The following is a 72089-nucleotide window of genomic DNA, read 5'->3' on the forward strand; positions in this document are numbered from 1 at the left end:
AAAAAAAACACACTTTCCCTGGTCGCTGGGTGACCTACTTCGTAGATTCGTCCGCCTGCCATCAGTCATTTCGATCTCTCTCTTTGTCAATGTCATTTTTTTTTTGTTTTAAAGAATATTTTATTCTTCATCAATGGAAACATAATATACAAATAAATTGATACAGAAATCTCCGGACCAATTTTATAGTCCTTTTCATCAATGGATGCAAAACTGATATCAAAACTTAACATTGATTTAACATGTTTTGATACACTCTGGTACATTTTTTTCACAATCAATATACACAATCCAATATAAACATCTCTTCTTTTCTAGTTTTACATTATCAATTCCTCAATCTCTTAACAATTTTTTTCTTTCATTACATAATAAATTCTATTAACTGAATCACTTGCCCCAAAAATAATTTCTTTTCAGCTTTCATACAATCCAACCTTAAAATATCAATATCCATTGATTGAAGTTTTTTGTTAAAAAACAAAACAAAACAACCCCCCTCGCCACCCCCCCCACTACTCAATACCCCCGTCCATTCTCCCTCTTACTACCCCACCCCATCCCCCCTCCCCCTTCCAAAACCCCCATCACAACAAAACCTCAAAAGCAACTGAAACCTGTGTGTCATGATGAGACTATCGATTTAATGATGCCATATAAAGAAATACGCCCAAATATGATATTCCTCCTTAAGTCTTATAATGTAACAGAAAAAAAAACTGATTTTGTTTGTTAATTTTTTTCAGTAAGTAAGTTTTGTATATAAAGCACCAGGATGTTATTGATTTTTCATAGGCATGTTAGGTCGCGTCTTTCGCGGAATTCCGCATCGTATCCCCTGTTTTTCTTATTGCAAACTTGTATATTATTACACGTGCCTTCACAGAACAGATAATATGTTCTGCTATCAGCAATTCCATACAATTTTATATATCACTTTCTCGTCGCTTTCAACGCTCTACACTTCTAATATGGCTAATAGTCTCTGTTGGTTTGATCTTGAATGTATCGATTGATCTAGGCTTTTTGTTTTTAGTTGTCTCGTCTCTCTACTTGTATTTCTGTTTCCTCCCTTTCCCCTTTTCCACTTCTTTTTTCATCCCGCACACTTGTAGTTAAGTTTTCACTTTTTTTTTCTCGTGTGAGGTGCCCACGTTGTACAAGCATAGTCTTTTGAGTGGGTACCTCCACTTTTTTTCGCAGAATGTATAAATATGTCTGTATGAAAAATGCCTAATTTTGTAATGACTATTGACAAATGTTACTCTTTGCTATCTATGTATCATTCCTTCAAACGCATGTCGAATCTATATTTTTTGTACATTCTGTTGAAAGAAGTGAAAATAAAACCTTTGAATTGAATTGAAAAAAAAAAACACACAAAATATGCCCATTCGTGCAATAGTGCAGCGAAAAAAAAAATGCCAACACGTCGCATGGGATGTTTTTCAATCGGTCTGATGCATTATGGTCAATCCGGCTGATAGGCCCTATACCACAGGAGTTTGATTTCTTTGAAAGACTTAAAGAGGAAATATAAATTAGATATTTGGAAGGCTGAAATGGATTCTAAACATTGTTTAAACAATCTTTTACACCTATGATTTCTCTTTCTCACGTATCGGTTAAAAAAATCGGTATAAATCCTCTTTTAAAATATTTCCATAATTTGCATAAAGAGGGAACAAAAGCAATATGGCAATTTCTTGTTTGTTTTGCATTGGTATTGTGTTCCATAAATTGAGACATTGTCTATAACCACTGACTGTTATCAAATTGTGATTTTGAATTTTGCTTACACTTGTTTTACTACAGACCAGAGAATTATCGTCGTATCTAATCTAAATAATGTGGTTGTAAAACCAATGTCAGTGCTTTATTAACTTAGAAAGTTAGAACCCCTAACTTTCTCTTTTCATGTCTGATTTCGATGATATAATCATAACTTTCCCATTTTCACATCCACTTTTTTCTTTTAAATAAAACCATATACCATCTCTTCGGTGAAAGAAGGGATGGAATTACACCTAACTTTTTGTGTGATTAACATACCGGTAACTTTTATACAGACGGCAAGGGCTTAATCATTCCGATGTGTTCCGCGAATCATTGCTTGACACAGTTGGACAGGAAAGCACGCAGGTTATCAATTACGGAGCGCGAGCCCTGCATACTTTTGTTATATGGCTTTTTCTCGTCTCTCATGTGTACATGAGTGCACGTTGTATCAACTTTTCTGTTTTGGGGTGTTTTTTTTTAACTCGTCCTTATGGCCTGCACGCCGGTGCGTAACAAGTCGTATACGTGGAGACGTTTACCAGTTGTGTCGTCGCAGTTGCCGAGTCTTCGTCAATTGTCTCGCAGACTGGTCATTGTTCTTATCAATCAGTGTCGTTGCATAACGGTCATTCCGTCGCACTCACAATGCAGTCACATTAGTTCGTACTGGGCGTTGTCGCTTTCCAGAGTGAGTGACTAATTAGTAAAAGACGTATAACATCAACATTTTCAACATCGATGATATGCAACGCACCACAGGGGAAAAAAAGAATATTGACATCGTGTCTTCACTTATTACCTCGTGTACCAGACATCATAAATCAGAACGAGTTGACAAACAGTATGAAACTATACCACCTTTTCAACTTTTTTTTGGTCTCTCCAGGAACAACATGATTGTGGATGCGACACCTCCTTTACAAAAAATTAGTGTGCGCCTACTAAAATATAACGCAGATAGCTTGAGAATAGTCTGATTGACAAGAAAAAAAGAAAGAAAGATGAGTTTATTGTCGGGGGGGGGGGGGGGGTAACATAGGTTTGAGCCAGAGGATTTAAGGAAACTTTGGCATGTTTGGTGGAAACAATCGAGCAAAAATCACTGAGATAAATGGGATTTGCAACATCGAATTAAGCTTCATATTCTTGAGAATCTCGTGTATTCGAATTGCAGAACAATAATAACACTTTTTAAAGATATTTCTCGTCTCATGATTAATGAGAGTTTTGTAACCTTGTTGTGAGATGTGAAAATAGAGAAAATAAGACTTCTCAATTTACTCTATTTATTTCATCTAAACTTTGAACTTTGCGGTAACCGTAATTTCGTTGAAAGACATGCAGAAACTCATACATTTTACCCACTATCCAGCAGTAACACTAAAGTGCACTCAAATGCAGGATCGTATACCATTTTAGGGGATATATTGAATGCTATAGTTCTTTGTTTCAGTTCGGGGGGGGGGGGGGTGACCAGTAACCATTGCAGGCAATTCGATATCATAATGTAAGTTTCCTGAACAATGATCAATGCAGATAATAGCAACTTGTCCCTGACAAAAGACACATCTTGAACGCCCCAGTAAGCCCATGACCATATCATCGAACCGGTCGACAAGCTGAGTGTGGGTATTGAAAAAGTGGAATTTATTGTCAAAAATAACAACGGCCTAAGAGATGAAATGATGAAAAAGGAGAATTACAATCAAATTGAAGAAAAACGCGCGAAAAGATGTTGAGGTAGAAATCTACTTGTTGAAATCGATAAAAAAATATAAATACGTGTAATGTGGCGTCCCCAACCATCAAAGGAGAAATAGAACGTGTCTAGCAATAATCATGGCTTATTGTGTCCAACACTGAGGCAGTAAATCCGAGCTGGCCATGGGTTCAAATCACCTACTTGCCGTAAAACAAAGTGACCGAGTTAGTCCCGCATTACTGAACGACCTTCCAAACCCATGTAAACACATTACCTGGTCTTTACGGGGTAATTGACGTGACCGCTTGCGACGTGGAATGATGCATTTATTGCATGTGTTGTTGAGGTCAATCATTTAAATTCTCAGTTTAAACTTCTTCTCGGGTTTTTTTTTCCCTCCACGACATGAAAATCCAGGAGCGACGTTCGCCCAGGGTTTAAACTGATGAGCGTTGATAGCAGCAGAAGACTACCTAAAGTCACATGTCATTAAAATTGTCACGCGTCATTAGGATTTTCGCAATTCAGGTCTGCATACCAAGGTAACATAAGCGATCTGCCAAACACTCATCGTGGTTAGTCAGACGGTGCCGCTTTGCAGTAGATCATGCTCTAAATATGAACCAGAGAAGTAAAGTGAGAGAGTGCGTGAGAGGGACAAAAGAGAAAGAAAACGGCGACGACGAAGAAGAAGACGAAGGTGTTAAAAAAACAAGGAAAAGATGGAACAAAAAGCAACAATGAATTGTAACAGAAGAAATAAAAAGAGGAAGAGGAAAAAAGAAATAGAGAGGTTGTGAGGGACAGCGGAAAAAACACTCTTCTTATAATACTGTAATCCCTCAACGCGTCACACTGCGCAATGGTTGTCATAAGAACTACAATGTATAATCATTTTGTGGGGACTTCAATGTGCGGGAGAAAGAATGTCATTGGATACCACATTGTGTTTCTTATTCACTTTGACAGATCAGATAAATAAAGATGAATAAAGAAAGATATACGGAAAACCCCGTCGATTACCTCGAGATTAACCTGGAACTGTAGACAAGCATGGTAACGAACACAAACAATCCGCAAAGGAACGTGAGGTTAGTCAACATATCATAATGGGCTTTCACCAAATATATTAATTTTTTGTCTTTACTATTATCTTTACCATGCCGTAAAACACTAACACAAGGCCTATCCACAAAACACAAACAACAAACTAAGCAAACATACTGGAGATCCATGACCTATTGATTTTGAAGTCCTGATTCATAAAACAGTCTGCTTGTAACAGTGTTTGATAAGTATTATTTGTAAATACCCGACCCTTCCCCCACCGCTCCCTCATTGTGGATATCACCTCAAATGCATAACTCCTTTGTACGAATTCATGACCATTATACTCTTTTATGAGATTCCTTTAGTGTACTTGACAAAGCGATCGGTTTGCGAAACTTACAGCTACCTCACTACTTCTATTCATAGCCCTGGGCTAGTGTCGAGAAAATGAGTACAAAAACTTTCGCTTGGTACGGTGCGATACAGAACTTTACATTCCCTTGACATGCTTGATTTGACTATCAATAATAAGATTTCTTTTTGTACATCTGCGGTAAATCAATCGATTAATACAGCGCTGATTCTACAACAGTGTTGACAAACGGCAAACCATTCATTCTCACTGTATTTGAGCCTTACCTGAAATTCTAATTCCTTTCTACTTTTACGTTGAGTTTGATAAACTGTTATGGAGTATTATCAAGCACACAGAAGTTTCCTCAAAATTACACATCAAATGTAACAAAGTTCTTGGCTCTTAGATTTTCAGATGATTTCATCCGAACGTGATACTCTGTGGAACCATATATGCAAATCGCTTTGTAACACAAATCAATCGCAGTATTCTATTCATTTCACAATTCCTAAAAGTCATAATTGCCAGGTCATTCACAACTGGATAATAATTCAATACGAAAGACACAGAAATGTTTCCTCCTTATTTACGTGACGAAAGGACATTGAGTGACGATTTTAATTTGCATACCTTGAGTGATTGCTATTATCAATATAAATGATAAAATAAATATGAGGAACTTTGAAACCTTGTAACATTCTTATTCCATATAATTAGCCTATAGCTTTGATAAAACGGTTACAATTTTGTTAGCTTGAGTTTACGCTATTTAGGACAGGAAAATCAGATATGGACTGGATGATAAGTACCAGTCTCGATCCCTTTATACAGCATATTAAAGGAATGCTTATCACCTTTACAACAACGTATCATTTGTTTTAAAAAAACACCGTAGAAAAGTACTGTAGTACCATTAAACTGACGAATGGGCACTCGAAGTGGGAGACAGTGTATTGACTGGAAGCAAGACTATTATACATAAAGCAGGGAGGTGGCCCCACCTCCCTGCATAAAGTTAACAGGGGTGGGGATGGGTGAGTGGAATAAGGAGGGGGTGGGGGTGTGAGAGTTCAGGTGACCAAAGTAGGCACAATCACACCGTCATGCAGGGGATTCAGGGACCTTCGTCCATCAAATTTGAACTGGGAGAAGATTGAATATTCTCACAATTTGACATGTGAAGAAACCGCTAAGGTCACACGTACCAGTAATACATTGCTGCCAATTGTTGTCCTTATCGGACGTGATGGAAGTGCGGTTTGACTCATGTTATAGGTAGGGCCCACTTGCCTTTATTGCAAACGTGTGTTTAGCCATCTCTTTGTTTCACTCAATATCTAATTTTCAATGTTGCTCTACATTTTTTTCTTTTTATGGCTTTTTTTCGATGCGATTTTAAGAATGGTGTCAAAAATTCTTTCGCCAACTGTTTTGAAAGTATTCTTATCGTCTATAATTTTGTGCATCGTAAAAGAATCGGAAATCGGCCTTACACACTCGCACACACACACACACACACACACACACACACACACACACACATACAGAATAAGTATTCAATTCTTCACCAACAAAAAACACGAAAAGTGCAATCTTCCTGAGCATTTCAATTTCTACCTCCTTCTTTTTTTCAAGCAACATTGCAATGACCGTCAAACTTTAAATGAATCCTGATGGGGTCTGTTGCATAAAAGTTGCGATCAAGTATAAGTCAGAAAAACAAAGATAAGTCTCTGAATACTCAATTCTGATTGGCTTGTTCCTGACTTATGTTTGATTTTCTGACTTATATGTTTGATTGTATCTATTTATGCATCAGGGTCTTGGTCACATTATTTCAAATCCTCTGTGTGTTTGCATAGAATGAGAGTGTAAAATTGTCCCTGATTACTTCACTCATCATAGCTATCTTCGACTGAATCTGATTGTATAGCTTGTACACGCACACCGTATCTTAATAACAATCTCAATTCCTTTCTCCCACACGAAGCCGGCACAAACGAGGCATGCACGTATCTCCTGTTCACTTCCTAACGAAAAATTTAAAAACAAAAATGAAATCATATCATATGACTTCGAGTTTGTTTCATGCGACGCCATAAGAGGCATACTGAAAGGCCCAGTGTTCGTTTGGAATATCTGAAATTTGTCATTCCTCTGTGACATGAGACGATAACTTAAAAAAGGGGGAGGGTACTCACAATACACCACGATTGTTAATTGCATAGTACCGGTGACCATCTCAAAAGGAGTGCAGCAAATTTATAGATAGCTAACAAATTATAAAAAAAAAATAAAAGTATCTCTAGGCCTATATTATATTTGTATGATGATATCTTCTTAGCTTTCCACATCTATGTCTGTTTTAGTGAAAATCAACAATTAGATAGGCTCCTACTATGTAATGTTGAATCTATTTCTTGTTGAATGATTTACTAAAGTCATCTGAAAGGGGGGTTGGCAAAACGCTATATCCGGGCTTTAACCTCTTTTAAGGCCATCGGTTTTCAATAGAGTTATCATATCTCACGTTGTTAGATGGTGCGATAGATTTAGCGCAGTTATCACAAACTTTGTATCACCTCTCTCACCAGTGCCTCTTGCCCCCCTGGTGGTATAGGAGAGCGGTTGATGGTTTCTGCCCCCATTGGGAGTCTGGGGCTGTGCGTGGCGTGTTGAAACAAGCGAAACTCGAGGGTTTTTACCCGTCACCAATTGACCAGCCAACCCACATTATGAGAAGCCGATGAGAGAGAATCAAACCACCGTCAATGAGAGCAAAATTTCCGAAATTCACAAAGACTTTTTTTCCCCCTGCGTATCTTTTTTTTTTTCAGGTGCTTTTCTCCTTTGCCCAATTGATATCTTACCGATCGAAAGCATTTCAGTGAAAAGCCGTCCCATTTTTAGTGATTTTGATAAGTAGCCTAAAATCAAAACTCCTGAACAGTGCTAGTTTCTTTGAAACATAAAATAAATGAAGAGAGTAAAGGCGTTTTCGGGGGAAAAAAGTAATAGCGGTGATAATATCGTCGTCTCACAACGTCCTTTTTGGTTGGTACAGAAATAGCATTCAAGTCATGGCAAGTTTGATAAATCGGTATGTAACTACGAGCCCTTCCTATTATTGCAGACTTTACACTTTCAAAATCTTTTGATACAATAGTTGCGATTAGTAAAATAAACAATTATGTTTTTACTTTATTTTAAAAGAAGCGAAATGAACATAAGCGGACAATTCGGCGAATAATTGTTTGTACATGTCTCCCCAGAGAGAATTCTGGTCACTTTGTCCGATTTGCGCATGGATTGTAACCAGCATCCATATTCGTGAAAACGCGTCCATCTAAAATGCCATAACTTTCTCTTTGTCGTGTCCGATTTTTGATGAAATCGTCTTTTATTAGCCATCCACCCTGCTTGTTTTGTTTCACTGCATGAAACTGACTAAAATACGACGTGGACCACGCTACAGATTTCAGGGCTACGAACTCACACACCACGAAGCAACTGAACAGTATAATGTGAGTACATTTGTACAAGTACTTGTATGATACATAGAAACTAAATTATGTGCAATATACAAAATGTATAATAGTGTGTATTTATTCATTTATTCATATACGTGTGTGTGTGTGTGTGTGTGTGTGTGTGTGTGTGTGTGTGTGTGTGTGTGTGTGTGTGTTCATGCATATACATCTATAAGAAACGCTTGAAAAATTCAATCATAGCTAAATATCAAGGTACGTACAATAGCCGTTGTGTCTGTGTGGCCGAACATCAATTTTCTGAGTGTGGTATTCTAAAATCTTACCAGAAGGCTCAGGCCCCCCGCTTTTTTGCGTAATACACAGGGTACGAAGCGTCTATTCTTCTCGGGCGATTATCCCCTGAAGTGGTACCAGAAATTTTCGCTTAGCCCCCTCCCCTTTTTTCCTTGTCAGCCGATTAACCCCGGAAGTGGCACCAGAAATATAAACTGCGCCCCCTCCCCACTTATAAAAAAGCAGCGCCAGCTCTGGACAGGACGTAAAGATTTTAAATAAACTTATAGGTATTCGTAGGTTGCCATTCAAAATGCCTCAGTGTTAAGTTTTCTGAGAATTTGGTGGGGGGTCTACACCTAATTGCCAAAAATTCGACTGCAAAGTTCACTCCAATATCTGACAAAAAAATAATAACAACAAAAACTTGTCCACTATGTTGCCCTTTAACCGATATGATTAATCTCATTTCACTTATTGACCAAAGTACATTATTTCTCACATTCCTTTTCGTCTGCCTGTCCGTCAATTCTCCTTCCTTCTCTCCCTCTCTCAATCTGTCTTTCCTTCTGACTCGCCTCTTCGCTCACTGTCGAGTCTGAAACAATTGCTTGTCGAAAGCCCAGTGAAGAAGGGAGGGGCATTGCCAACCCAAGCTTCCTTGCCTCCTTCGCAAAGTTTAAGGCGAAAGATTAATGATGCTGGCGGGGGTTTGGCGAAAATGAATTAATCAAAGCGCAGCAGCTGCAAACCATATAGCTGCAGTCTGCCCGTCACCCCTGCAGCTCCGGGTGTAACGACCCTTCGTCACGCCGCTGAGACGTCATCTATTTACCGGTAGCAGTCACGGCAGTAAAGCTGTTTATGCATGCTTATCATTTGTAGTTTAACGATGATTGAGGCGGGATTTGAGGGTAATAGGCACGGGTGCAGAGCAAAATGACATCTTGTTGATGAAGTCGTCGTAAGTCAAAGTTTATTGGACATTTCTGGGTGACCCTGGTTCGCGGATTGATATTTTGTACTGGCTAATAGATATCCGGAGCGCATGAGGTTAGAGTGAAATACGACATGATTGAAGACATTGTGTCACTTCTAAAACACTGCAGAGGGAAAAGAGAAGGGGATTCGCGATACTCATATGTGTATAAGATGCCAGACTTAGCTAGTACGCAGGATTGATGTGGAACAGGTAAAATCAAATCAGGTTCTCCCAGTGTTAACGCACTCCTTTCAACCCCACATGACAACCAGACGCACACTTGAAAGGCGGACATGAAAAAAAAAAGACGCCTTGAAGTACATCTAGGTAAGAGCTGTGGGAACCTGGCATTGATCCTATCAGGTAGCTACTACAATATTGTACTTAGTAGCTCCATGGTTCCTATACTTCGTTTTCTTGTACTGCTGTAGAGGTACGTACTTAGATAGTAATCATCAAAATATACGACGCCATGGGTCCTTTTGATTTTCTCTGAAGACGAAAACATCATACATTTTCATCCTTTGGTTGTCGTTGTATCATCATCGCAAAAATGTATAATTCATTGTGTTTAGATTATATATATATATATATATATATATATATATATATACATATATATATATATATATATACATATATATATATATATATATATATATATATATATATATATATATACACGTCACAAATTGCTGTGACTGCATCAAAAGTCACCTGAACTTACGTACACTTATCAGCCCATCCTCATCAATCATAATCACCCACGTTCCCTTTAAAAAAAAATGCAAAATAAAATTGCCTCATTCTGTTGCAGTCTTTTATTTTTGTGCCCTGATCTTTGAAACGCAAAGCGCTTGGACACCCACACGATAATTTCACATGAAAGTATAAAAATTGAAAAATGGTTTCGTCCAGGCGATCAATTAGAGAGATCATGAAGCGTGGTTGTACGAGGGGATTGTGTTACATGTCAAATTCTCGCCCAGCACGTGGGCCGATTTGATCCCCCAGGTTGGCGGTAGTCGGCCGTGTTTGATATGGACGATCTAGAAATCTGGATCCAGTCACCTCAAAGTCCCCAGTCAGATTTTTCCCAGCTCGCAACACGCTGTGCTCCAGCGCTCTGTCAAGACTCATCTTTTAACTGCTCCATAAAATGTACCACGTCCTTATATACCTCCTGAAAGCGAAAGTAAAACTTTGTTCTCTTCAGTCTTTGGAAAGCGTTGTAAAATACAGATTTGAAGAACTGTACAGTTATTGAAGAACCGAAGAGCGTGTAGTTGTTTTATGATTCCGACGATCGTCGCTATATACTTTTGCAGCCACTTTTGTGTTCCTCGAATAGATCATTTCTAAATGATACATATTTGATATATTATGTTTATTACATTTGTACATTATCATGTAGATAAAGGCCCTTATGAATTTATGTATAAGTCTACATATCTAAGTGATTATATATTAAGCACTTGTTAATTCTATTGATCCCACAAATTTATCAACAGCAATGAAATATATTGTAGTATTGATAAATACAAAGAAGTGTACTATGTCAAAAAAAGAAAAGAAAAAGAAGGGGGCAAAGAAGATAGAGGGAAAACTAAGCATCGTCTGTTTAGGGCCGATGTAAAGATTAAGGAGGAACGTCTTTATCTTTGATGTAAAATATAGTGGAGAAGGAGTAACTTTTTGGTATTGAAATTGGGAAAAAGTAGTGTCATCTTTATGTCACTCGAGCCACAGAGTTAACAACTGCGATAAAAAAAAAAATGACATGTAATAACACCAGAATATATAAAAAAAAAAAAAACATGAGAAAGAAAAATCAGCGAAACTGAATTATAACTACTAGCAAATTCGTCATGCAAGCCCGGATTCAAGAAATTATACTATAATCACAGTCAATTGCTATATAACATATTTCGCGTGCAGCTGTATACATCATTATGCAACTGGCATGGTCTGTAGCAATGTCATCAAACATGAACTGTCACTAATTGAGGTTTTGTTTCCTTACAAAACAAACAAAGAAATATGTGTTTTGTGCATGATTCTCATCAATTTCTGTCCTATTCATCTTCCGTGTCAAGAAAAAAAAAATCGATACCCAAAAGCAAATCTGAGAAGACGGATCTATTTTGATCATACTTTGCGTAGAAAAAGTAAGACAAGAAAAATATGAGAGGAGATAGACGTATATGCCAGGGATAAGTATAAGATTATGTCAGCCGTCAAAAGAGGTTCATGTCGGCCCTGAAGAAGACGTGTGTATGCGTCAAAAATTTGGCTTGAATAAATATCACTGTTGGACTGAAATGCATTATTACCCTACTTCGTCATCTTTTCTGTACTGATACCAACATGCGGACCACAAACATCATTATATATATATATATATATATATATATATACTTATTTATCTATTTATTTATTTGTAATATGTATACTTGTAAATATATAATAATAAAAATAAAATATGATAAAAATAAATGTATAACATTTACTTATATTCCACAAAACATTCGTATACATGTGTCATAATATCATATTGCATTCCATTTGTGAAGAAAAAATACATAATCTAATATACAGATTGTATACCAATACGCCAAAGTGTAAGGGATCTACTTACTTTAGCTTAGCTTGTAAGATGTAGACCCCTTGAAGATTAGAAATCTGATATGATATAAACATACTATGTTTAAAACAGCAAATTAGTAAATTTCATAAATTTTGGCAAACAAATAGTGTAACATTTTTTGTGCAGTACACTTTATACACATAGAGGCTTCATAAAGATTTTCTGACTAGATAATAATATGTCAGCATCAATTAAACTAATCACTGCTGTCCAGAGATGAATAGCAAACAGACGAGATATTTGATTGAATCAGCAAGAATTAAGTTTTGGAACAACTGATTTAAATCGTACATGCATATACATACACACACACTCACACACACACACACACACACACACACACACACACACACACACACACACACACAATCATACACAAATATATATATATATATAACATCACACCGTCAGTCAGTTTAGGCGGCAGCTCGGACAATGTGACCATTCTCACGCCGCTGCATAAGGTCTGTATGCAGGGAAACAGACTATACTTATTACTCATGTTATTTCACACACGTACTCCACATAAAACTAGGATTCTGAATGCCCATCGACAGTAGATGTGGACGTCTAGGACAGCCGTTTATTGAACTGTACCATTTCTGCATTGATGACCTCATCCATGCACTCAGCAACTCTCTCTCTCTCTCTCTCTCTCCTTATAACTTATGGATGTAATGAGAGCACACGCTAAAGCCACTCAACATCACAATGGGCCCGGCTGAAGAACAATTAATATTCAAATGGAGTCATAATCGTATTAAAGCTTGTCCACATCAGTGGTAGCAACCCCATAAGAAAGCTTTGCAACAAAGGGCGTCGCAGACGTGTAAGGAGGAAGACTCGTTCAGCTATCATACTTTTTATTCATTCTCTTTTTCTTTTTCTTTTTTTGCTCGTGCATACTCTTAGTATATTCACTTCAACGCTAACGGGACTTTATTTTAGGTGAGTCATGTACCTTTTTCAAACAAAATCGTTGAAGAACTCGTCTTAAAAACCTTTTCTACAGTCTTTACAGTCACGACTTCCCAGCAAGCCATTTAAAGGACAAGTTCACCTTCATAAACATAGGGATTGAGAAAATGCAACAATATTAGTAGAACACATCAGTGAAAGTTTGAGGAAAATTGGACAATCGATGCAAAAGTTATGAATTTTTTACGTTTTTGTGTTGGAACCGCTGGATGAGGAGACTACTACAGCTTGTGAGTCATATGCGTACAACAGTATAAAGGAAACGTAAAAGAAAATTCAACATATTTTCACTTTTTTCGCATAATAAAAGAGCACTTGACTTGCCTCTTTCTAAAGGCAGGGGGAATAATATTACCCATAACATTTGTCGGTAACGAGTCAGGGGAATGTGTACTTTTTTCAAAAGATGGAATTTTGTGAAATTCTCTTTACATTTTCCTTATATTGTTGTACGCATGTGACATCTAAGTTATTCATACACTGCAGTAGTCTTCTCATCCAGCGGGTACTGCACAAAAACTTCAAAAATTCATAACTTTTGAACGGATCGTCTGATTTTCCTCAAACTTTCAATGATGTGTTCTACTAATATTGCTACATTCTCTCAATCCTTATGTTTATGAAGGTGAACTTGTCCTTTAAAAGGAGCATCGCAGTCGGGAAGCGCATCGAAATGAAGTAACAGAAGAAAAAAATACGCCATGATTTGGTGGACGCAATGTTATATACGACTAAGGGCCTAATTGTGAACTTGCATTTGGCCTGGGAATGAGACTAGCCGGATTGATATGGTAATTGTCAGGAAAACGTCCCATCGGCAAGTAAACAAGGCCCGCGATTATTTCCGATCTAGGACGGTCGTTTGGACTGTCACTCAGTGCGCCAAGCCACGGGGGTTCCGAGGCGAGCGAACCCCAAGAGGAAGTGGTGCTGTTTGGTAGAAGGAGAGGAGAAGGAAAAAATATGATGGCCTCTTGTGGAAATCAAGAGTATCTCATGTTCAGTGCCGTGAAAAGAAGGGGGACGATGATGGAAGGAGAAGGAGAAGAAAAAGTTGAGAGAAAGTGAAAGTGAGAGAAAGGGAGAGAGGTTTGGTGGTGCTAGAGAAAGAGAAATTCGCGATACCACTGTCGTCACTGTCATATGTAGGAATAAGGCCGTTTTAGCAAGTCGAGATTTATGGGTCCGACTGGTGCCTCTTGAACGAACCGACCATGAAATAAATGGCAAACACGTTTACGTTGTCTCGTATAAAGATGATTTATTCCTGTCCCAGGCCGAGACTTCAATTATGATGGGACGGGGGAGAGAGAGAGAGAGAGAGAGAGAGAGAGAGAGAGAGAGAGAGAGAGAGAGGGGGGGGGGGGGGGGCGACAGCTCGTCAGGTTGCGACCTCGGAAGTAATTTTCCGAAGTATTTTTAGGTTCAACGCGCGAATAATAACCGCGCGTTTGGTTGCCTCCCAGATGAGCGATTCGACCCGGAGTTGGAGCGCACTGGAGGAGGGTGCTGCGTTGGCTCAGCCTTCCACCGTGTCAACACATGGAGTAAATTCAGTGGCTGTCTCTGTGTTTCTCTTAAACAAATACACCTTGAACGTTATTACACTGGTGCGAATGTTTCGCACGTAACGATTTCCCTTCGAGAATAAAGCTATGAGGTCTTGGTGAAGACCATTAAGAGCACTTAAACAACACTAAACCCGCGGCAATTTCGCAGTAATTCCGTGTAATGCCCTCAACTGTTGCTCGTCTGCGCTGTGCCACTAAACATGCTCAAAGCTGGCAGTAAATAACAGATCGTGGAACAATTCTCCGAAGAGATTTGCTCTCCCCATTTCTTTTCTTATACCTGACATTCCGGGCAAATGGAAAGCGATCGGCAGGAAATGATGACATTTTCTTCACTTGATTTACGAACGAAAGATCTCGCTGGCTGTGCAGTTGAAATGTCGAGATGAAATTTGTTTGACCGTGCACCTTATTATCGTTTGCATTTGAGCCCTCGCAGCAATTCCCAGTCATTACGAAAATCGCCTACAGTATATAGATAGACTCTAATGTGATAGTCTACATACTACTGTTTCGCCCTTCTGAGAACATTAAGCTACGAGACACATTCAACAAAACCATTCCGAAATAAAAGCGATGGCGATGCATGCTGAGCGATGTTGTTGTTGGTTTGGTTTTAATTGTTAGCGATTTTATTAGCCTTGCTTTCAGGCATTTGCTTTCTATCATCATGATCGATCAGAAACCAAAACATGCAACTTACTGGTCCATCCATACTCGATGCATACTAACGAACATTGTACTGTTCTTTCCATATCATACTCGATATCTAATCTGCATTACCACATTACACAGTGGGTTTTGTTTATTTGTTTTTGCCTTTGTTTGTTTGCCTGTTTGTTTTTTGAGGTTATATGACATAATTGCGTCTGGTCGTATAAAAATATTTCTCTCTTCTTATAAAATATCTTGTCAAGCTATTAAGCAGCTAATACACTACTTTAAAATTTACACAACACGGACGTGCTTTACTGTCTCATGATGACATGATTTTTATCACGAAAATGATAGACAATGTTAGGCTATCATGACCAATGTAAATGTGTCTTGATAATCATGTCTTATCTCACTCACTTTTTTGCGTGTGTGAATTTACGCTTAAGTAGTTTTATGTACTTGCAGGGCATAATATCATTGTTTTCATATTAAATGATATTATGTAAATAATGGGCGATTGCAGTTTTGCAAATACTTTCGATGATAATAACAATCATAACGATTTGATAATGACGATACCGACAAAAAAACAACAATAACAAAGAGGGAGAAAGTTAGAAGAACAACTTTTAACTACAAGGAATCAATTAAACTGTTAATGATTGAAACCTTGGGGGTTTTCTGTACAAAAGACTCTTAACCATGAGCCTGATGAATGTCTATTTTTGTACCTTGGTTTTATTTTCATCTCTATATAAGAGAACGAATGTGGCAAATAACTATCAGTGAAAGTTTAAGAGTTGAGACTAAATGAATTCCAAATGGCAAAACGGCCAGATTGGTGATGTGATGTCATGTTGGTGACTTCCTTATATCTTTGTGAACTTGAGATGGGGCGAATTCAGATTTTACCCGTCATTTCGTATTTCACTGTTTCATACGAGTATAGTTGATGAAATACTGATTTTCAACATCAATGTTGTTATTATCAGTATGATTATCTGAGGAGAGATCATCATTATCGTTTGTTATCATTGTCACTATCCTTGTAATTGTTAGCATCATCCGTACTTGCAATACTGCAAGGTATTCTTTTATCTACAAGGGAATTATCATAACGAATACAGGTCATTGAAGGATGTCAATGCAATGCAAGTGCTGAAACAGTGGTCCCAATAATGTCGACGTCCAAATCTGGTGTCAGTGTATCAATCAGAGAAATATATTTATTATTATGGAAAGAAGGATTAGCTGCACATTACACCACAGTGCTGAGTGACACTCTATTCAGAGTTTTTCAGGGTATATCATCCAGATCCAGATCCAGAAGGGGTTGGAACCGAAGACGAAGCCCGGATTCGGCTATTGGCACGCAGAGCGCGCGCCTGCCAGTCAATCTCGTCGCCGTGACAAGCGGGGCCGCGTCTTCTGTGCCGCTCGCTTCATTAATTAGTGCCGACATCTCGCGGTGTAAACGAGCCGCGGCGCCCCCCATTTATCACCTCCGTATCAGGACATTAGCCTTGATGTCGCTGCGATCGCGCTGGAGATCCACCGGGTGACGGACGGGTAGGGGCGGGGTGGGTATCAGCTGGCCGAGTCATTCCGTGTGGTGCTTCTCCACTCCAGCCGCGTTGAAAATTCACTTGATTAAAAACATTGTGCGATGCCAAGAGACAGTAATATCGCCTATACAACACGTGAAATATCATTCCTATCATGGTTACTTCTTAAAGGGATCGTATAGTTTTGGTTGAGACCTAATTTCAGGTTTCTAACATTTTTGGTGAAATACTGAGAAACCTCTTATGAAATATGAAAGAGCATCTAATTCCATGAGAAATTCAATGTTTATTTGATGAAAATTGGTTTTGAAATGGCTGAGATATCCAAAACAGAGCGATTCTAATAAAGTGTGGGACTCACCTTTTATTATGATCGCTTTGTTTTACTTTGTTTTTGGATGTTTCAGTCATTCCAAACCCGATTTCCATCAAATAAACTTTGAATCCCTCTTAAAATGGTATGCTCTATACTATTTCATAAGTGTTTTCTTGGTATCTCGTAAAAGTTAAAAGCCCAATTCTCATCTCCACCAATACTGTACCACCCCTTTAAGCTTTACGTTGGCGCTGTTTTTTTTTCAGTGATCATATATTTGTGTAAATGTATGCATCATTAACAGGACCAATACGTTTCTTGAGAATCATCCTGGCCCTCTCCCTTACTTGCAATGACCGAAAACAAAGAGAAGAAGGGGAGGAAGGGAAATGGGAAAAGAAGGGCGCGGATAAAGAGGATAAGGAGACGATAAAAAGAGCAGAAAAAAAGACGCTAGATTGACGCATTTATACAAATTATGTTGTTAAGTTAAATAGGTTTTTATTCAGTTACATATTATTTAATTCATACGTATTGGAAATACTTTTTAACTTAATCACAACATCATGAAAAATGTGCACCATTTTCTTTTCCCTGATCACCCTGCTTCATTTTGTTATAAATTGATATTGACAATGGTTAGACGGAGCAGTAAAATAGAAATTAAATCAAAATAATGTTGATGCAAAAATGTGATGTGCTCCTTTAATACCACATGATACCGAGTGTCATGGCTCACTCTTCATCAGCGTGGCATAATATTAGGCCCAAGTCGCACTCGCTGCAGGCTATCAACAACTCCAACTAATTTCGCGTCACGAGGCCGCACAAAACAAATTAATTATATCACATACGAGTATTCTGCAAGTGTCACTCGGGAACATGATACCGACAATTAAATACGGGCTTGTCAGGCCCAAGGCTGGCCCGCAAGCTCGCACCTCCCATCACCTGGCCGGGCGACCAATCTCGAGGCAGACCGCGAAGAGGTGCCCCCGTCAGGTTTACCAAACAGACCTTCCATTGTCCCTGTGGGAATGCAGTCACACAAGCCGACCGAAGTATATTTTCTTCTCTCTTTTTTTTTTCTAGTCATATCATATGCGACTGCAGCGTTATGAAGGTTTTTGAGTATTTTTTTTTTTTATGCACAGCGGCGGTGCTATGGACTGATTATGACTCCGAGTTTGGTTTGTGGGATGACGATTTGAGAATCCAGCCTATAGCTTCTCGCTGCGTCTTGGCGCGGGCAGGAGAAAATCAAATGTGTCATTGCACATTGCGACTAAACCACTGGGTGTGAATCAACGCATGTCTTTATTTCGCTGGGTGTTGTTCACCTCCGAGTCTGGAGAGCAGCCCCGCCCATGTGGATTAATCGACGCGTCCTGGCCATACTCATCGCTGATTGGTTAAGACAACTCGGAAAAAGTAGCGGTTAATTGAATTTAGGACCAATCGGAAACACGATTGGCCAATTAGCATGACAAACGACACTGGTGACAGGTAGGAAGACAAGCAGTGCCACGCGGTGGGAACCTCAGGGGGTTAAACCCCTCTGATTATCTCGTTAGATGTCGGCCTTATGACTGGCTGGAACTTTTTCCACACTTTCATCTGTATTTTTATTTGGAAATAGCCAACCATATGACGGCCAGATTATGAGAGCTGATGAGACGACTTGAGTAGTTAGCGCCAAGACTACACCGACTTAATACCAGGTGCAGACCACTCTTTCCGACGAACTATTGCACTGTATCCAAGTGGTACGATCATATCATAATCATATGTCTCCAGACTCCACTCAGTGGAGTGAGCTATACCAAGTGAGACTTTCTCGCCATCCCCAGATTCGCGGAAGAGATACGAACGGAGTGCCGTCCATTTATTTGGGATCGAAACCTAAAGCAACCTAGCATGACCTCTACCATGAATGACTTGTATACGCCTCTTCAGCGGCTCTCTACCGCTCCGCTCCGCCAGCCCCGCGGCCAGACGACCCGGCCCTTCACCTCCTTCTACATCAAAGACATTCTGGGCTCGAAGATCGACACCAATGAGATCAGCGACGGCAGCTCGTCGAGTCTTTTCAGGCGAAGAGAGTCCTGGTCGGGTCCGCAGTCGGTGCAGCGGCCGCGGTTGACGCACCAGAGATCGACAGAGGAGGCGAAGTCCGCAAAGCCCAGTCGCGACAACGGGGACTCGCCCCTCAACGCTCTGGAGCAGCTCGCAAACAAGACGTTTACCGGGCCCGATACGAGCATACTGCGTGCCGCTGAAGGTAAGGAGCGCCTTTGGAATTAATCTCGATTTCCTAATTTTCCTCGATTATTTTGTCTTATATCGAACACCTTTTCACCCGCCATACTCTGGCCATGGCGGTAAAGAACGACCTCGCACGATGTTGTGTTCGACGGACCGTGTTCATTTCTCAAGATGTTTTCCTTTAGATATAACTTATAAAATCTCGTTGTCACTCGAGTAGTCTTAACGGACATGTCAGTTGACAGAAAAAACTTAGTACAGCGTAGCAACCACCAGAAAGTGCTTCTACGTCAAACACAACAAAAGCGTAGTGATATTCCAGGAGGAATTAAAAAAATGATAATTTAATAACAAGGCCGTGACCAGTGATAATAATACGTCATTTCAAAACGAAATTGTAGTGGCTATATGTCGAAATGTCAAAACATGATTTAAGTGTACTTATTTTGCATGTGAAAGCCAACATCATGTTATTGAGGTCCTTATTAGCCACAACAGAATATTCTATCTCAATGACTGCAACTTAGGAATTGATAAATTAACCTTTTTCAATAGTTTAGTACAAATGAAAAAATATATTTAACGCCAAAGAACACTTTGTCATATGGCCAAGACAGGGGTTTTATGAGTCAAGAATGGATAGGAGAACTTCTTGAAATACAAAATGAAAATATTAATCTAACAAAGGGTTTTTTTTTTCTTTTATTTTGCCCAATCTACCGTAGATTTACAGTTGTGTTCAGCTTCTTTTATTTCTTATACGAAGATTTCTTTTGATTCACAATGTGACTGACCTATGTTTGTCTCAGTATTACAGTATTATAACTCATTTTTTAAAACTATATTTACATAGTTAAGAATATATTTGGCCTTCTTATAAAAAAATAGTAGAATAATTATTGTCTTTGCGGCATTACCTGTTCTTCTAAACTTTTTATTTGCTTTCATATTATAGTTTTGCATTTATAGGCCTATAATGTCAATGCTTAATTATCTGCCAACACGTTGCGAGCACTACCAAATAATTATTAATATAATTTCTAACTTACCGACTCATGTACACCTAGAATTCTCACCACCCTACCAATACTGTTCTTCACGGGTTAAATGCCTTCTTTTCAAGGGGTTTCAACATTTATTGGATCATTAGCTTAATCGTACCTTGTATCAAATGGGTTTTACTCAGCATGAGGAAATGATGTTCACATGAAACAACTTTTTAATCATGATAACTTTACTTTGGTTCGCAAAAGTCTCTTTCGAGGTGAGATCTTCCCTCCACACTTTATTCACGTTTATTGTTTTTTTTTCCCTCGATACTTATTCCATCGGATTTGATCGTAAATGCATGATATATATCTAATTGAAACTAAGCAATGTACAATTATATTATGCAGATAAGAGATTATAATGGTTTTACAACAATCAACAACAGTCCGCGGTGGCATGTGGTACTTTTTTTTCTTTAGCTCCGATATTAAAAAGAACCCATAAGGGGGGGGGGGGGGAGGGAGAGACACGTATAATTTATTGTTTACAGCAAAAATATGAGTATTAAATTGTTTTCACAACGTATTATTCCGGGGAGGAACTGCAATCGGATATACAGTCTGCTGCTTTGAGGATGTTTACGCAGTTAAAGTGATCGACTTTTTAGAAATACAGCGTAAATGTTTGGTGTGGTTTTGTTTTTTTTTTTTTTTTCATTTCGATTGAGCTTCAAAGCTTAACAACAATTTGTCAATATTAGGTATTTCAGACTCAGTTTTGAAAGTTGTGCTAGAGGATTCTATAATGTGACGGATATTGTATGAACAGGTAATGAAACTAAGATACCACGCGCTCTTGCACTTGTAGCTTTTATCGAACATCATGCAAAGTTATCAATTCATACATGAATCATTTTCCTTTATGGTTTAACAGTACACTTCAAAACAAGCTGTTCATTAATTCAAAGAATCGTTTAAAGAAATTAGATATTCCCCCTGTGAGGAACAATACAACGGATTTAGAGGCATCAAATTATCACTCATTTTTATTCATTATAGCAATTGAGGTTTTATGTGAGGTGGTCACGGGCGGTTAAATTTCATGCTAAATCAATGGGTATCAACATATTTTTAATATTTCATACTTTCTAACAATACTGCAAGATAACAATAGCAAACAAAATAAAAACATGGTGTATTATATTTTCTTTCAAAGAAATTAGAAATACGAATACTAATGCCATTTGATGGCAATATAATCATGAAAGCCTTACCAAAAAAGGGCAGCAAAACAATATAGGAAACTATAATAAGAAACAAGAAAAAAAAAGAAGCAAAAGCGTAAATATATTGTTAAATTGCCGTGAAATATTATTCATTCTCTCCCAAGCTAATCAGGAATGCTGGCGATATTAACTTCTGAGTCTACGGCGCGCAAAGTACTTAGGCAGTTTGAATCTCGGGCGTCAAAAATAGATAAGCGCTTGTTTCATGCAGTCACGGTCGAGCTCGGGGCGAAACATGGCCGCAATATCCGTTACAATTTGGATTCACAGCGGCGAGCCGTGATGGAAACTGGGGGGAAAAAGATCCGGACGATTATTGACTAGCACCGCGTTGCCTGAGCAAATACGAGAAATAAGCCATTGCCTTTTGTTTGCCCACGGGGAGATGCTCGTACAAACGAGATAATTTGGAACAATTATGACTGTCTTGTGTCTGACAGATAATCACGGAGTTGACTAAGCAGACGGGCATGCCGCGGCCGAGCTCCTAGGGTGCAAGCGGACGAGTAGCGGGAAATTAGAGAACAAGCTTTCGAATAACTGAGCGTAATGCGCTGGTATTTGCGGTAATTTCGCGTATTTCCTGAAGTATCTACTTTTTTTTTTCTTCTCATTTTTGGCTGTATATTCACACATAATAGAACTTAAAAGGGGGCAGTGGCTGAAGTTGAGTGTCACTGAAAGACCATGTTGTAAAAGAAAGTACTTGTTAGAGTCGTTACAAAAGCGAAACAAATCAATTTTACTTTTCTTCATGTAATACAGCTACAAAAGGTTATATATAAGGTCCACATTCTTTCTTAAAGTTTCGGAGTAGGACAATGCGACATTTATATTATGTAGTTATACTTCTAAAGGTGGGCCTACGTTGCCAAAGAAAACATTGTTATACTTGAAATTACCTCATAAAATATGGTTACACATATTTTTTCATTTACAGCACATTATGTGTCTATATGGATTCCTCGTGGGGAGATTTAGATAAAATTTTGTCTTATGCCGCTTATAATGACATTTTGAAATTGTGAAAATTCTGAATTTTTTAAAGTGCAATGCTATACTCCATCATATTATTCACACTTTGACTACAAGGCTAGGCTACAATAAAATCACAGAAATCATAGAATGGTTGAAGTTTCATAAAAAGGAGGGGAAAAGGGAAATTATGGCTCTGATATCATCACCTTACTACTCTTCCATTGGTTTATTTACATAGGACCCTATTTATTTATTTATTTATCTATTTATTTATTTATTTATTTATTTATTTATTTATATCTCTTTTGCATTCATCTATTCGCTTTCATTATGTTACCCTGCACGGTTGGAACTATTCAGTTGTACAAAACTGCTTTCCAAAGGCGCCCTGCAGTTTTACATGGATTTATACAATATGTACATCATGAAAATACAAGGAACAGATTTTGTACATGAATTACATAAATCAAGTCAATAAAGAGTGAATTAAACAATATGCATGTATCATGCAAAAATCAAAATAAATATCTTAGTCGTAGAAAACGACAAACAACAACAAGATGTCTGCATACATTCAACACAGGCAGAAAGAAAAATTATAGAAAAAGAAGATAATAATTAGAAACCCATCTGCTTGCATCTAATGCACAAAGGCGGGTGCGATTCCTTCCGCTCACATCAAGTCGAATTCTAAAACTTTGCATTTTTTTGAGTGTATGGCGGATCATTGGTTTAGGTTATTACAATACCACACTGACTTTGTAATCCTAACGTATTATTATTCTTATCTAATTTATGTCAAATATGGAAATTAAGTGAAAACTTTTTAATAAGTCAAAAGTATTGTGAGGTGATGACAATATTACCTTTTTATTGATATTTTGCGTGTATGATTGTGACAGCGTGCGCAAAACTTGAAATTCAACAACTTACATTAATCAAAGCCATTAACTTGAATGTGATGCGGAATTGTACTTTAACTTCGTATTTGGTGTAGATTTCAGTGGTAAGAGACTTGCAGAGCATTTTGTTTAATGGGATTATTATTATTTTTTTTTTTTTTTTTGGCGGGGGGGGGGGGGGAATTAAGTCGACGTGATTTAAGTGATCGACTGATAACAAAACAAACGTTATAATCTATGAATGATACCGGGACCGATGCAATGGCCTAATTCCACGTATATCTGATAAAGCAACAGGCAGTTAAAATGTGCAAATCCCCGACACAGATTTTACAATGTTGGCTTTGTTGTTTGTTTTGAATGCGGTTGTTGTTTATTTGTTTGTTTTTAGACTCGTTTTGAAGTATAGCGCGATGTATAAGCTCGGTACATCACATATCACACTCAATGTGTAAGTGTGTTTACGTATCAACAAATGCTGGCGTACCATGTCGGGTTTTCCGCTGATTTAATGCTAATCGAGTAAACAACTGCCCCTCAAGGACGTATTTTGACTGGAAAATCTCATGAGTGTGAAGATTTTATGTCTAAACAGGATTTCCATATTTTTGTCTCCCGTCTACTCTTTCCCACAGCAGCTGCCACGACCACTGCGACCAAGCGAGATGCCCTCTCCCTCATCAACAGGCAGCAGCCGAGGAAGAAACGAAAGTCCCGCACTGCTTTTTCCAACCACCAGATCTTCGAGCTCGAACGCCGCTTCCTATACCAGAAATACCTGACGCCTGCCGACCGCGACGATCTCGCCTCGACGCTCGGACTGACCAACGCCCAGGTGATCACGTGGTTTCAGAATAGGCGAGCGAAGCTCAAGCGTGACATCGACGAGCTCAAGAACGATGTCCGCGCGGCCACCGTTCCGAACTCGAAGACAGAAGACTCACATACGACAAGAGGATCGCTGTCCGGTTACGACGACCATGAGGAAGAGGGATCTTACACAGGGGATTCGATGTCGGAATTGATGTCGCCTCTCGAAGCACGATGCGAGGGGCATGTGATGGACGACCAGGACAAAATGAGCGTGCATTACGTGGACTCAGACAACGAGGAGGATGCCGACACATCGATCCCAAAATCATCACCGTCTCCACCAGACGAGGAGGACATTAACGTCGACGATGATGACGACGAAGAGGAAATTGACGCCGCTGACGGCAATGCAAAGAGAACAGAATGACACAGCAAGTCAGAATACTTCAGATCGTTCGTCTGGTTAACTTAATCCATAGTGGGTCGGCTGGTACGATTTCCCCTTTAGTTGGAGTGAATGAACATGTGTTTCATTCTTCCTTTATAGGTTTTCAAACCTGTACATACATTATACTCTCAAGTGTACTTCTAAGTATTATTGAACTCATTTGGGTAGTGTTATCACGTGCTTCCAGTGCCAGTTAAAAGATTTGTTAACTGTACTGTACATGACAATTTCTCTGTTGAGACAATTGGTCGAGGTGTGCTGCCGCAAGGTATACTTGCCTGGAAACAACGTCTGTATTAAACAGGCGAGTTCGCGCCTAGGTTGTACGACACAATCATATTTTTAAGACCACGATTGTGCCATACCGAGGGATACCGTGCCGGTTAGCGGACCCGGGACTGCTCCCGCGGCTGTTTACCCCCTAGCGCTGCAAGACACGAAGTTCCGGCAGAAGCGTCGAGATCTCGGAAGTATCCCAGCAAGTCTGTCAGACCAGTCGTTAGTAATGCTTTCATTATTTGCGGTTTTCTCTCTCTCTCTATTCTCTGTCTCTCTCCTATTATCTTCTATTCTCTGTCTGGCCGTCTGCTTCTGTCTTTCAAAACTCTCTTGCTCTACTTCCCTGTTTGTCATCTTTTAGCTTGTAAGTCCGTTTACAGATCGAACAACTTCTTCACTCATACGTTTTCGAAATGTGCCAGTTGTGTATAAAACCACTGGTATACACAGTTCTCCTAGACTAGAATGACGGATTGATGCCACTTTGAAAGTCATGTACAATCAATGTAACTGTGATACATTGATAGCCAATCATTTTAGATGAGATCAAGTGTGCAGTACGTCATATTTGATGGTGTCGTACTGTCGTTTGAAAAAAAAAACACAGAATGATTGGATATTGCTAGAAACGCTTTTGTGACTTCCAAGGTCTCTTCTCTACAAAGTTTTGCAAAAACACGGCAATTGTCACTTTTATGACGACACCGTTTTGTTCAAATGAGGTGTGAAGCAGTGTCGAACTGGGAATTGCTGTGTATTTTGGGAGATTGCATTGGCAGTAAAAAGCCTCTTATCACTTCCAAATTTTAGTTTAATGAAGATTTCAAGTAGTTTACTGTCAGATGAGTCTTAAGGAACTGTGTTTTAATTGCTGTTGGCAGTAATGTCAGAGGCTTCTGTAATCTTTTTCGTTTTATTTTGTTGATCACTTTAGAAATATGACATTGACAATATGACTGAGGAGTACTGTAATAGGGCATTATGAAGAAATTGGGCATTATGAAGAAACCCTTTTGCTTTATCAAAGGTGGTCATAAATATGTCGTATCGATTTGCTCCTTTCCTTTCCATGATGTGCGATAAGTAAATATTAGTTCAGTTCACATATTGTGTAGAATAATTGAGTTCCGTCAATATAGCACTTATTCACAAAGGATCATTTTATTTTGAAGAGTGTGTAATTCGGGGCATTTCATTGAATAAGGCAACCCTTGTATACACCTGTTTAACACTCTCAATGTCGCCTGCAACTTCATCGTGTAGAAAATCAGGGGCAGTTTTGAGTGATTGTATTAGAAGGGTTAAAGAGACATGATTGTGTGTAGTAATCAAAGGGACTGCAATCTCCATTTACTTGTTGTATTCATGTAATTTCTTTTTTTCAAACATCAAACATTGAATAGTCCCAAATAAATCCTTTCTTGAAATTCAAAATAATGTTGTCTTCAGTTTTCCCCAATAAAAGTTATTCAAGTCTTGGTGTTAGCGTTAAAATTAGAGGGAGAGAAATCATATTTTGCACGATTGAAGTGAATGATTTAGCAAATGGTTCAGGAGATCATTGTGTGCCAATTAAATTTTGCAAAAGGAAATCTTTTGTATCTATGTGCACACAATCGGGAAATATAGGGTCCTATACAACATCAAAAATTGACTGCAGATTACATGGATTAGTTCTTTCTATGATTTCGGCCGTAGAAGCTGTCTAAGTTGTGAGTGTGAATTGTTCTATCTTTACAGATGTGATCTATTTTCTCTTCCCGTCATTTTAATTCTGAGATACAGCAATTAGAGAAATGGGTTATTAATGTAATCCTGCTCGATTATCATGACCGTACATTGACACCTTGGCACTGCAGCTAAATCATTGATCACCAGGAAAGTATTACTGCACGGATGACTGATGAGACGTTGATGACGTAAGATGACTAGCGTGTTAAGAGAGCACCGGATGGTGTGGAGTTCATCTGTACACGTACCGTCTATAAACGAATCATTTTCAATGTATCGGAAAAAAAAGAAGAAGAAAAGAAAATGGTTATTTGATTGTACATGTATTTATCAGAATGCAAACTTGGGCTTCCTGGAAATCTATGAATAAAAGTATGTAATTAATGAACATTTCTTTCATTCGTGTAATAAATTGATTTCTCGTTGCATATTTAAAGTGAGAGTCTTGTGAGCATGTTTGCGTGAAAGTGCCAATTGAGTGGCAGAGCACACACACACACACACACACACACACATACACACACACACACACACACACACACACACACTCACCGCACACGCGCACTGATATGATCTCATTCTCAACATATTCAGTCCAACATGAGCAGAAGGTTTCATGTCATGCTTCGGTGTATCTGTTTGTTTGTTGTGTTTTGGGATTTTTTGGCGAGTATGGTAGCACTAAGAAATGCGAGTAAGGAATTTTCTGATTGCTTCAGATTATTAGATTCCAATTCAAAATCCTTTAGACATGTTAGATATAAGACACAATATAAATTACGTCCATAAGAATGTAAATAAAATTATTCAAACTTTATCTACCTGATTACCCAAAAAAAAAAAAATTGTAAATACAGTAGAGGCTATCATCGTCAAATAATCATGACTGCTAACTTTTTTTTCTTCTAGTTCTTTAAACAGATGCAGATTTGCGCAAACCTAGAGTTGTTTTCATGACAATATTTCCATTTCCATGCAATATCATTTCTAGTGAACTTTGTGAACTTATTTCATGTAATAATTCGGGGGGGGGTCTGTAAAACAAATGTGATACGTAAATCTACCTTTACTCCACTTTTCGCAGATTCGCATTTCAAGGCAACCAACATAATTCTGCAATTATATAGTTGTCGGTTTCTTAAATTCAAGGAAAATATGGCTCGTTGAACATCACTCGACTCGTGAAGGTGTTTCGATAGAGTAGCCTTTGTTTCCGAGCTATCCCAAGCCTCAATTCTTTTTACTTTATAAATTTCGACTCTTGTATCAATTTGGTATCTGCTTGGTAAAGTATAAAAATTTAATGTATTCTAATTTATGAAAATTTGGCAATGGGTCCCTGGGCTGCCATGCACGTGTTCAAGCTTTTGCTTATAGTGGCAGTCCTTCTTCCGCATAATTTCTCAGGTAATTATTTGGAAATTTGGTAATACGAGTTATATTTTGTTAATGAATTAATTCACACATCGATTTTCCTTCTTTGAATCATGTACATTGTAATCTGCTTGCTAATATTCTATGTGATATTACTGAAAAGAATCTTGATTCATGTATGAAATTGTGTTGGAAGGAAAATGAATAAAAAAGAATAATAAATAAAGATACAGCATTTTCGATATGCCTTAGGGTAAAGCAGTGTAGAGTTTTCTCAATAAGATTGTTAACAGTGGTTTCATCTCGACTACGGTGAATTGTGGCACAATGTTTGAATTTCCAGTCAAAAGTTTAGTAAGCTATTTTTTTTCCCAAAACTTTCACGATGCATTGAAGGAAGAAACATCTAATGCTTACTTGTTGTATTAGCGTGGTTGTGCGTGTGGGTGTGAGTGTGTGGAGACGTAAAGGAATCACATCCAAACGGTTTTCATGATTTTTCTTCCAGTCGATCATAAATCATGATGATAAAACCATGCACCTCTCCTGGTGAGTTAAGATGATTATGAGACCTTGGAAAATATGTATGAACGTTCCCTTTGTGCTCTTTCACATGTAGATGTTGTTCGAAGGCGAAAACTGCCAAAGTCCATCATACCTGGCTAATGTGAAGATAGTATGGTGAATCATTTACAGAAAAAAAACACGACAGTAATAGATGAATCAAGGAGAAATGCAACGGAGTTAACGCCCAGGACACTTGCTTTCTCACCTGGCGTCAATTTATCATTTTGGAAGCTTTCAAAAAGTCACTTTATAGAATTGCGTTAAATCAGATGGCAGGTATGACCAGTCATCACGAGAGCCTTACAGCGTAGTCTAACGTGGATGTTTGAGTTGAGTTTGAGTTTGAGTTTATCTATTTAACCACGGTAAAAAGGATCGCTATAATCATAGATCAGCTAGAAGCTGGTTTTTTTTTTCAGCAAGGCCGTGAAATAATAACATATTATTATGTAACAAAATACAACGTATAAATTATACAATGAAGAGAAATCAACTTAAGACATACAAAACACCGATGAATACAAAAAAAAAACAGTAAAAAGAGATACCTACTTCAAGTACAGAAAGATAAAACAACAACAAATAATATAGGCCATAGACAAATTAGTATGAGAGCACGGTAACTACTGACGTTATAAAAATGATAGAAATCAAGTCAATCAATAACTCTGGAAATGTGCGAAATTGCTTTTGAGAATGCGGTTATGGAAATTGTGGATTTTTTTTTCTGTTGGTGATGTAATTAAACAATTTCGATGGTCAATATAAAGTGTTATTTTTAAGAATATTTGATGTTTGCTTAGGTAGATGAAGGATATTTTCGCGGTAACGCATGTCATATACTTACTCTATTCTCAAGACGTTCAAATAGGCGTTCTGGTAAAAAGTTGTTGAGCAATTTCAAGATGAGAATTAATGCTATTTTTTCTCCAATAATCAATTAAACAGTCAAACTTTCAGTGTACTGTACATGTATTTATAATGTTTGGTGATTGAAGCGATGGTCAACTTGCTAATTGATTCTTAGCGCCCTGTTTCGTATCATTTGTAATCGTCTTAAGTGTACTGAATGACAAACCATCCAGATAGTACAATAATAATCAAACATCAACTTTTTTTTTACAAAGAAAAAAAAATGATGAAGATTTAGAGCCTGTTGAATTTGCTCTGGACAAGGGGGTGCGATATGTCGTCTCATTCGTGCCCTGTAAGACTTCTCATTACTTGGAACCTAGTACTTGGACAACTTAATAAGGGGGATCAAACCACTCACTCCACGTTGAGTTTGTCGTTGAGTCACTTAAAAGGGTGTGCGTTCTATTTCAGCGCCAGTGGTAATCACAGCCCTGGTTTTTGCTCACTGCATTTTCGGCTTTCTCTCTCTCTCTCTCTCTCTGTCTCTTCCTCTTTCGATCATTACCTATTTCATCATCGCTCTCATGTGATCCTTAAAATGGGCTTCGGCGACACATCGCTAATGCGATGTCATTAAAACGGTGTCGTTTAAAGAAGATGAAACAGATGAAACAGAAAAACTGGGTGGAGGCATAAAGCGATCATCACTTCAGTTGACATAATACTATTTTAGCTGCACAGTAGCAAATGCGAGATGTGAATGATGTACACAAGTATTTTCGGTAAATCACTGAAAGAATACTAGACTCAAGTGTTGGTGAATTTAAACACGTTAATACACAGTAAACTGATCCACGTGGGACAATTTACTTCCATTTGCAGCCAATATATAGGGCCTACTGCTTTGGAGAGTCCTGTTGACGTAGAAAAAAAAGAGAAAGATCTGGCTGATGGATACACGTTAACATTGTGTTCCTATACATGCCAAATCTTCACAAAGAAAGTATAAGACTGTAAAATAAGACTGATGATATATTCTATAGTCATGATAATGATGATGATAATAATAATAATGATGATAATAATAATAATATCAATAATAACAATATGTTTTACGAGTATTATTGTAATTGTTATGATAATAATGATAATAATGATTATAATGATTATGATTATGATTATTTATTATTATTATTATTATTATTATTATTATTATTATTATTATTATTATTATTATTATTATTATTATTATTATTATCATTATTATCATCATCATCATCATCATCATCATCATCATCATTATCATCATTATCATCATCATTACTGAATGCTGTGCTAGGTATCCCAAAGGTTGATAATCTTCTTTTTCTCCGTCATAAACTATATATGAATTATTACTTTATCATGTCATCTAATGTCACATATTTCTCAATTCTCAACCTTTATCATGTATCATGTTTTACGTTTTAGTTGAGAAGATTCAGATATAAGCTTTGATTTAAAAAAAAATCAATAAGGAAAATTTGACAAATTCAATAATGGTCACATGTATACCTCAGTTCACTGATACAACCAACTACATGTACTTTCACACGAAATAATTTAGTAGGGCCTATTTTAAAGGGAAGGGGACAATCTGTGGCATGGCAAAGATGTGCAACACCTTGTCGTGGTGAAATTAACCCTTTGACTTTCGATGTGGTCTTTCCCTTATGAGTTGATAAAAGAAACATCCGTTCTCTGTAAGAACTGGGTTAACTAACATTCATTATCTATCTCAATTTGGACGCGAACTCTTTCTTTCTATTTTTTCTTCTTTTTCTTCTTGTTCTTTCCGGATTTGTTTGTTTGTTTGCTTGTTTTTTACCGGGTAGTTGGATAATCAAAGATCTGTAAAATAAAATTGTGCAGGGAGGAGATAGAAAAGATAGCCAGGCATTACTCTTTTTGTGTTTGTTAAAACACGAAGGTCGAAGCAAAAATGAACAGCTGGCCCATCCAACTGTTACGTATACCAACCTTAACGAACAAACATTAAAACCGCACAATCATAATAGGTTGAAGAAACAACACTCCTGTGTGTTGAAAAAAGCAAACAACATACAAACCCAAACAACCCGAAACCAAACAGCAGTGTATTTTACGCCAACTTAAAAATTGTCATAAGAATAATGACTTAAAAATGATAAATTACAAACAAACTAAACTGAACCCATACAATACGGGAACTGTTTAAAATTAGCGCGGAAATATCATAACAGCTTGATAATGACAAAGTGTGTTCGTCTTATTAGAACTTATATATACTGAGACTAAATTTTGCATTTTCAATGAGGTATAACACAAGACAAGTTCACAAAATAGTTATGAGTGATTCTGATTTTATACTATGACTTATTTCATGACGCAAAATTTGAGATCTACAGACTTTTTCTTCCTTTTCGTTTGGCATAAAAACTAAAAAGCAGCAAAGAACAGATTCGAGTTTTATTCTAAATGACAGAGAGAATAATATTTTCAACTTAATAACAAACTTGATGGCGAATGGTGAATGTGAAACTCCTTGTGTAATATCCTTAACATTTACAAAATACTATACTTTTTTTCAGTTGTGAATCAACTACGTAAGAATCCAGAATCTATAGAGACGCTCATTTGACGATTTCTGTTTTCGATTTATTCTTTTGATTTCTTTGAGTATAAATGCGCCTACGCGTGTGCGCCGTTAAAGTAAAATTCTATGGGTGCTTTGCACGCATCCTATCATTCATAATGCCCCATTCAGTGATGGGCAATGCACTATGGGATATCGCAATGACCTCCCCGCACTATAGACTTAAAGGTCAAGCGCCATTATCACGTTAAGCTCGTTAGTTGCAAACTATGACTTAATCGAGTGAGCACAGGTGAGGGCGAGTCTTACTCATCGTTTATCTCTCGGATTGTCGATAACACCTAGAATAATTCGCCACCTAACACAGCGGGCGGGCCCAGGATATTAAAGATGTGATTTTCTTTTTCTTTTGTCACTCTCACAAAAACTTTATGAGATTATCCTTTTTGAAGGATGTCAACTGTGTTCTTAATTCCCTCTCTGAATAAACGTTTGACTCTGCTCTTTTCTCACTCTCTTTCTTCCCTTCCCTCAGCTACACCCGAACTTTCCGCTGTTATTTTTCTTCCCCTAATTGCCTAAACTGTGCCTATATAACATCATAATGTGACCCACGTGTAGGAATACGTGTTTACAGTACACTCGTCCTCGTGCGTGTAGAGAAAACTATGAACAGACAGATAACGAAACAAACAAAAATGTAAGAGTGAATAAAAATAAATTGTAAGAATGACATTTTGGTAATTAACAAAATTGGGGTCAAACATCCCCTCTAACCTCTAGCGTCTATCAAACGTATTTATTTTTGTCTCCCTCACAATGTTGAGCAAAACCGAATACACGTTTGCATATTTACGTATCTATTTTCTCTGTGTATGATTATGTCTTCACTTCAGCTTTGAAAATATTTTTTCCTCTCTCTCACGTCAATTTTTAACAACAACAAGAACAACAAAATGCATTCTCTTTAATTGTATGTTCGTGTTTTCCTAAATGATTTTCGCTTTTCACTCTCCGGACTATTTACATGATCTATTTTCAAACTTTGACACTACACTAATAAACAAACTTTATTCTGTGAGTGATCTATGTATCCTCCCTATCTGACGTGGACAAGTAATGATTTTTTTCCCCCTCTACCTTACTGGTTTTATACCTCCATAGGGAAGTCAGTTATGATGAGTTTTGCACGGTTTAATGTTCCCTTGTACCGTAAAACCTTTTTAAAAATATAAGATTTGAAATTATCTTAACAAGTGTCACCGTGATGAATCAATCAAATAATCTACTTTTTTTTTATGAACGAGATAAAAATGATTCTAGTCATTGCGTACTGAGACAAATGCGGTGGTATATAAGTGTGTTCCAGACGAACTCTTTCAATTTTTACCCTTCTATGATTCAAGATTCAGACAGGGTGATAGAAAAGAAGCAAGTTCAAATTAAATACTTCCTATCTAACGTCAAAATAGGTTAAGGAGAAGAAGAAAAAGAAGAAGAAGAAAGAGGTAGCAAAGGCCAAAAATATTTGACCGGCGTTGGACATCTCATGTGGTCAAGAAATGGTTCTAGAAAGTTACAAGTACATGGTTTGGTCTGAAGTGTGACACGTAACGCCATTGGACGAGCACGGTTATGGAGGGGGAAATATTAGACAAGCTGCCGTGATGAATGGGATATATCCCTTTACTTTGCGAACAGTTTGGTTTGTGGTGGTGTGTAGCTTACCCCCTCCCCCCGCCCCCTTCCCCTACCCTCTCCTGTCAAATACGACACGGTGACTCGGTGTATAGTCTTTGTTCACTGCATATCCTCACGATATGAGGATTTGGGCATAAACAAACGTTTCGTGCAAAGCTAAGACCTGGACGATGTGCGTGGGAGTGAGCAATTAATCCTGCAAAAGAGATGATCTAGGCGCGAAATTTTCAACCTTGCTTGCAACACTAATCATCGGTTGATGTTAATGAAGCTGTGTTACTCCTCAAAACCTCAGACCATCCCCTTAACTATACCCCACCCTCTGGCAATTTGTGATGTGACACATAATGAATTGATAAAGTATACAACATGTTTTGAGTATTTTTTTCCTCCGCTCTCAGTTTTTATCGTATTTTGTGATTAGAGATATTGTCAGAATTCATATCCTGAAGTGGCATTTACAGTGACATGATGCTCACAGCATTTTCGTTATATACATAAAATCGAACACTGAGCCGAGACTGAAATCTTTCTGATCGGGGCGCTGCTTCACGTACTAATTTCACGACATTTGCGAATTATAGTCAAACCTGTCATAGCGGCCACCCGTCTCTAGCGGCCGCCTGATTGGAGCGGCCACTGAAAAATTCCCTGTACAAAATTGCTGTATTATAGACCCTTTATATAGCGGTCACCTGTCTCAGGCGCGACCAGCGGCCACTCATTTTGTATCCCGTGGTGAATATGTAGAACTGCGTATTATAGCGGCCAAAAAATCAATTGAACCGTTAAATCAGTCATGAATATGTTAGCTTTAACTTTCATTGCGTGAATTGTACCGAATCCTAGCTCAGTCACAATCACACAGACATGATTGACAGAGCTGCTTACCGCTAACTTGACTTACCACTAACTTGGCTAGTCTATGCTTCAGTAATGCCGCCCTGAATAGACGCTACAAAGGCAAAGACAGCTCCTAGTGACATCTTAGAATTATTCCAAAATACCGACTAATTAGTGAATAAACCACCTTTGAATAAGGACAATAAGATGTTAATTGTCTGGGTATTGTTTGTTGTTTACTTCAGCTTCGCACATTATCGATCCCCTCGAACTCACTCGTGAACCCCATTCATGCAAAACCAGTACGAACCAGTTCTCCAGGCTCGAAATGTTATTCTAAACATCAAAAGAACAGAAGTAGGCTAAAATGAAATTTAAAATGAAGTTAATTGTAAATGTAAAATGTAAAAAAAAATCCCCATATTATAGCTGCTCATGCAAACCTATTTGCTTTTTTTTTTCTTTTTAAGAATAACATGCTATTATACAATGAAAGTCTTGAAATTGAAAATGGCCACCGACCTGTCTATAGTGGCCAAGTTTGTCGTTTCCCTTGGATGGCCGCTATAGACAGGTTTGACTGTACATGTTTTACATTTGAATTACAAGCAATGATATCATTTTCTTACAGCTCTTTACGAAGATCTTTTCAGGAAATAGGTCCCTGTTGGTTTCAGGGATAAAGTTCTGTTGAAATACTTTAAATGATTAGGGCCTACATATCTATATATCAAAATTTTTATGATCGGTGAAGGTAAGAATTTGTTGTACCATTATGTTGTATGAATGATTGCTTCTCGAATCGTGATTACTACATGGTCCTTCAGTCATTTCAATGACAACAACCTTTCCCTCGTTCAATCTCATTGTAAATGATTTTTGTTTCACATACCTTCATCCCTTCCACTGTCTGTCTGTCTGTCTGTCTGTCTCTCCCAGTCTGATTAACTCCGTCAATACCTGGAACAGCTACATTCCATGACGAGTCCACGGCATTTGAAAGAAGTGATCTTGAATGGGTTAATGCCAAAATGAGAAATATCTTGCCAGTAAGAATGACGGTACTAACAGATGATGAGAATAATGATGATGGTAAAACCGACAAGAATGACTATGACAGAACTTCAGGAAATGAATTGATTGAGTTGAGATGTAATGATTATTCTAGATCATTTTCGCTTTGGAGCTGTTAAGAAAAGTTACTTCAGTTTAATGTAGTCATATACAAGACTGTACGTAGTTCAATTTCAACATGGGATAGCAAGACTCGTATGTTGCAAGGGGGCACCGATCTACTATTTGCTAGCTCTGTCACGGAGAATCGATGCCGTTACAGTGTGTGTGTGTGTGTGTGTGTGTGCGTGTGTGTGTGTGTATGTGTGTGTGGTTTGTGTTTTAGGTGTGGTTTGTGTTTAGGTAGTAAAATAGTAAAATTGCAATGAGTAGGGACGGAAGGAAAGGATGGATAATTGATTATGTGTGAGCGGAGTGAGTTTCTCTTTATGCTTTTTTTTTTGGGTGGGGGGTAGTGTATAGTAAAGTTGTATATTATAATAAAATTATGGTTAAGAAGAGTAGTGAGGTTAGGGGGATGGGTTTTATTTAGATATGATATACTTTCATTTTTTTCTTCGGTCATTGCTGTATCATTGCCATAAATTATCATTTTGTTAAATTGAAACATTAAAATGTATGATTATTTCAGTAATACCTTTAAAAGACTTATTCCCTTAATATTGTACAGTAATACCAACGAGAATTGATATATTATTTTGTATTATTTGATTCGAATTGAATAAATGTTATTTGAAAAAAAAAAGTGTGTGTGTGTGTGTGTGTGTGTGTGTGTGTGTGTGTGTTTGCGTGTTCGTTCAAGGAGAAACATATCTTTTCCGGTGGACGTCACGTTTGGAAGAGAGCGCGTGCACATTACTGTATCGACGATCCAAGGACGATGTCGCACTCCGCGCCTCGTTCCGCTCCCATTGTCTTCGTGATGTAACGCTGTGCGTAGGCTTACTGTTCCTATGTGGCTACCCTTTGTGGCTTGTCTCATTATACATCTGTGCCGATGACGGGCAAGTGATCTTGACATTTACCTTTACCTATTAAAAAGAGACAAACATCACCAAGGGCGCATTTTCTAATCATGAGTTGTCTCTTAGTGTGTTTTTTTTCTTTTTAAACCAAGACGAACAGGAAAACGATAAAAAAAGGTCTCTGTAAAAAGTCAAATTACCTTGTTGAAGCTGCACCCTGATTCACATGGTGATGCTGTAATCAGTTCGCGGATAGCTCATCAGTATTATCGACGCCTAGCTATGCGTTGTAGATCGTGAGAAATGGCTTCATCACTGCCGAAACAGTGGCCTGCCCCCCTAATGCTGACAGCTTCCCCGCTACTTGCGGTCTGAGAACGTTGAGCAAATTTCGCCTTCGAAAGGACGTCTATAACTCGTTTTGTCATAAGATGACGCGACGTTTTCCTAGAAATGACAATCATGACAATCGTAGCAGTGTTGATCTTTATACAAACTTTCAAACGATCTCACGGCCAAGATGACAGCCATTTTACACATGTGCAGCAATGACTAATCCGGTGAAACCACTTTTTAGACCCTCGTCCCCAAACGATACCTTAAACTTGAGTATTCCACTTCAGCTTCTTCATCAACTCCAAGCCCAAAACTATACACACACCCCAATATTTTTACGTCTCATTCGTGAGTACCCGATTTTACTGCGCGATACTTGCCTAAATCGCATTTCCGTCCGCAACGCAAATCATCAAACTCTCAGATATTAGCATCGAAGAGAATATCAGAAACCATCCTTTTGCTTTCACTAAAAAATGCATTCCTTCTAATAATTTTGAAGACTCGAAAATGTTTTGTCATGGGAAAAACTACATATCGTTTTCATTCAATCGCCGACATGTATTGCAATGACTCATAAATTGCGTTGGTTTAACAAAGACATATTATGAAATTTGGCAATTCTGTATGGCCATGATTTATCAGTAGAATTTCTCCATGGATGAAAGGTGATAGTCCAGTAAAGGAAAACCTGTAGAGATTTTAAATGTAGAGCAAGGTTCGAAATTGCGCTCTTGTGTTTAAGCGTGTGTACTCGTGAGTTTGTACACTGTAAAAACATCGGTGTTAGATTTAACACCATGGGTGTTAAATCTAACACCGATCAAACTTCAATAGAGGACCACACCCACAGGTGTAGAAAATGCACTGTGATGGTGTTGAAAAGTGTTCACCTGACACTTTGTGGTGTTAATTTGACACTGTACCTGGTGTTATTTTGACACTGTACTGGTGTTAATTCAAAAATGACACCACATGGTGTTGATTTGATATTTGTTGGTGTTAATATCAATGGTTTAACACCCGTCCAGCTTCAATAAGAGAGCACACCAGCTGGTGTTACTGTGGTGTAAATTTATTTTCACATTTTTTCAAAAATCTAGTATTTTGATGTAAAATTCTTGATCGTCTTGTTTAAATTAAAAATCAACAAGAAGTGCAGTTACTAAGAAACTCTTCAAAAAACAGTTTTATATTTGGAAATGACACCCAGAGGTGTTAACTTAACACCATAAATGAGCACCGAAAATTTAACACCAGCTCGGTGTTCACTATTTAACACCGGACTTTTTGCAGTGTATGGTTTATATACATGATAATACTGCAAACATGCAAATGCCCTGGCAGAACCAAAACTTAAATTCATGTACATGAAACCAAGAACCAACATCCACGGAAGTAGAACGCATATCGTAAATTGTATCATCCTTTGTTGTTGCCTTTGTTGTTGTGGGGGTGGTGGTGTTGGTATAGTGGTAGTGGTGACAATTGTCGTTATTGTAGTTGCGGTAGCTGTAGTGGTGGTGGTGGTGGTAGTTGTCGTTGTTGTCGTTAGTTCGTTATTCCTAAGGTTCGCTATTCCGAAGGTTCGTTATTCCGAAGGGTCGTTAATCTGAAACACACAAATTCCCTATACCTAGAGGTTCGTTAATCCGAAAAAGAAAAAAGGTTCGTTAATCCGAACATTTGTGGTGTTATTCCGAAGATTCGTTAATCCGAAAATGAAATACGGAACAAAGAACCTTCGGAATAACGAATCTTCGGACTAAAGAGCCTTCAGAAAAACGAACCTTCGGAATAACAATTCAGTTCAATTCGTTTATTCATCTCATTTTCGGATAAAACAATACAACAGTATTGAATTTTACAATACAGAACAAAAAGATAATCAATCATTTACATAAAACAGTGAAAATGAAACAAGAGAACTTGAATAAAGCCAAAAAGTCCTTGTGAAGTAAGTTCCCTTACGATTATGCACAAAATAATTGATTTTTAAGGTACAAAGTGTAGACATGGACAGAAAACCAACAAATACAACAAAACACAACATAACAAAACAAAAACATAAGACAAATGATATGATAGATTGACTATGTGTGATTTGCTAGAAGGCATATTTTTAAAAATTTCTTAACTGAGGACAGGCTATTGCGTGAACAAATATCTCTAGGAATCGAATACCATATTAACGGAAATTGGTGACGTACGGAGTTTGAAACCAGATTTGTTTTTACTACCCACATATGAAATCTATTGCAATTTCGTGTATTGTATTTATGAATTTCATTATTAGTGGAAAACATACATGAAATATTATGAGGTAACATATCTTTGAAATAATAAAATCCCAAAACAGCGGTATTATAAGTATACAAATTAAATATATTCAAAGTATTAAATTTACGAAAAAGAGGAGCCGAATTAGCAAGATAATGACTACAAGAACATATTTGTAATGCTTTTTTCTGCAATTTATGTAAAACTTCTATCTTTGTTTTATTATATTTGCCCCATACAGATACACAATAATTAAGATAGGAAGCATAAATGTATTATACAGCAAAAAAAAGTGCAAACTCTGGAAGAATATTTTTCAATCTGTATGATATGCCTACACATTTAGATACCATATTTGCTACATTCGTTATATGTACATCCCAATGCATATTACTCTGAATATAAACACCAAGAAAATTTACCGAATCAACTTTCTTTAGAGGAACAGAATCCATAGAACTTAGCACATCATCAGAAATATATTTATCATCACAAACATTACGGTGAAATATAACATATTTTGTCTTAACAAAATTAACAATTAATTTATTTACTTTAAACCAATTACAAACTTTATCTAACTCCTGATTAATTTTAATCTCAATATCAATCAAACTTGGATGAGTATAAAATAAAGTAGTATCATCAGCATACATCACATACTTAAAACATAGTAGAACTTTGAACAATTTCATTGATATAAATCAAAAACAATAAATATTAAGGACCTAAAATAAACACTAAACAAAAAGTAAGTTCCCCCTAAAACAAACATCAATATTTTAAGAATCAGGAACCTTTGAGGAAATCTAAATACAGGATCATGTAGCTGAAGTTCTCGGCTACCTTTCACGTGAAATTCAGTGAATATCACTGGGTCACGCTTGAGTGAGCATGACTTAAAGTCAAAATGGTCACTTTTTGAAGTTCACAAGCCCAATTTTGCAACTTTGAATTGGTGATATCAGAACAAATTTCAATTTTCCAGGATAAAAAGGCATGCAACGTATAATTTATGTGCTTCTTTTCGCACCATGTGACTTGTGCACAAAATTTCACGGTTGAGTGAACACGGGGTGAAAATTACCAAAATGGCCGATTTGACATGTTTCTCGTGGTAATTTCTATCAATTGAGATTGAATTCGGGTGTTGAACAGTTTTTACACACAATTCACATAATTTCACGGTTGAATGAGCACATTGAAAACAAAGAAAAATAACAATTTAAATTGTGCAGTAAGAATTGCGATAATTTTGGGCACTGAAATCAACTGTATGATGCTTTTTAATATTGTGCTAATACCCAAACGCATATCAGTGACCACCTGACATTTCAGTCACGCTTCAATAAGCACGTGAGGCTGGAAATCCCTTTTTTAACCTACATAATGAAAAATTGGCAGTTTGGCCATAATCCCCATGGTAAGTTCATATGAAGGGGAGGAATTTATGCTTTTGAAAGCTAACAATGGCTTTTGCACGCAATGTGGTTTATTTTACGGTTGAATGACCACATTATTAAACAATGATTCATCTTATTAAAACCATCCAGCAGGTGTTGCATTGATCTTCTGCATTTAAAATCAACTGAAAAACATTTCATTATTGCGTTTAGGACCGATATAAGTGTCTCAGTGATCCTTGGCATTCCTTCAAATATTTTTCACGTCAAAGGGTACATGGTGCCGGAAACCCTCCTTCTAATCCATGGCTACCTTTGATTAAATGTTGAAGTATTCGTGGGGAAATTGGTCTGACTGTAGTTTGATGAAATCTCCCTGTTGGAGCAGAGATGAGAAATTATGCAAATTAAATCTTCGGGCCTTTGTTCTCGCTAATGAATACTAATTTTGGCATTAAGTTCTTCATCTTTGTAAAGTCATGAAGTCATGCATTAACTAACAGGGAAAATAAATGCAATCAATCATTGACATGGTACCAAATTTCACTTTTGTTCAACATCAATATCCTCCCGTGCTGCACATATGCATGGAGAGTCTGGAGACAGATATTGATTGTGGTGAGAAACATGTAGTGGCCTTTGTTGTTCATGTGGTGTTGATTATTGTGATGGTGATGATAGTTTCTTAAAATGTTGGTAGACTATTATGCGATCGTTATGGCAATATAACACAGATTGGGGAGCATCTGCACTGACTTTTTTAGGCTCTATCCACTAACACCGCTGAACACGTCTTCAAAACCAAACAAATGTCAATCTTATGGGAATTTCAGCCACGAAAATGGTTTAGACCTGCACACTTTGCTCATCTTATGTGCTCACTGAAGCATGTCACAATGTCATTTTTTATCGAAATGTTATTTTTTCATTGAAATCAGAGTAATTTCCCAACATATCAACTAAAACATGAAAAACAATGAATATTTTTTATTATATAGGGTAAAAAAGAGTTTTCCAGCCCCACATGCTCATTGAAGCGTGACTAAAATGTCAGGTGATCACTGTCATGCACAGTGGTATTTAACACAATACAAAAAGCATTAAAACAATTGATTTCAGTGCGCAAATTTATCGCAATTCTTACTGCACAATTTAATTTTTTATTTTTCTTTGTTTTTGATGTGCTCATTCAACCGTGAAATTACGTGAATTGTTTGTAAAAACTGTTCAACACATGAATTCAATCTCAATTGATAGAAATTACCACGAGAAACATGTCAAATCGGCCATTTCGGTAATTTTTACCTCGTGTTCACTCAACCGTGAAATTTTTTGCACAAGTCACATGGTACGATAAGAAGCACATAAATTATACGTTGCATGCCTTTTTATCCTGGAAAATTGAAATTTGACTTTAAGTCATGCTCACTCAAGCGTGACCCAGTGATATCCACTGAATTTCACATGACAGGTAGCCGAGAAATATAACTACATGATCCTGTATTCAGATTTCCTCAGAGGTTCCCGATTCATAGATTACACAGGTTTGTTTTAGGGGGAACTTACTTTTTGTTTAGTGTTTAGAACGAGCTGTAACCATTGTTCTTATTGTTCCTGATGGCGATGAACTTATTTCAAGACAAGTAGACTGTGTACATGTGTATGTAAAGCGGGATACCCAGAGTGACCGTACTTGAACCAAGCTGTGCCACGGTGATTTCGCGAGATATAGCGAGTTGTAAGATCTTTCGTCTTCTCTGGTCCGAGAAGGCTATATAGGGGAGATAACAGATCTCGTCTTGCCGACTGGCTGCTCTGGTCCGAGAAAACGAAGAACGAGTTGTGAGAGCTCTTCTGCTCGGCTGTTCGGGTACCAGAAGCCGAGAAGGCGAGATATCAGATCTCGTCTTCTCATCTTTTCGGACCCGAGAAGATGAGAAAGGGGGTTGTTGGAACTCGTTTTCTCGTCTCGTCGGGTCCTAGAAGGCGAGAAGGCGCTTTATAAGATCTCGCCTTCTCGACTTCTCGGGTTCGAAAAGACAAGAAATTTAGCGAGTAGTGAAATTTCGTCTTCTCGATTTCTCGGAAACGAGTAGACGAAAAGGCGGGTTTTGAGATCTCGTCTTCTCGACTCCTCAGGTCCGAGAAGACTAGCAAGAGAGTTGTGAGAGCTCGTCTGACTTTTTGGGTCAATGAATGATTCATGCTCACTAGGTTCTCTTACCAGGCGTCAAAACATGGTTACCTGTACGGTGAGCCTCTACGACAGGCCGCCAGCGGTTATCTTATCCTGAGAGCAAGTAGGGAGTATTCTTGATTCGTGAGAAGATGGTGCACATTACAATGGGGCGAATTGAAGCAAAATGACTTGTTTGGTGTTTATATCTGAGGGGTAAAGGTTTCTCGTTTTTGCGCGCCACCTAGAAGGCTAAAAAAAAAAAAAAGAATTGACAGTCCCTCCTGTGTGATCCCGTGTTGGCTCTCGCCGCGTGATAATTGTCCATGACAGCTATGCCGTCGAACTTGTCACGTTGACGCCCGACCGCTCCCGCTGCCTTCAGTTTGGATTGCGATCCTGATGACTGTCTCGCGTGTTTTTCAGGTACCGCTACAGGTATACATTTGAGCCTTATCCAATCGTTGTGTTGCCCTGACAAAGAGAAAAATAAGAAGAGGAATGAACGACTGTAACAGTCGTGCCTTCTACACGTGTGGCGGCGGAATGTTTGAATGGGGGTATTATCTGTGAGGGGGAAAAAGACGGAACCTACTTGTGTGAAGAGATCATAGCGCAATGACGTTGTCTTAACCCAGCCAATACCACTGGCAACCTGCCTGTGCTTGATGTCAAGGGTGCTTATAGATAATAGTCTGTGTGGGGGTTAAGCAATAAATGAGTAAGTTGGAAAGGTCTGGCAGTTTATGATAATGTGAAGCTTTATGTCTTGGTGAGTTTTATGCAGTTGGATCACGATTAAACAAAAGAATGGCATTGCCTTCTAATTGTCCTTGGACGAAAAAGAGAGTTCTCCAGTTGTTAAGATTCATCAGTCTAGTTGATTGGTGCCGAGGGAGAGTAGAAAAGAAAGTTTCACATCCCCTTTCCTGTTGGCCTTTGCCCGACCATCCTAGGCATATCAATGATTTAGGAAAGGTATTATAACACTATATATGTTTTCCGCTGAAAGAGCATTCTTGTCACTAACGGCTACCTATTAATTGCAAACAAAAATGTTGCAAACATCTGCTATATCTACACCAGTGCTTTAACTTCGGCCATTGCAATCACTTAAGATATTAATACGCTTAATCATTCGTTAGAATGTAAAGTGGAGCGTGGCATTTTGTCTTTCTGAACTACCACCTGTCTAGATTTGGTAATTGCAGCCTCTATTCTTGACTTGGCACATAATAATTTCATCATAAACATAAAGTAGGGCCTACATTAAGTACACTGTTGTAATAAAAGAGATCAAATATTTATTTACGTATCAAATACATGATTCTACAGCAATGGACACGATAGCAGAATTTGCTTGACTACGTTTACTGTGACAAGACAATAGATGTACTTATAATTGATTGCATTCTCTGACCCAAGACCGTAAAAATTAAAAAAAAAAAATCCAGGTTTGATAGGAAAGAAGAAACATTCCTTAGCAAGGAGTAATTATTTTGGTATACCGAGTTAGCTATATGTATAGTTTAGTCATTTTATATTTCAAAATTCTCAAAGAAAAGTATAATTTCCGTCATATTTAATGCAAAATGTAGCATAGTTTCAGTGAAATAGCTTGCTCAAGACTGTCTCAAAAACAGAACATCAAATAAAGTGCCATGCACATAATGGTAAAGTACACATAGAATCAATAATGAATTAAGATTGTTTTTTCTGTTTTTTCCTAAAGAGGATTAAGATTTTTCCCTCCCCTTTCCCTCCCTCCCCCTAAAACATACTTTAAAAAAAATAATTCTTTACTTCAAGTTCACTTTCCCAAGCCCGCATTTTTCTGCCCCACCCGAAAAAGCCCCTGAAATACGATAACAGTAAGAATGATAGCAATACGAGGATGGTGAACAGATGGCTGTATCAGCGGTCTTATTTCTTCTTCACGTCCATGTAAAAATATCAAGGATAAGATAAGACCAAAAAGTAAGAAAAAAGGAATACAATCAACAGGGTATCAAATTGTTCAATTATTTCCATTTATTCAATTGAATAACTAAGGAGTTACTTATCCGAGCTTGCTTTCTCTCTTCAAGTTCGTCTTCTTCCACAGTCCTACTTTTAATTCCTGCGTATGAAGGGAATGTTTTCTCTTTCTTCTCTCATATGAAATATCTCATGAAACTCAATAATATTGAGTTTAGCTATAATAGCTTTTTTAAAATATATATAATGATTCAAAAGCTGATCTTTCCTTTTATTGGACTGTATTAAATTAATTGTCAAATGTTATCGATTGTTTTAAGACAATCTACTCACATTGCACAAGCGATTCGGACGTTTTGTTTTATTTAAGCTTTATTTTATGTTTTGCCTTCGTGCTGGAAGGGGAATGGTGGGTTGGGGAAAACACCACATGTAATTTTACCAACCAAATAATAGGGAATTTTTGTCTTGCACATGCTGCGAGTTTCAAAAAATACTCTAAGGATAGCGAGAACTTTAAATAAAAGAGAGAAAGAGGGGGAGAAATAAAATCTTATATGTCTGATATTTTGCCCCCGATATGCGCATGGTATTGTCGGGGGAGCTCGCCATGACCCGTCGTGAACGACACGACGATCCAGCGAGCCAGATCAGGACCAAGACAAAGGGCTTCACCCAGAGGTCTTTCTATTAAAGTAGATGGCTCCCAAACGGACTACAGTACGAGCTGGGTATCCAGTGGGACTTGTACACTGACGTTGATGTGAAACATTGCTAGTAAATGCTAGTCCGGGAGGGCGTGAAAAAAAAAATCTCATAAGGTGGCCACATCACATTGTAGCAATATCGTCAGAATTGCCAGCGGGTTTGAGGCAACATGTGTCAGAAAAAAAAGGGAAAAGAGAGAAACGAAAATACAACAAAGAAGATAGTGTCATTACCCCTTCATACCATCCCACCGCCGCAAACTGACAGATACCCGAGAGATAACGATATAGAATTTAACAGTTACAGGTACGATGACCTCTCAACAGTCAAACTTTCTTTTCAATTCCTTTCTCTCCTTCTCTACATTTCTTTCACTTTCTTCTGCTTGCCGTTCTTTCCTTTAAATCTGTTTATATTTCATATCTTTAATTGGTCTTTTACTCGTATGCTTTTAATGACAAACGTGTGGTAGTAAATGCAATGATTTTTCAGATGTTTTCTTCTGTTTGTTTTATCTATATTTCTATATTTCTTCAGCGACAGCATAATCACCTGGAGATTCAATACTATTACTGTACTTTCATCTATAAGTTTGTATCACGCAAACTAATTGGAGTTCGGACATGACACGAGATGAAAGCGCCCTTTTTTAAAGATATCAAAATAATGGCAATATTTATTAGCTGATCATCATCATTATCATCATCATCATCATCATCATCACCATCATCATCATCATCATCATCATCACTTTACTGCATTGATTGCGACTGAATTTAACGCTATAGCAGTGAGTGGTATGGCATATGTTCCTGTGTTATTTGAAGTATAGTGCCATTACTTTTATCTCTTATCCTCATCTTCATCAGTTTTAATACTACCACAGTTCACCAAGATCTTGATAATTTAAGTCTTAGTCTCAAATTCTTCTACAACGTGTACTATAGATTACTGGCAGTATAACGGAAGACCACAAAGTTCACATGGATACGTTGGTCAGTGGGGTATTCTAGGGTCCACACAATATAAGGTTTATGGTCGGTTTTTGTCGGAATAATGCATATACGATGATAGTTCGACAAATTAGTAAGGGGAATCTTCATGCAGTGTTTCATTGAAGCATCTTGTTTCTTGGTGTATTTTACCCTCCTATTTGTTACCCCTCCCCCTCCCTGTTCTCATCTTTGATGGAATACAATTGTATGTCAAACCTACTAAAGAGGAAAAGTCGAGTGCGGTTTAGGGGATCAGCAGTGAGTCATTTGATCCAACTTTGAAACAAGAAAATGCAAAAGTTAAAAAAAAAATGAAAAAAAAAAACCGCGAACATGACCTACTAACATAAAAATGACGTACCTGAGGCTTGCTGCTAGTGGCAGCCACTCATTGACTCACGGAAACACATGTATGAGGCATGCTCTTCTAATCAAGGCGATATCAACCTTTTCCTCGACATTCCGTGATTTTGCGGGCTATTAATAACATCTCGTGTAAAAAGAAACTTGTTTAAAGGGATTCTGCCCTACATTATCGGGCCTTCTGAGGAAGACAAGGCTGAGTATCCAATCTCACCACGTGCTTACTAATCACCCATGTGACATGAGGAAAGAAAGAAGACAGAGAGAGAGAGAGAGGAAAAAAGAGAGATTAACCAGGATTTTGCATATGTGTTTGTTTGATTTGACTTATTTCTGCATAATTCAATCAAATATTGATTGAATTGAAATTTCAAAAGCACAAAAACAAAGTATAACAAAGTGATTTAACATGATAAAATAACATTACACAAATAGATAAACATAACATTACACATATAGATAAACATGAACAATTGTATTGTGCTGTAAACACATACAAAACATGCAGTAAGATATATAGTATTTCCAGTAACTAGCAAAACAAGTAATGCTAAAGCATACAAAAATGCATGTCTTGGGTTCATATAGAGCAGAAATAGAGTCATGTAAGCTATGAGAAAAAAAATCAATATTACGTATTCATTCAGAAGAACACGGGGTTGCACTTCCATTGGCATGATTGAGGTCTCTTGATTTGGTCGTAGCGAAACTGGAGCTGCATTTTTTTCCTAATCAGAATCAGAATGTTGTATGTTAACATGGCGGAAGAGAGCGCTGTTTCGATTGAATGTTATGTGCATACCGAATTGTGTGAAGTTCTGGAGGTAGTCTAAACAGAACGCTGTGCCACATGTTGAATTCCAACTTGTCACGATATGAAGATTGTGGTCCTATGGTTATGTATCCTACAGTCACTACATACAATGCTCCGAGTGACAATCTATAGCAATCAAGTATCAGTTGGGACTGTTACGATATTCAAATTTTAGCAAATTCTCGATTCAAAATCTAACCATGCGTCACTTTCAATCAGCGCGAGCCTAAGACGTCTCATGACCTTCCAGATTGATAATTAAACCAACTCATTTTGAGGGTGTCGACTGCTTGTTGTGAGGTACCTGTAGTACTCTTGTTAATCGCCTGATTCTTCTCATGAAGTGACATAAATTAACAGCAATTAAAAACACAAGTTTAACATCCCCCTCCATGAGATGTTTAGACTTAAGACCCTTGATAATCTGATGCATCTTTAAGACATCTTTAAATACATCTATACAGCGCTGTACTTTTTTTCGATGGCGGACCTGAAACTCGCTTCATCGTTCATCAAAGACAAAATCGCCATCTATGTTATAAAGAGCTGCAAAGACGGAACTTTTTTGCATTATTTTATCATTATTATTATAATTATTATTATCATTATTTTTATTATTATTATTATAATTATTATTGTTATTATTATCATTATTTCTATTATTATTTATTATCATCATAATCATCATCATCACTTTACTCGGCATTTGCAAAGCAATACAAGTGAATGACCAAGCAACAGACAAACAAACAAAACAAGCGTACAATACCTGCGTACAAGCTGTCAGACTTTGCCGGGCTAGAAAAAAGCAATCAAAATCACTATGGCCCTTTAATAGGACACGCTTGTAAATTGGTACTCGACTGATCAAAATGTCTCATGACATTTGTTCATATCCCATCTACACTGGAAAAAAAAAGGGTCATAGATAAAACATTGAGTATCTCCAAATGCCTAAAAATGTATAAATATATAAATAGGTATATCTGTTTCGTTTCGTGAAAACTGAAACGTGATATCAGGATTACAGATATATTTTATCATTCATGCTTTAAAAGTATGATCACACAAGGTTCAGTGTTGCGGTAATTGACGGGTATTTAGGAAGGGAAATTTCTCGTTTCCCCTTGAATGGGAACCGCCTAGCCAGCCACGATTGGTCATTAATTTACGCAAGAAAATGCGAAGAGCAACATGATTGATTCTCAATAACATTTTAGGAGAGCAGTTTTAAGTGATTTCCTTGCTACAGGCGGAATAAATTCTTTGGATGAGGTTTAAAGAACACACACCTACACACACACACACACACACACACACACACACACACACACACACACACACACTTGTTAAAGAGAAATGTCATTGGATATGCTTTGAAGTTGACGTTAAAGGGATAGTATAGTTCTGGTTGAGGTGGGGATTCAGGTTGTAAGTTTTCGTTAGATAATGAGAAGCCACTTGTATGCAATATAAAAAGCATATGATTATAAGAGGAATTAAAAGTTTATTTGGTGAAAATCAGTTTCGAAATGGCCAAGATATCTAAAAACAAAGTGGTCCTAATAAAAGGTGGGTCCCACCTTTTATTAGGACCACTTTGTTTTACTTTGTTTTTGGATAATGGGCCATTTCAAAATGGATTTTCATCAAATAAACTTTCAGTACCTCTTAAAATTGTACGCTCTTTCATAATGATTAAGTGGTTTCTGATTATTTCGCAAAAAACAAAAACAAAATCGATTAAAGTCTGAATCCCCATCTCAACCACAACTATACCACACCTTTAATGAACGAAGTACATGTATAGTAAAATAAACTGAATGGTATACGTTTTATTCAAATCGGACATTGAGTATCAGAAACGAATGTCATGGCCTCACATTTCCCGTTGACTTGTATAGACTTCTTCACTTCACTAAAACTTCCTTGAAAAAATTAAATAAAAATCTTATCCTTCTCAACATATTAGTGTCCATTTATAATAACCTTGCAGTGGTATATCATATCATTCAAAATTACAATTTCACTGCATGTTGAAAGGGATGACATAGTTCTGTTTAAGATGAGGATTCAGATTTTAACTTTTTGCGAAATGGTTAAAAATCACTCTAATATGAAACATGAAAGAGCATACAATTTTAAGAGGTATTCAAAAGCTTATTTGATTAAAATCGGTTTTGAAATGGCTGAGATATCCAAAAACAACGTAAAACAAAATGGTAAATAAAAGTTGTGTCCCACCTTTTGTAGGAACTTTTTGTTTCTGAATATCTCAACCAATTTAAAACTAATTCTCATCAGATAAACTGTAAATTCCTTTTAAAATTGTATGTTCTTTCTTATTTCAAAAGAGGTTTCTCATCATCTCACAAAAAGGTTGGAAACCTGAAGTCCCACCTCAACCAAAACTTTACCATCCCTTTAAGATATGACTTTGATGCAAAGTGTAAGATCGGACGAACAGAGTGACAGACTTTCTATTATCACGAATATCGTACTCGCAGTTGTAATCTTGTAAAAACCCAGCAATTCGTCAATTTTCATTATTTTGGGGGGAGGAGTGACTCAAGTTGATAAAACATTCTTAATATATTTGAAACAAAGGAGAAAATGGCAGGTTTTTTTAAGGATGTTATATATGCGTGTACAGATATTGATAGATTAATATAAGATACAGTGTAACATAATTCATGCGTGTATTTGCTTATTTGCGATTGCATTTTTGTTGGAAAATGAAATGAAATGAAATGAAATAAAATGAGATGAAATGAAATAAAATGAGATGAACTGAAATAAAATGAAATAAATGAAATGGTATGATATGAAATGACATGACATAAAATGAAATAAAATGAAATGAACTGAAAATGTTTGTAGTAAGTTCTGACAAACCGGTACATAGATATATGCGAAGGCGGTAACAATATTAAGTATAGTCAGCCGCAATTATCCCAGATCATCTGCACTCACTCACGGCGTGTTACCACACTAGTGTCACCCTGTTAAAGGTATAATAAATCAGGGTGTCATGAAAATCATTTCAACAAGTTATGGCAGTTTTAGCTGAAGAAATGAGAACCGTCTCTGCGTTGACTTGCCCAAGACTTGAAGTGGGACGACAGCTGTTATGAGTAATATTCCTGGTCTATTTCATCCAATTATGCAAGTAAGCACGACTTACAAGTACAACCAGGATCCATATTAGCGTTGCCTATCATGATGTGTGGAGAAGACAATCCTATGTGATGAGGGTGAAGAGTACAAAGTGTGTAATGATCAGTGGGCCGTTGTGAGTTCCGTTATTCTACATCATATCATGAAGTTTTGCTGACTTTTCGAATGCTGTAATACACTCATGTTAAATGTTGGATGAGTAGTCAACTTAAAGGGGATGGCTAGTAACCAATCAGTGGGAATCAGTGGGAATGCTGAGGGAAGATTGTTCCAATCCTTGTGGGATTCATTTAAGAGTACATTATATATATACTGTTGTGTGAAAATTATTTGCTTCAGAACGGTCTCATATTCAAGTAATGTGCAGATTAATGCCCCGTCACTGACCAGGGACGCTTACCTGGAAACATTAAACTGCACATGACTTGAATATGAGACCATTCTGAAGCAAATAATTTTCACACAAGAATAGATATATAATGTACTCTTAAATGAATCCCACAAGGATTGGAACAATCATCCCTCAGCATTCCCACTGATTCCCACTGATCAGTTACTAGCCATTCCCTTTTTAAGGGATTCACGAAAAACAACGTTTTGGTGCGAAATCATTGAAGAGTTGCATCACAGTGTATAGATCGGAGCAGCTGAAGACAGCTGCACATCCTAATGCGAGTCGCGCTCTTTTGATAACCCATCTTACGGGCGAAAGTTCATTTACCCTTACGTCTAACAGGGACAAGGACGAGCCGCATCGCACCATACCATTTGGGAAAAACTTCAGACCAATCGGGTCGTGCGATTTCCAGCGGAGCATAATCACACGCCCACTCATCGTCGTACGACCGAGATGCCATCGTTAACGCGCCACTTCCCATTGCACATTTCGATCGCTTTATAAAAGAGGACTCGACATGGGCGGAATGTAGCTTACTCATCAGGGTGTTGGGTATCTTAAGCAATAATAAAACTTTAAAATACATGTAAGTACGGTTAGATTTCGTTTCAACGGTATCACATATCTACTCTGCTTAACAATTGTTGATTGTCGTTGGTTGTTTATTATGATACAAGTCATATTTTGATCACCGTACATTATTAAGTTGGGAAATATCAGTGTGTGTATAAATATGAATAAGTAAGTGTATATATATATATATATATATATATATATATATATACATGATATATATGTATATAGATGCATATCATATGCTCTTTAACTAAACATTCTGCTAAATTTATATGTATATGCACTTAATAGTTTGCGAAACAAACGGGAAAGAGACCCTACCGCGATAAGTGTTGTCATATCAACTCCAATCAATGCGTTAATTATTTTTCCTTCTGCCAAAGTGTCATGCTGCCTTCCTCTGCGAAAAAAAAAAAAGAAAATTGGACAGGCTGTTTCGCAAAATGTGAGTCCTCATTTGGCAGTGGCAGGCGTTTTGACGAGGGGTGACATATGTTCGCGTTATCAACCTCGCTCTCGATGAAGACAAGCCCCGAAAAGAGGAGAGAAAAAGAGAGAGAGAGAAAAAAAGAAATTCTGCGAGCGCGTGGGCAGGTCGTCTGCGCATCTCGGCACACTCCCCCTACACGCTCAGAAGGCTTGCAGGATTTCTATGTTATCTGATTACCGAAGACACTTCCCGAAGCAATCAAACGATATATCGGTTAGGACTTTGTGATGGACCGGGGGCAAAGCGAGTTGAACGCCCTGCTTCGCTATCTCTCCGCCACACACCGATGGAAAACTAATCAATCCGTTCAATGGCGCAGCAGTATTTAGTCTATATCAGTTACTCTTGTCGATGTTGTTGTTTTTTTAGTGTAGTTTTCAAACAGCTAACCAGAGACGAGCTTTGATCAGTTGCGTCAAATATACTTGAGTCTCAGGTAAAGGGTTTGATGTACTTGTTGCCTGTTTATCACATCATATTCTACTATATGTATACCGGTCGTCCGTCCTTGTTACAACTGAGATGAGATGACGGCACCGATTTCATAAGCCTTCACTTTGGTGACAGCTTCAGAGACCCGATGGTATGGTATCATGACGACGCAACGATAAAAGTCCTGTCATCATTGTACACCTGCATGCCTACGCATCCTTTTCCATTTTCTGTTCCAAGGCATATACACTTAAATTCATTTCGAGATTCGTGATGCAAATAATCGAAATGTTACAAGCCATTCAATTCAATTCAGTTCAAAGTTTATTTCATTTTTCGACAAAACATATAGGCCTAAGTTACACTTCTTTTGACAACAGAATAAGGTAAACAGAACATTACGTATCGAAAAGAATGTAAAACAATTGAGGAGGACCTTATAGTAATTATACATTGTAGTAAAAAAAAACCAGAAGTGATCGAAATAAAGTACATGTATAACTTTGCTTAAAACGCGAAAAATGGAGAGACCCACTAAAAATACAGAGCTTGTAGAATGTGGGCCCCTCTGGAATAATAACATCAATGGAAAGATTAATTGAAGCATCATGAATACAAAAGGAGAGAAAAAAAAAAGGAAAAAGTCTGGAAGCCCACTGAGAATTGACGCAGACGTTAATTTTAGAGACAATACTCACCAATTCATGGTTATCCTAATGGCCATTGAGAAAAAAAAACTGGATGAGAAAGTTATTTGAAACAAGTATAAAGAGTGAACTTGAATAACACACACACACCCACATATATATATATATATATATATATATATATATATATATATATATATACAAAGTGAGGGAAAATTATAATTATTTCCATGGTTCTTTCGTTCGTTTGTTTTGTTCGTTCATATCTGTCACCGTATGAAAGTTTTTACATAGTGAGTGATCTTGATCAGAAAAGATAAATGGTTACGATGTGACTTCATGGGAGGCATCGAATCCGTCTATGACAATTAAACATCAGTGTAATCACGTGGAAGTGCCAACAATTTTTTCAAGACTCTCCACCGGGCACAAGTTTGAATTTCATGTTTCATCTTTTGAGAAATAGCCTTGAGAGTTATACGCTCTTGATGAGCCTGTTTTAGGTTCAGCTGTGTCTATTTAGCCTCGCGCGCGTGGCCAAAATCCACGTTCCACCTTCCAAATTAGTACTGCTATAGGGCACGCAACGTCTGCTTGGATATAGCGTTTTGTCTTCAGATCTGTAATTTGGACTGATGTATATCGAGTTTCAAGAGTTTATTTGGCACAAAATCAAACGGAGGGCGAGGAGAAGCAATTGGTAATCATTACACGCGTTCGTTGGCACTTTCGTTACTGACTGAGACACTTGCGCAATGAGTTGAGTAGTACGGCAATCGTCATTACTATGCCATTCAGTTCAGTTCAGTTCAATTCAATTCGATACAATTCAATTCAATTCAATTCAAGTCATTTCAATTCAATTCAATTCAATTCAATTCAATTCAATTCAATTCAATTCAATTCAATTCAATTCAATTCAATTCAGGTTTTATTTTCCCACCAACAAGGAATGAAACAGTTACTATGATATAAAGCATGCATAAAACACTTCACTCAAGGAAAAGGGATACACAGAACGAAAAGCGAATCGCATCGCATATAATAGGATATGATATAAGTAGTGTAACTAAGAACAAATATGCATGCTTTGAAGAATAACAATGAAGTAGGTATGGGAAAAGAGGGGTCCACTAAAAAGCTAGATTTGAAATACACGGATTACCCAAAACATGATAAATAAATATACATCGTCATTTTACAGTACTGAGTAATTATTTTGAAGTAGAGAAGATACAATTTCAGGCATATCTAAGAATGTTCAACTTGCAAGCACTATTCGATGAGCCGTGTGTACCCAACAGAAGAATGGTGAAAAGAAAAAAAGAAAAAACAAAACAAAACAAAACCTCACAATACTCACAATAGGGGATATATACATACACACATACACATGCAACCTGCGGCAGACTGCTTGGAAGGAAAGAAACTATGGTCTCAACTCAGCTCTTTCCTTCAAGTTTGAATGAGCTGCCATCACGAGTTTCTTGATTCAGTTATCGGATATGCCTACGTGAAAGGACATCTGAACAAGGTTAAGCGTTCGCACTTCAATAGTTAGAAGCGCATAATGACGTTACGACAATAATCGTCGCGGAATGTAATCTAATTTGAGTGGAATATTGGAATGAAACAAGGGTCAAATGATGAAAATAATGGTGATAGTATCGTCAAGCTTGTCTTTTCCCAATCACGAGTTGCTCACTACCCAATTTGCCATTAAAAGATTGGAGAGATCAGTCCCAAGTGCATTCGCAAAGATTTTGACCATTAGTCCCTTCTCTTTTCCACTTTGTCGTTCTTTGAGCAAGTCTAATTGTCATTAACGATCATAATCATTACACGCCCTAATAACAACTGTGACACCTTCTGTACATCCTTTTTACGCTTATACATGCCCCGTGTGACTATGTCTAATAGTGGCCACTATCCGTTGTTGACTGCGTGTGATTTAGATGTTAATGACACTCCCCTTGCTTGCTTTAATGAGTGTAGCATCATGTGCATGAGAAGTAGAAATTCACTTCTTCTACAATCCCTTACTTTTCAATAAAAAAAAGAAAGGACGGGATGGAGGTGAAGAATCATGTGTGTTGTGAAAATGATGTTGGTGTGTTTGGAACAGGGAGGTGAGACGACACCTCCCTGGTTTGGAAGAACCATTTGCAGATGGAATAAAAATCCAGCTTTAGTGCTTCAAAATAGTTCTAAAATGTGAGTTAGGAATAGAGACAACCAATATAAAAATATGAACCAGCATAATCAATGTTAAGTATTGTTAAATATGGAAATATGTGAACAATAGTTATGATAAAAATGTTTCTGGACTAAACGGTCTACAGTTATGGTTGAGTGGGAAAAATAGTGATATTAAGCAAGTAATCAACGTTGGTGAAGGTGATGGGACAAATTATATATCACATACTAAGAATGTTGCAGTAGGATTGGTCCAGAGCTGATCACGTGATGAAGCGCAGTTTTGCCACATCACATCACCTGAGAAGAAAAGTTCGTTACACTCTATGTTGATAGTCCCTTTTGTTTTGCTGATCTCCACACAGTCCACACAGTCCTAACGCAAGATGAGTACGCGCGAAATAAAAGTGCGTTGCACTGTGGACTATCATGTGACCTAGGTCACTTGATAGTAAACAGTGCAACGCACTTTCACTTCGGTGCCGCGCGGTGCGCGCAGCAAATTTATTGTTTTGTCATCTACGCGCACACGTAGCCTAAGCCCTAAGGATACCTAAAGACAGCTAAAACGATTTCAGATGTGGAATAAAATGGGAATTTCTAGGACCCTAGATGTGGAATGTAAAGCAAATAATCAACTTTTATTTTCAGGCAATGAGACAAACTATCACTTCCTCGGCGATCTGAATGTGTACGCTATCTTTCCTCAGCTGTGCTTCGGAAAGATAGCTACATCCAGATCGCCTCGGAAGTGATAGTTTGTCCCATCACCTTCACCAACGTTCGTTATTTGCTTACTATCACTTCCGAGGCGATCTGGATGTAGCTATCTTTCCGAAGCGCAGCTGAGGAAAGATAGCGTATACACATTCAGATCGCCGAGGAAGTGATAGTTATTGTCTCATTGCCTGAAACTAAAAGTTGATTATTTGCTTTATATTCCACATCTAGGGTCCTAGAAATTCCCATTTAATTCCACATCTGAAACCGTTTTAGCTGTCTTTAGGTGTCCTTAGGGCTTAGGCTACGTGTGCGCGTAGATGTAAAAACAATGAATTTGCTGCGCGCACCGTGCGGCACCGAAGTGAAAGTGTGTTGCACTGTGTACTATCAAGCAAAGAGATTTTTCTCCTCACACTGGTGAAAATCTCTTTGACTATCAAGTGACCTAGGTCACATGATAGTCCACAGTGTAACGCACTTTTATTTCGCGCGTACTCATCTTGCGTTAGGACTGTGTGGACTGTGTGGAGATCAGCGCAACAAAAGGAATATCAACCACCGTGCTGTCAACATAGAGTGTAACGAACTTTTCTTCTCAGGTGATGTGATGGGCAAAACTACGCTTCATCACGTGATCAGCTCTGGACCAATCCTATTGCAACATTCTTAGTATGTGGAATATAACTCGTTATATTTCAGGTTTATATCATTCTTTTTATATATATAACAATGGTAGAATGTTTTGTGATGCAACTGACCTACACATGATTATGCATGAAATGTGATATTTCGAACATTTCTTTTAAATCACTGCTCCCATTGGTAAACAGTACCTTTAAACAAAGGATCCAAAATGGTGAAGGGGAATAATAAAGTTCACTTAAGCCCCTTTCAGACAATAACTTCAACCTGACACTTATAGCGTTGCTGTTTAATGGCGGATCGGTCTCTAGTCTGTATAGGTGAAACTAAATCAATCCACACTGAATCCAGCTCCCATGATGTTTTGGTTGTTTACTGCTACATGGAAATAGATTGGCAAGGCAGGAAGGAACAGAACCGAACTCCAGATAATCCAATATGATATCATGTGCACCACCAGGCTCGTTGTCTTCATTCGTAAATGACGTCACAATTGCGAAGAACGTCGATCGCCTGACTGGTCAGGAGATGTCTGGTGTATCCGGTCATACGGCTACACGGAGCATGACGACAAGACCCAGAGGGTATAGGCTCCCCACAGGGAAGAGGAAATGACTGAGTAGTCTTTTCCGCCAGTCTCTCTGCTGTGGCCATCGAGATGTACGCATAATGTTGAAGGAGAAAACGTTTGCTAGATCCACGAAGTCAGTCTAAACGAGACGCGAACACTGAACGTGAAGGTTACAGTTAAGTTATTCTGAAGTTACATCAATTCCAAAGATTCGGTATTCCGTAGGTTCGTTAATTGGAAATTGAAATAAGGTTCGTTATTCCAAGGTTCGTTGATACGAAGATGAAAAAAAGGTTCATTATTCCGAAGGGTCGTTAATCTAAAAACGAAACAAGGTTCGTTAGTACACCCCTTTGTTCATTTTAGGATTAAGGAACCCTATTCCATTTTCGAACTCTCGAACCTTCAGAATAACGTCACATAAGTATTTATTATGTTCGGATTAAGGAACAAGTGCGTACTGTATATCTAAAAAACAAACAAACATACAAAACCAATTCAATTCAATTCAATTCAATTCTATTCTATTCTATTCAATTCAATTCATTTATTTTCATTCTTCTCTTTTTTCCAACAGAACACAACATAGTATAAATTAGGAATTATATCATAAACGTATACATTAATACAACTTTGCAAATGATATCAAATGATACAAATAAAGTTATATGTATATGCATGCATACTTGCAAAAAATAATACAAGGTTAAGTTTCAGTTGAGAAAAAAAAAGAATTGAGACGTCCAATAAGAAGCAAGCTTGTAGATTGTGAACCACTCAAAGGAAAATCTAAAGAAATACTTATTTGCATATACTGAGCACAAATATAATTTAAGACAAAACAGAACCAATACAAAAACAAAACACACAAACATAGTATTGTAGTCATAGCAGAAATCTGTGAAATGCAACATTCATACCAACGATTTGGAAGAGAACACTATAGGAACTCTCTACACCACTCTACAAATCGAGACCTAAGGTATCCAGTGACGGTCGCAGATACCTTTATCTTGACGTCATGACATACTTGCTTGAATTGCTTCAAAATGAGTTTGATTCACCATGTCTCGCATCGAAGAGGAGATGCAAATATCATTTATACAAAGCGTTATGCTGACCCTCTGTTTCAGGTTAGAACTAAAACCATCAAATGAAATAAATGCGAACAATAAGACGCACTACTTTAAACCAAAAAGTAGTCGTCTGCGTCAGTAGCATCATTTGCGTCATTTGCGTCATTTCCTCATCTTGCCCTATGTCACGAGTCCGGTTATCTATTGCATACGTTACAACATTCCAAAGTGATAGATACTGACGAAGAATTTCTTTTTGACGCATTCAGGAGAAAAGAAAAATGTAAGAGACTTTTCTATTTTCTCAGCAAATACCCCTGTTGGAAAGGACACAGTGTCCGGCCACAGTGTGAATACATTGTGAACACAGTGTCAATTCTCTTCGCATTGTTAAATTTGAGCGTTTTAACATTGTAAATGCATCGGGAATCATCATTTCACAGTGTGAAGCATCAATCACAGTGTGAAACAGAACATCGCTATGTGAACACTGTGAAAAACCACACCACAATGTGAAATGCTCTTGACACTTTTAAATGCGAGCGTTTTCACATAGCCGACTATGTGAACACATTGTGAACACATTGTGAGATACTGCGCTCTTTCCAGCAGGGACATATACTCTATACTTGTTTCTTTGTTCTTTATTCTTCATTTACCTCTTTTACGAACGATTTTTGCTAAGAACACAGTTATTTATGTAGACCCAAATTATTGGAATTCTTTGAATCATGATATAAAAAACGCCCCATCCATAAAGAGGAGACTGAAGTCCTTTCTATTGCAATCGTATGACTCTACAGTACTGAACTAGCCATTTGGCCTTCTTTCTCACATACTGACTTACTCACTTTTTCTCCTCTTTGAAGAATTAATTGTAATTTTTTGGATGTTTGTTGTCATCTATGCTATTGCCCAAAGAGTCTGAGTTGAATTTCCGTCTGTTACTCCTATTCATACGTCCCTCTGTTTCCTTGTCTTTCTTTTTTCAGGCGTTATAATACTACTTTTTTTTTCTTCTCCACAACTATTATCTTTTTCTCTTGACATGCTTCTGCCGAAGATCGCTGTCTCCGTTTTGCGTTTTTGTTTGCTATGTCTTCGGTTTGTTAGTCTTGTCCATTCCGTTTTGTCCCGTACAGCCTTTTCTTCAGTCTAGTCTTGTTTCATGTTTGTTCGCGTCTATGAAAGTAAGAGCATTTATCTGTGAATCTATTTTTCAGTGGGCTTCCAGACTTCTTCCTCTTCTCTTCGGATAATTCAGGTATATGCAACATTTGTCATAGCCTGTAGCTCGTCACATATTTTCATACTCACTGTTGCCTCTCTGTTAGACTACAATATCTCCCTTTGAGGCATATCTCATTTCAATATTGCCATGGGAACTATTATTATGTTTTTGTTGTTTTTTGTGTTTGTGTTTGTGATGTAATGTATTTTGTAAGGCAGCTCACCACAAGCTCTGCTTTTTTGACGTTCTGCCTTCCTGTAGAATAATTTCATGCATGTGATTTCCTACATGAAAAAGATGGAAAATAAATGTTTCACAAACTTGAACTTGAACTTGAACTTTCTTTTTCTTGTATTTACGATGCTTCAATTAATCTCCTCATTGATGTTCTTTTCCAGAGGGGCCCACATTCTACAAGCTCTGTCTTTTTTAGTGGGTCTCTCCATTTTTCGCACTTTAAGCCAGGTTATACATGTACTTCATTTCGACCACTTCTGTTTCTTTTTTACTACAATGTATAATTACTATAAGGTCCTCAATTATTGTACAGTCTTTTCATTACACAATGTTCTGTTTACCCTATTCTCTGTTATCAAAGGAAGTAAAACATATATGTTTTGTCGAAAAATGAAATAAACCTTGAATTGAATTGAATTGAATTGAATTGAATTGTCGTTTCTTTCATCACGTAGCTGCATTTTACGCATGTGATTATTTGACAATAGCCACTGTAAAAAGTGCAACACGTATTGCCGCACATCTTCTTGCGACAATATGTATGACTGCTCAAACCACACAAGCTATTATTGAAATGAAATGTTGGTATACAGATATATAAATGGTACATGCTTAATCAAAACTCTAAGCACCGGGAGGTGAGAAATAATTGCTGTAAACGACATTGTATTCACTACAAAACTTTCCGATCAAACATAAACGCATTCAAATTACAACACAAAGACGACAACTTGTTCACTTTTTGTGTGCCTGCTGATTTTTTCAGAGACCATGGATGTTGTATAGTTGGAAGGTATGGATAAAATCACAGGGGCGGATCCAGGAATTCCTTACAGAGGGGGCGCCTTTACTAAATTAAAGGGAACTCCCAGTTTTTCTTTTTTATTTCTTTTTTTGTAATAAAAGGGGGCGCGCCACTGAATCATGTTTTTCCTTCTGACATTAAAGACATGCAGATGCATCATTATTTTGCCAGTCGCCCACCGTTTACTGAGAGATAGGAGTGTTAAACGAGAGGTCAACGTGACCCCTTTGGAGTTGCAACAAATTAAGATGTACACTCAACGGAGATCACGCGGATCATAAAAGGATAATTCGAAACACTGCGCTTCGAATTATAGACTCAAGTACGTTACGGAGGGAAGAAGAAAACAGAAGACCGCGAAGAACACAACTCGATATCCGGCTGTGAGCCCCTAGTCCGATGATAATTCTTCCCCCAGTAATTCTTTACTTGTCCGCGATGAGTAGACCGGACGAAAAATAAACTCCCATTTCATTTCGATCCTTCCGTTTACATTCTTGAGGTTAACAAACACGTATTCTTTGTATCGCCACAGCAGAAACATATTTATATTGTTACCAATGATGATCGCGGTTATTAAAAACATAGAAAAAGACATTTTATATTATGATTATTATCATTGTCATTATTATCCGTACTAGTAATAATAACAATTACAATAGTAGTAGTAGGCTAATATTAGCAGTAGCAGCATCAGCAGCAGAAGTAATAGTAGCAACATTATTACTTTTACTACTACTACTACTACTACTACTGTACTACTACTACTACCATGACTACTAAGTCGTCTGCTACTACTACTACTTCTACTTCTACTACTACTGCTAGTCACTTATTCTAATTACTTTCATCTTTTTTACGAAATCGGCATTCTGTACTCAAATTTACCCTTATACGTGACATGACCTATATACGGTAACACACACACACACACACACTCACTCACAAATGAATATTTATCATCTGCACAGCTGCTTCAAGATTTATGAAAAGATAGTTACAGACTATAACTCTGACATGAAATGTTTCATTATTTTCAGCATTAGTCAAACTATCGGGTATCCATAGTCTATAGAAGCTATCGTGGTATTGCTCTATATAGCAGAAGGAAAACGATTGCTTGTTGCATATTAACGTTTGTGAATGAGTGACTTGGCATCCATTATGTACAAGCAATTATATGACGTAATAAAATGATTATGATTATTATGTAATATAATTTCGAAAAACTCATTGAAACGAACTGCCTGACATCTGATGAACTTTAAACCATAATTAGTCGTAAATCATATATTTATGTTTCCAATTGGAGGACAATAAAAGGTGGTAATATTCAAATGCCTCATTCGTCGTTACAAGACATTTTTACGTCTTCTGCCATAAAATGATCATCATCTTAAACCGTTATTTTGCTCGTGCATGGAAGTCGTCCTGTAGAGCGTATCTGTTTTAATCATTCAAGAAATTAGCGAGTATGTGTGTTACATCTCGCAAACAATGTCTTCAGTCGATCTCATCGGGTCACATACAATAATGCACCCATGTGATGCTTCACCGTAGTCTAGATTCTAGACTGCTCTATAAATAAAATTCCCAGCCGTTGTACCGCGACACTGCACTACACACAACACGCGTCAAGAGGTTGTGATGGCGCGATCCCGATAGAATCCGTTCCCGTGTCCATCTGTCGCGTATATAGATTCTCAGGATATGCGCAATAATCCCCTGACGTATAATCATTTGTCGAGGTATTACTGACTGTAAAACATGAGTAAAACAGTTCAAAGTCTACTCTACCTTCACCTTTAAAACAGTCGTCATTGTCGTTCTGTTTCCGTCCATCCACACTGCCTCATTAACCACGCCCAGGCGTTTGGAATCCACTCGACACCGTTTCTCCGCGTCACTTCTTTCCCTCGCGCGTCCGCCCTCTCGCAGAACGACCTGCCAATCAAGCAATAATTGAAATCTCGGCGGGACTCCGCTAAACAGGTAACGCAACTCCTCTCTCAATTAAACATACATCATCGCGGAGGAGAGATGGGGGGATGAACAGAACTCGAGTCCGCGAGAACAGCCCCCCTCTTCGGGATCGCCGATGCCATCTTGACGCCCCGCCGGAGGAAGACGGAGGAGAGGGATTATTACTGTTATTGTAGTCAGTCACAGAGACGAATTATGATGAGCTTACCAGGTAGTCTTTGAGCACCCGTTACCACCACTTCGACGACTAGACAAGTCATTAGATCATCTCTCGGAGGTGACAATGACATTCATATCCCCGGCGTGAATTCTGTCTGCTCGCTTAATACCTATCCAAGGACACACATGGTGACAAATGACAATGACCGCTCCTCTTACAGGCTCAACTCCAAAACAATGCACAGACTTACAGACACACACGCGCTCACACCACACACACACACACACACACACACACACACACACACACATGTGTGAACATACACCGTCGCCTACATATCTATGTGTGTGTGTTATATACAATTTACATATATATATATATATATATATATATATATATATATATATATAATAATAACATATTAATTCAGTGTACTATCTTTATGTAATGTTTATTCATACATATCCTTCAAACAATGCGTAAACATTATGATTATATTTTACACATAATGCAAGCCTAAACGCTTACTTTAGATCGTAATTTGTAATCTGTAGGTAGGCCTAAGGTAAGCGCTACCATGAAAGTTCGTGAGCAGAAGAGAAGACAACTTCAAATCGTGACGTCACCACAGTTTAACCATGTAAAGAAAATATAAAAAGAGAGTTGAACAAAATTTTATGAAAAGTTCATATTCCTTCGACTTGATTCTGACATAACGTTAGGGGTGACCTGCTTTCTGAAAGATGTAAGTCAAGTGTTTTTTCATTATGGTAGAATAAAAACAATGATTTTTTTTCAAGTTTCTTTACATTTTCTTTGCATCGTTTTCCGTGTGTGATGTCACAAAAGTTGTAGTTCTCTCATTCAGCAATGTCTTTAAAGAAACTGTAAAAATTCTTACCGTGTATTGCGCATTGTCCGATTTCCTCAAACTGATGTGTTTTGAGAAGGGAATGTCTATATCCCGATGAACTTATGTATACAATATACTTATTGATATATAAATGGCCTTAATTTTTCTGAATGATGTTGAAAGTCGTGACAATACTTGTGTGTGGCACACTGGTGATGCCCGATTTGTTACCCTCTCAACCTACCCTGTTCCCCTCCACCCTCGTCTCTGAGCGTCGTGGTAGGCGATGTCTTAGGGAAATGTCACAAAGTGGAAGAGAAACATGTTATGGATTTTAAAACAAATTAATTCTAGCTTGAGCTGTCAGGAAAAGGGGCCGAGTGGCCAGTGATTGGATGGGAAAACGCACAATTTCTCACGCGTTATGTTGTGGCCGGCGGGGTTGACGCCACGGGTGAGCTAGAAAATCGCCCCTTGCCTAATCCTCGCGAACGTAACCAACAATTAAAGTGTCCTGACAGACCTGCGGAGCATGTGATATGGTGGCTTTCATGGCACTAATTAGAGTTTAATTCTGCGCAGACAACCGTCCTATTCTCGACTTCATTTCATTGCTCTTGTGTATTTCCTTCACCCCCCCCCCCCCCGACGTCTCCGGAGTCAAGGGGCTGTGTAGGTGTGACCAGATGTCGGACAAAGCTCATGCGGACAGAAGAAAAAGGAGAAGGTTGCAGAAAGATTGGATCGCCTTTGATTGCACGATTCCATAGCTCCCTCCTTGTCTCTACAGAAGTAATATACGTAAAATTAAGACATCGATTAATTGATTGACGAGATATTCTTCACGCATGGGGTCTCCGGAGGAGGAATTCACCAATGACTAAAATGTGACCATTGCTGAACGTCGTGTTCGGTGATAAACATCGTAAAATACGAAGTTGAAAACGAGATCTTGAAATGATCAAGAAATCGACCAGATAGAGAAGAACAAGACAGTGGGAGAAAATTGAGGAGAGAACATTCATACTGACAAAAGAAAGTGTGTAATAATGACATCATTATAATCATTACAAGGCCTAATCTACCACCCAAGAAATAGAGCACGTATAGGTTCGATTGTCAATAAAAAGCAGATCAACTCGGAAGCAACAACGCAGCGACGCAGTCTCTCTCTTTGTTTCATTTTCAGCTTGTGTCTGTCTTTTGAAATCAAGTCTTCTGAATATTCACCATCTTTTTCAAAGTGATTATTGTCCGTGAATAAGCGGTATGAATAATTTCTTGTATTACGTGTGGGGGGAATGCAGCCTACAAGCTCAGCTTTTTAGCATTCCTCCCCATTTCCAACATTTTCCTATACCTACAAGTTTTCTGTAAATTTATCCTTTACTTTGTATGATGAAATTTATGCACTGTATTCAATTTTTGTAATATATTTATATGTTTTTGTTGGAAATGAAAAATGAATGAATGAATGAATGAATGAATGAAGAAAAATTCTGGCTTGTGAAATCTCCCTCTTCCAAAACCCAAGTACTATGTGATTCCTGAAACTGAAATGATAATATTATTAACATGATATTGATATTTACAGAAGCATATCATGTTTATCTATCTATCTATCTATCTATCTGTTAGATATATAAATATATATATACATATATATATATATATATATATATGTGTGTGTGTGTATATATACATATATACACACACACACACACACACACACACACACACACACACATATATATATATATATATATATATATATATATATATATATAACATATAGGGAAAGAGAGAGAGAAAGTAGATACAGATATTTGTACAAGTTCATGTTATATCATTTTGTATCGGCCATTGTGTATTATGATATATAATATCTCCATTATGATGCAACAATGGCTCCTAAAAGATACCGTTATGACATCACATGACCAGACACCAAAAGGAAATGAAAAGAATGAAGTGGTGCAATCCGACGTTAACCTTTCACACTACAATGAGTCACAAATTACAAGACTGGTGCAAGTTGAATGAGATCTCTCTCCTCAGTCCCACCTATTGTGGTACTTCACCAGCATGATCACGCTTTTGCTTAACAATTAATACTAAACGTGACTGTTAGCATTCTATTTCCAGTTTCAAAAGCTAAAAAGACTAGCCTGTATAACCAGAAAAGGGGGAAAGAAGACGAGATTTTTAGATCACGTCATAGTCAATAGACATAAAGCTTTACGAGATTACATTTACACATCTGGATTTTGGTGGGAGAACCGGATCTACAGAAACAAGGGCTGAAGTTGTCCAGAATAATAAGTATCAACCTAAACCTCCTACCAGGCAGCGCAGAACTACCCCTAGTCGGCATGTTGCTATATTTGGCGATACCTCAGGGGTCCCGCGGACACATCATGGCTAGCTTCATCCAGTGGGCACGATATGTCCTATCAATTTGCCATTAGCGAGATGCGCAACTGTTGAGAAGCGGTAAATTAGCAGCGTATTAAAGAAGTAAAAAAAAAAGAAAAAGAGGGAGAAAGAAGTATGGTGTCTTCGCGGAGCAAAAGTCAATGTGCAAGTTGTGCGAATGAAAGACATCCGCTCCGCGTCTCAAAAAATGTTGTACCCCGCCAGGCGGCGATCAGGGATAACCAGCGAGGGTGGGTGAGTTCGTTCACGGATATGCTGGTCATGGACAATACTGACAGTTGTTGGATTGACTGTGTGAGTCAGTCCCGACCTAGTGCTCGAGCTCACGCTACGCTTGCGGTGATCTACCGGCGGAGTCTACCAGCGGGGCAAGGGTAAAATTGGGCTCACTGCTAGTGATTTTTTTTTGAACTGGAGTGACCTCCCCACTCCCGATCATTGTTTGTTAAGGCTATTTGCATTCATTTGTAATAGTTTGCGTATACACCCACACAAACACACCCACGCCTCCAGTGGCAAAGTGAACATGTGTGAAGTTTATTATACACATGTATTCTTTCTTTTTTTTCACGGAGACGGAATACTAATGGCTTAATGGTATGCAGAGTTCGAAGATCTAGAAAGAGAGTGTATGTGTGTGTGTGTGGGGGGGGGGGTAGTGATGAAATGTTAAATAATTGTATGTTTTGGGCCATACAATCAAATTGATGGCAACGAATGCAAAGGAGGTGGCAATCATTTTATAATTCTCGTTCGTACGTAAGATTCTACTGAATTGAAAATCATGTGTTCGATCGGTAACGTAGCAAGCATTGTTTTGTCAATGAGAAGGCTAACAATACAAGTCTTTCGGATTTTTTTTTTTCTGTGTGAACAAAAGAAGATTAAATGAAGATTCACGTTCAGATACGTGTGGGTATAAAAAGGGGAATTCGATACCACGAAAAGTAATTCTGATAAGAAAGTGTAACAGTTCAAAAGCACATCAGTGAACAATTTGATGAGAGTCGGTTAAAACTCAAGGAAGTTGTATATTTGTGAATGTTCGCTAATAAAAAAAAAACGCTTCTTCAACAGTAAATATTATGTATATTCAAATTCAAATGAGTAAGTTGATGATGTCAACGCCTCACAACTTGCCACGTAGTTTGTACAAAAAAAGTTTCCAGTTGGTGCTGTTGTTATTTTTGTTCAAATGCAATTACATGTATTTCCCCCAGTCTGAAATCGTAATCTAATATTTCTCATTATTCATTATCATTCAGCCAGGAATGACATTATGTTTACACTTCGATAACAGAGAAATCGAATTTTTGTGGCATTTTATTTCATACGATCAACGAAAAATAGTAAAGTGATGACATCATCAGCTCATTTATTTACATAATCATGTCAGCTGCTCTTTAACTGTTTTAGGTAGACTTCACAATTTCATACAACTTCCCACAATTTTGAAACAATTTTGACTAAATTTTCACTGTTGTGCTCATAACATTTCATTCCTTTTTTTTTTAGACTAACCTTTAACTGGTCTGGGAAATTTCCTTCAATGAGGCATTGACATCATCGCCCCGCTCAATTTTCTTACTCGTGGTTGCGACGAAATACAATATAATCTAAAACAATTAATATCTACAATAGAAATATAACCTACAACATTTAATAACTTTCTTAAACTTTATGAGCCACATTAATGACATCCTCCATTCTGTTTGATTGATTTTCTGCAGTTACTGAAATAAAAGGAATAGTTGTATACGTAACAGCATAGCATTTTAATAATCATCTAGCCATTTCTCCAAGCCATTCACTCTTAAGTGCTTTCTTTTTTCCCCTCCTTCTTTTCACCCCTGATGTTTCAGTTAGAGACGGCAGGTTTTCCCAAGCGTCTTTTCAAAGTAATTTGCAACCCCCGTTACAACGAACACGAGCTTTCATAAGCCCAAGAATACTTTTTCCAAATAGGATTTCAGCACGAATGTTCATGTCGCAACTCAGGCGATATATCGAGCTAATTTTCATTCGCCTCGTTATCACGAGCTTCCCCGTACATGACCCGAGAAGTTATTGTCTGCCTTTCTTTTTTTTTCTTTTTTTTTTCTTTTTTTTTTTGGGGGGGGGGGGGTCTTTTTTTAGAGATGTGTAGTTTTGGTTGAGATGGGATATTCACTTTTTGCGAGATGATTGGAAACCAATTGTAAGAAATATTTGAATTGTTAAAGAGCGTACAATTCAAAGTTTGTTTGTTTTTTGTTTTTTGATGAAAATTGGTTTTTGAAATGGCTAAGATGTCCAAACACAAAGTACAACACAGTGGTCCTCATAAAAGATGGGTTCCACCTGGTTAAGACCTCTTTGTTTTTCGATATCTCAGCTATTTCCAAACCAATTTTCATTAAGAAAAACAACAACTTTGAATTCGTCTTAAAATTGGCATGCTCTTTCATAGTTCAAAAGAGGTTTCTCATTATCTCAGCCAAAAAAAGTTTGAAACCTGAAGCTCAAAACTATAACATTCTTTTAAATCCTGCAGCAGTGTTCCCTGGAAAGAGCAGTCTTCTTGGACAATGTTGAAGAACTATCCACTGCTTATTCTGTCTCATTTCTGGCTCATTCTAAGAGCCTAACAACAGCCTTTTTCTGACCCATCAAGTCCAGAAAACCGCATTTCTGGACGTTGGTGCTGTAGTCTTTTACTATGATGGTATAAGGGCAAGTTTAAACATCTATGAAATTATTTTAGCCCTATTAACTTGTCCATATATCGCTATTTATTTCGTGTACATAAACATCAAAGCCTCATCATTGTTAGATTTGTATATGACTCTTTGATAAGTTGGTAACACATTTTAGATTGGTAAAGTTGATAATTCAAATTGGCAAACCTATTTTTCATGATTTCGTGAAATTAACTAGATTCATCTAGATCTTGTAACAAATACACATGTAAGTTCCGCTCAGTCTGGGGAAGGTGCATTCAAATGACATTTGTTAATCATATTAGTACTTTAGCAATGATTGGCAGATGTCACTGGCAGAGCCTTGGCTTGGTTTGGAAGGTTTTTCGTGAGCGTGTTCAAATAATCTGCAGAAAAATAGTAAAAGAAAAATTATGAAATATTTATGGCACTGATTTGGTTTTTGTTGTTGTTCCTTGAAATAGAAATTTTAACACGAAATCTTCCTCTTGATAAACAATGACGGTGCGACAATTGGACCAAATAGTACATGGTGGTTCTCAACCTTATTGCATATAATTCTCATAATTTTGAAAACAATAACTACTGCCTTAAAACTTCCAGCTTTCTCACAAATGAAACAAAGTCATTTGCCCTCGCTTTCTCTGAATACTACTTCCTACAAAAATCTTTGAAGGTCTTATAATATGCAGATTCTGCTAGAAGAACTGGATCGTCTGCGCACCGTAGTATATTACCTCATCAATTCCTTCTCCTTTTTTTTTCTTGATTGATTATTGGCCAGAACCTCTTGTATGATGATTCCATCTTGAACATATGTAATTTCCTCACATCAGTAAAATCATTCAACTAATAAACAAGAATATTTCCCCCTCTCCTCTTCTCTCACATACACAGGAGCATCTAAATTCAGAAAACAAAATTCGTATTAGATTGTAATTTTGATGTCTGACCAGCTTGGGTTTTTTTTTTTTTCTATTTCTTTTTAACTTGGCTTATTTCTACGGTAAAGAATTCATACCAGATTCTTAATGCGCCAGACTGCAAAGTCACTGCTAACAAATTTCTAAAGCGGAATACGATCAATTGCTATGTCAGACATCTCCAATTCCCATTCAGTTCCTTTGATTCTGCACTTCCGAGTTCGATAATGCCGTGTTCGTAAGGCATCGAGCGAGAGACGGAGAGACAGAGAGAGAAAAAAAAAATAGTTCCGGTTTGTTCTTCGAAGCGAAGACTGATGCAATTATAATTTTTCATCTTCTCTTGGCAAAGCATGTATAGCTTACCTGTTAAAGGTAGGATTCGTATCTCTACTCTTTATTTGCTCCTGATGTGTTTAACGACTGGCAATCTATTTCCTTGGGATGCATGTGACGCCTGATTCAGTTCAAAGTCTTGACGAAATCTGATATATCATAGAATGTGACAAAATTTGGTGTGACGTAATTTGGGCCTATATACTTTTTAAATGATATTGTAGGATATACTCCAGTGTAACGTTACTCGGTAGTACAGAGTTATCAAATATCTCGGACGGATGCCCTAAAAGAATTCATACTGTAATTTGTTCCTTACTATGATTTGGCATTTTGGGAATTCAAATCACTTTGAATGCTAGCTAATGAAGAATATTATGTTGTTTTTAATCTCTGAAAAATATTCAAGCAATGCGATTGGTCAATTACCTGAGCTGTTTGCAAGAAAAGAAAACGGCAACCACGAAATAGATGTTTACGTTTTAATTCGTATTAACCGTTCGTGTTCACAGAACTAAATCAACTCTGGTAAAACTTGTAATGTAAAAAAAAAGACTTCCCACATTCCTCTTGACAAATTTAATCACTTAGAATTTTCACTATTTCTCGGTATCTTCATAGGTCTATGACTTATATACTAAATGATGAAATACGACCACCTTTCCTATGAAAAAAGATATATCTGAATACATGTTACTAATTCAAATTTTCAAAATTTATAACAAATTGCAATGAACAAGGATGATGACATGGCAGCCTCACCATAAGAATGCATGAGTTGGGGCTCAAGGACGCCGAACAAAAGAGGAATAAGGCATGCATAGATTCCACACAGGTGATCTTGTTAAGCAAGCGGTATTGTAATGCAATTACACTGCTACATTTCTCAAATATGTGAGGCTCCTATGTCATCAACACTGTTCAGTGTAATTTGTTTAAGATTTTCAGACCATTGGTTTCCCTACTCAAGGGCCACAATAACTTCCACTAGACTATACATGGAGCTGTTGATTTATGTACTACATGATGTGAAATTATGAAAATCGTCTGGAATGCCCCTTTAAGCTTCGACGTCCAGGGGGCCTGATCCGTGCAGATAGGACATACCAGACAATCGTGGATGGTACGTGGCATCGCCAAAGTTGCATACTTCGCCTTTCCGCACAGATAATCAGAGATCGAGACGGCGGTGCCGGTTCCTGCAATTGAACCTTTCCTTCAAATGTCACGATTTATGTGTCGTTCTATCTCTTCCTCAAATCACCTTGATCGCGATGCATTTTGGCACCCATTTTCGTCTTTCTTTTATGAATGTCATCATCGAGGTTTAAATTTGGTTCATCTTATCTTTTACTTTCTTTTTTGTTTTTCTCTCCCTGTCGAAGGGCGCCATGATT

At 37.6% G+C, this 72089-nt stretch overlaps 1 protein-coding gene across 1 annotated transcript; it reads left to right on the forward strand.

Moving 5' to 3' along the window:
- The first annotated feature begins 19283 nt into the window (after positions 1–19283).
- Positions 19284–25026, forward strand: LOC139715686 (uncharacterized). Its single transcript, XM_071627235.1, has 2 exons — positions 19284–19647; positions 24425–25026. The coding sequence occupies exons 1-2, from the start codon at positions 19284–19286 to the stop codon at positions 25024–25026; spliced, it is 966 nt and encodes a 321-aa protein (XP_071483336.1).
- The last annotated feature ends 47063 nt before the right edge of the window (positions 25027–72089 follow it).

This window comes from Diadema antillarum, unplaced genomic scaffold (genome assembly GCF_040938485.1).
Source record: "Diadema antillarum isolate AM-2024a unplaced genomic scaffold, OU_Dant_1.0 scf00000053, whole genome shotgun sequence".
NCBI lineage: Eukaryota > Metazoa > Echinodermata > Echinoidea > Diadematoida > Diadematidae > Diadema > Diadema antillarum.

What these genes read in the sequence shown, in the direction of transcription:
- LOC139715686 (XM_071627235.1), top strand. Translation starts at nt 19,284, where the DNA reads ATGACCTCTACCATGAATGACTTGTATACGCCTCTTCAGCGGCTCTCT. An exon ending in CATACTGCGTGCCGCTGAAG is followed by an intron (nt 19,648 to 24,424) that starts GTAAGGAGCGCC and finishes TTCCCACAGCAG; the next exon opens with CTGCCACGACCACTGCGACC.